Raw genomic sequence first — 72,089 nt, 5'->3', positions numbered from 1 at the left:
TACGGATCTGACCCTGACTATTCTGAACCTTGTCTGCCTTGTAACTGGACTGTCGTTGAACCACTCTACGTGTCTGCCAAACACAAGTATCTGGTTGCTGTGCTCAGTTTGTTCCTGCCCTGGTGTGGTGGCCAGGCACCATAGCATTGTGTTTAAGTCCTAGGGGCAACTGAGTACTGGAAGGCCTGCTTGCCTTATGGAAAAGGAGGCTGCTATAGGCGCAGAACACAGAAGCCAGCTATAGTGTCTGACCACCTGTGTTAAGGGTAAGCATGACATTGTTAGTATAGGTGTAGTAATTCTACAATAGACTGATGAGGTGAGAAGGTGATCATTGGTGGCAAAGGTGACATCTCCAAAATGAAGGAAATGTTTGAGCCCTGTAAGTGAGCAATGCTAAGACCCTGAAGGGGTACATCGACGTTACCACACTATATATGGCTGGGGAGCGCATGTCTTTCTATAAGTGGGTTCTATATTTAAGTGGGCGCACTTCAGCTCTGCACTTCAGCGATTGCACAAAGCGAGAATACACAGCAAACTACTTTGAAAAGCACCAAACTGACTGCAGGTGACCTTGTTTCCCCATTCCGCTCTCCTTCCTCTCTGCAACATGCGCTTTCAACCAATCCTTTTGACAGTTGTGTCCTCACTCCTTAATCTCTCTTTCCCTCACCCCTCTTCTCCACCCCACAGCCTGTATATATCACCCTCACTTCTGTCCTCTCCCTATTACAGCACTCACCCAACTCCTGCTAATTCTAAACCCACATGCTAATAAAACCTCCAGAACCCTGAGGCACGTCCCTTCATATAAATTGCAATCCCATATTACCTCCCTCACCCTTCTGCTTCTTCCAACCTCTAGAGATTAAACTCCAAACCCTGGACCTCCATCGCTTAACTGTACCCAAAACTCCCATCACCCCATGCCTTCTGGCAAGAGCAGCAACCCACACAATTTCGTTTCTAACCCTCTTCTTCCCAAAACCAGCCTCCCCTTCTCTTGTGCCCTTCGGAAACGCCTGCTCTGTTTGTAACAAAGTAGCTTCTGTCCATGACCTCTTTATCACTAACTACTTGCTGTTACTGAAACCTGGCTTCATGAATCCAACACTGCTGCTTGTTACGCTGAGCGCTCTGGGCCCCCTGCTGGCCTCGGAGCGCTCACAGCGCATGCCCCCAGGCAGCGCTCCAGCGTCTCGGCGTGTGCGTCCCCGCTCTGTAGGGCGCACGCGTGCCGGGACTCTTAGATTTAAAGGGCCAGTGCACCAGTGATTGGTGCCTAGTCCAAAGTGGTTATTAAGGCTTAAGGTTTGAGAGAGGCAGTGCTGATTGAATTAGGCTTCACCTGTGCACTGCCCATAAATACCTTCTCCTCCCACAGCTTCCTGCCGGATCTTTGTGCCTCTGAGAAAGCGTTCCCTACTATGTTAGTTTGCTTTGCCTGTTGCCGAACCCGTTGCTACCGACTACTCGCCTTTGAACCTTTGCCACCTGCCCTGACCTCTGCGACGTCCGACAACGCTCTTGCCTACTCCCTGTGTACCATGCCATATCAGCTGCCAGAGAGGTCGAGTGGTTACTAGGGGACACGATCTGGTAGTTACCGCCGCAGCAAATCCACCCCGCTTTGCGGCGGGCTCTGGTGAAGACCAGTAACTGCTTAGAACCGGTCCTCTAGTACAACCCGCGCCATCGCCTCTCTGGTCGAGAGGATCCACTACCAGTCCTGCCGGTTCGTAACAGTAAGATCCGGCCATGGATCCCGCTGATGTTCCCCTGCCAAGCCTAGCGGATCTCACCACCATTGTGGCCCAGCAGGGTCAACAGCTGGCCCAGTTGACCGCTATGTTGCAGCAGCTCCTGCCTTCTCAGCAACAGCCAGCCCCTCCGCCTACAGTTGCCACCGGTTCCAGTATCCGTTTGTCCCTACCAGACAAATATGACGGAGATCCAAAGCAGTGCTGTGGGTTCCTGTCGCAGTGCTCTCTCCACCTCTAGCTACTGTCCGACCAGTTTCCTTCTGAGCGAGCCAAGGTAGCCTTTATTCTCAGTTTGCTGTTCGGGAAGGCCCTGGCCTGGGCTACACCACTATGGGACCGCGCAGATACTGCCACTGCTTCCGTCCAGAGCTTCTGCCTAGAGTTCCGGAATGTTTTTGAGGAGCCTGCCCGGGTTACCTCCGCAGAGACTGCCTTACTAAACTTGACCCAAGGAGGTTCTTCCGTGGGTGACTATGCCATTCAGTTCCGCACCCTGGCCTCTGAGCTGAACTGGAACAATGAAGCCCTTTGCGCCACCTTCAAGAAGGGACTTAACAGTGAGATAAAGGACGTTCTGGCTGCACGTGAGCTTCCTTCAACTCTTAGTGACCTCATCTTGCTGGCCACTAGGATAGACAAGCGTTTCGCCGAAAGACAAGAGGAACTCCTCCTTGAAAAGGACGCTACCCTCGTCTGGCTCCCATTTTTCTGCGTCCACCTCAACCCGCTACTGGGCCTCCCACCGTGGAAGCCATGCAGGTGGATCGGTCACGCCCGACTCCGCAAGAACGAGCCCGCCGCAGAGACGAGAACCTGTGTCTGTACTGTGCCAGTACCGAGCACTTCCTTAGAGATTGTCCTCTCCGTCCACCGCGTTCGGGAAACGCTCGCACCTAGTACGCGTGGGAGAGGCGTTGCTAGGTGTGGATTCTTCCTCTCCACGTCTCATCATACCCGCGCAGTTGATCATCTCTTCCAAGTCCTCTTTCTCCGCAGCCGCCTTCTTGGATTCCGGTTCAGCTGGCAACTTCATTCACGCCTCCTTGGTTGACAAGTACCGTATTCCAGTAATCCGTCTACCCAAGCCGTTTTTCATCTCTACTGTTAACGGTGAGAGACTCTCTGCCACTGTGCAGTTCCATACCCAGCCTCTGCAGATGGACATCGGAATATTTCATACCAAGACTTTAGAGTTCTTTGTCCTTCCCTTCTGTTCCTCCGAACTCCTCCTGGGTCTGCCGTAGCTTCAACGTCATAGTCCTGTCCTGAATTGGTCCACCGGTGAGATCCTGCGTTGGGGTTCCTCCTGTTCTGACCGCTGTCTCAAGCCTGCTCTGGTCAAACAGGACCCACAAGTTTCTCCGCCTCCTGGGCTGCCCAAGCCATACAATTACTTTGCGGATGTCTTCTGCAAGAAACAAGCTGAGGTTCTTCCTCCTCACCGACCCTATGATTGCCCGACCTGATACCCGGGTCTACTCCACCTTGGGGCAGAATTTATCCTCTCTCACCTCCTGAGACCCTTGCCATGTCCGACTATATACGTGAGAACCTACAGAGAGGATTCATAAGAAAATCTTCTTCTCCTGCAGGGGCCGGTTTTTTCTTCGTGACAAAAAAAAGACGGCTCCCTCCGCCCCTGCATTGACTACAGAGGTCTTAATAAAATTACCATCAAGAACCGTTACCCTCTGCCTCTAATCTCTGAGCTATTTGATTGTCTCCGAGGGGCAAAGATCTTCACTAAATTGGACCTTCGAGGGGCCTATAATCTGATCCGTATCCGTGAGGGAGATGAATGGAAGACCGCCTTTAACACAAGGGACAGCCATTTTGAGTATTTGGTGATGCCCTTCGGCCTCTGCAACACCCCTGCTGTCTTCCAGGCATTCATCAATGATATTTTCAGGGACTTACTTTACACCTGCGTGGTCGTATACCTGGATGATATCCTCATCTTTTCCTCCAATTTGGACCAACACCGGGTCCATGTGCGACAAGTTCTTACTCGTCGTAGGAGAAATCGCCTGTACGCTAAACTTGAAAAATGTATTTTTGAACGGACCTCCCTGCCTTTCCTGGGATACATTATCTCAGCCCAAGGACTTCAAATGGACCCAGCCAAGCTCTCGGTGGTTCTGGATTGGCCACGCCCCTCTGGTCTCCAAGCCATACAAAGTTTTCTGGGCTTTACGAATTACTACAAGCAATTCATCCCTCACTATTCCACTCTGGTAGCGCCTATCGTGGCTCTCACAAGAAAAGGAGCTAACCCCAAATCATGGCCTTCCCAAACCAAGGAAGCCTTCCAGTCCCTGAAATCCGCCTTTGCCTCCGCACCCGTTCTCTCTAGACCAGATTCCACCAAGCCTTTCTCTCTTGAAGAGGATGCCTCCTCGGTGGGAGCCGGAGCTTTCCTCCCCCAGAAGTCTTCCAGGGGCAAGACTTCAACTTGTGGCTTCTTTTCGAAAACATTCTCTCCTGCAGAGAGAAATTACTCCATTGGGGACAGGGAACTGTTGGCTATTAAATTGGCACTGGAGGAATGGAGACATTTACTCGAGGGCGCCACATATCCTGTGTACATCTTCACGGACCACAAGAACCTGGCTTATCTCCAGTCTGCTCAGAGATTAAATCCAAGTCAGGCTCGTTGGTCTTTGTTCTTCGCCCGCTTTAATTTTGAGATCCATTTCCGGTCGGCTTGTAAGAACATTAGGGCAGATGCTCTGTCTCGCTCCTCTGATGTGGTGGGCGACGAGTTAACACCTCAATATATTATCCCTCCAGAACGCCTTATTACTGTCGCTCCCGTGGACCTGCGCCTTCTTCCTCCTGGCAAATCCTACGTACCTCCACGTCAGCGGTTGCGAATTCTCAAGTGGGGCCACGCCTCCCCTTTTGCCGGTCATCCAGGGGTGCTAAAATCTCTCCAACTAATCTCCCAAAGGTACTGGTGGCCTTCTCTGGAGAAAGATGTCTCGGATTTCGTCCAGGCCTGTATGATTTGCGCCCGGGATAAATCGCCTCGCCAGAAACCAGCGGGCCTCCTCTTGCCTCTACCTGTTCCTGAAGTTCCCTGGTCTCACATCGCTATGGACTTTATTACAGATCTTCCCTCCTCCCATGGCAAGTCCGTTATTTGGGTCGTGGTGGATCGCTTCTCCAAGATGGCTCACTTTGTACCCCTGCCCGGTCTACCCTCGGCACCCATGTTGGCCAAACAATTTTTCCAACACATCTTCTGTCTCCATGGCCTTCCCAAACATATTGTCTCGGATCGTGGGGTACAATTTGTTTCCAAATTCTGGAGGGCTCTATGTGCTCAGCTCGGGATCAAATTGGACTTTTCTTCTTCGTACCATCCTCAATCTAACGGCCAAGTAGAACGGGTGAACCAAATTTTGGGTGACTATCTGTGTCACTTTGTATCCTAACGCCATGACGACTGGGCTGATCTACTTCCCTGGGCGGAGTTCTCCTACAACTACAAACAATCCTCTGCTTCTAACAAGTCTCCTTTCTTTGTAGTTTTTGGCCGTCATCCTCTTCCACCTCTGCCGCAGTCTCCCACTCCTTCTTCTATACCTGCCATTGAAAGTCTTGTACAGGACTTTTCCTCCATCTGGCGAGAAACCCAGGCTGCTCTCCTCAAGGCTTCCGCCCGTATGAAGGTTCAAGCTGACGCAGATCTCCTCCGGAATTTCGCCCGGGTGACAAGGTGTGGCTCTCCTCTAGGTACATCCGATTTAGGGTCCCAAGTTACAAGTTGGGTTCTCGTTTCTTGGGACCCTATAAAATCAAGAGTTGTATCAATCAAGTTTCTTATCAGCTCCATCTTCCTCCCTCCCTCCGAATCCATAACTCCTTCCATGTCTCCCTTCTTAAACCTGCTGTCTTTAACCGTTTTTCTCCCAAGCTTGTTTATCCCACCCCTGTCGCCGGTACCTCCGATATATTCTCTGTCAAGGAGATCTTGGCGACTAAGATCTCCAGGGGGAAAAGATTTTTTTTGGTCGACTGGGAGGGCTGCGGTCCTAAGGAGAGGTCATGGGAGCTGGAGGAGAACATCCTGGACCGCAGCCTCATCCTCAAGTTTTTCGGTACCAAAAAGAGAGGGAGACCAAAGGGGGGGGGTACTGTTACGCTGCTGGCCCCCTGCTGGCCTCGGAGCGCTCACAGCGTATGCCCCCAGGCAGCGCTCCAGCGTCTCGGCGTGTGCGTCCCCGCTCTCTAGGGCGAACGCGCGCCGGGACTCTTAGATTCAAAGGGCCAGTGCACCAGTAATTGGTGCCTGGCGCAAAGTGGTTATTAAGGGTTAAGGTTTGTGAGAGGCAGTGCTGACTTAATTAGGCTTCACCTGTGCACTGCATAAATCCCTTCTCCTCCCACAGCTTCCTGCCGGATCTTTGTGCCTTGTGCCTCTGAGAAAGCGTTCCCTACTGTGTTATTTTGCTTTGCCTGTTGCCGAACCCATTGCTACCGACTACTCGCCTTTGAACCTTTGCCGCCTGCCCTGACCTCTGCTACGTCCGACTACGCTCTTGCCTACTCCCTGTGTACCACGCCATATCAGCTGCCAGAGAGGTCGAGTTGTTACTAGGGGACATGACCTGGTAGTTACCGCCGCAGCAAATCCATCCCGCTTTGCAGCGGGCTCTGGTGAAGACCAGTAACTGCTTAGAACCGGTCCTCTAGTACAACCCGCGCCATCGCCTCTCTGGTCCAGAGGATCCACTACCAGTCCTGCCGGTTCGTGACACTGCTCCTGCTTCCCTCTCCCATGATGGACTTCACTGGACTCACTTCCCTAGACCCTGTGGATGGAGGGGAGGTGGAGTGGGAATCCTTCTAGCCCCACATAGCATCTTTCAGGTATTTCACCCACCTGCCTCTCTGTCACTCTCCTCATTTGAGGCACATTGTATTTATCGATTTTCCCCAGTTTCTTTTAGAAGTGCTGTGATCTATCTGCCTCCTGGACCCGTATCAACCTTTCTTGATGACTGGCTACATTACTTTCTTCTGAAATTCCCAAAATCATTCTCGATGACTTCAATATCACTGTTAAAACTATCACTTCTGCTACTTCTAAACTTCTCAGTATAACCTCCTCTTTTGACCTGAAGCAATAGATTCATGCTTCCACTCTGATGGCAACACCCTTGACTATGTATTCTCCTACCTATGCACTCTGTGCAAGCTCTCCAACAATCCTTTTTCTCTCTCTGATCACCCCAATATTAGTTTCATAATCTCCCAGACTTTCACCTCCTCTCCCTCCAGCCACCTAATAATTACCCATTGAAACCTTCGCCACCTAAACCACCTGAACCCTTCTCTTCCCTGCTACTGACCAAATCTATGTCAAAATCTCACCCATGTCATGCCACAATCTAACCACTTCTGTCTACAATAAATCTCTGTCCTCCACCCTGGATGAGCTCGCCCCCCTCAGTAGACAGATTTAGGCCCTGACCCCTACAACCGTGGCAAACAGATGACACCAGAAGTCTCAAAAAACATCTCTTGAGCGCATCAGGTGTAAGACTTCAACCAATATAAATCTGCCCTCCAAAAATACAATTCCTGTCCCCTTACTGCCAAGCAGACCTATTTTATCACTATCATTAACAACTTATCATCCTGTCCATGTCAACCCTCCTCCACCTTCAATTCCTACTTCGTCCTCCACTGCCTTCATCCACTAACTGATCCACTGCCCAGGAGATCGCCAATCACTCCAAAGATAAGATTGATATAATTCGTGATGAGATCTCCGCTGTACAGATATCACTCCATATTCACAGACACAATCAACTCTGCTACTATACACTTTTTTCAACACCCACCTAACCACCTGCTCCCTGTACCCTTGCAAATATTGAAATATTGCGGTCACCCTCTGACTCTACCCTACACTTTTTATCCAACATCTTCAATCACTCCCTCTCTTCTGGCATCACTCGCATACTTAAAGACCTTCATTGGCCCCCACCAATCTTAACAACCTACACCCCATCTCTTTGCTCCCCTTTTCCTCCAAACTTCCTGAATGTCTAGTCTACAACCAACTGAGCGCCAATTTCACTGACAATCTTCTTGATCCCTTTTAATCAGGATTTCATCCTCAACACTCCACAGAAACTGCTCTCCTTAAACTCCCAAATCATCTGCTAACTGCCAAATTCAATGGACACTATTCTGTACTCCTACTTCTGGACCTCTCTGCTGCCTTTGACACAGTAGACCACCCCCTCTTTCTTAAAAAACTCCAATCCTTTGGTCTCCGTGACTGTACTCTTTGCTAGTTCTCATCCTACCTATCCCACCACACCTTCAGCGTCACAACTTTACTTCCTCCTCTCCTCTTCCTTTCTCCATCGGGGTCCCACAAGGTTCTGTTCTTGGACCACTCCTGTTCTCCATCTAAACCTCTTGCCTGGGTGAGCTCATAGCCTCCATGCCTTCCAATACCATTTCTACACTGATAACACCCAAATCTTTGTCTCTACCCCTCAGCTCCATCAGTCTCCTCACATGTAACTAATTTACTAACAGACATATAAACATGGATGTCACATCACTTTCTCAAACTCAATCTATTCAAAACTGAGCTCATAATATTTCCTCCCCCATGTGCCCCTTCCCCTGACTTCTGTGTCAAAATCAACTTCTCAACTATCCACTCGTCCCCGCATTTCAGGGTGCTAGTTGTAATCCTGGACTCTGAACTATCCTTTTGGCCCCACATCCAAATCTTGCCTCCTCAACACCTCCAAAATACCCCCCTTTCTAACCAATGACACCATAAAGCTCCTAGTTCCCTCCCAGATCATCTCTTGCCTCAACTATTGCAACTTCCTCCTCATTAGATTACCTTTACATGGGTTACCACCCCACTTAAGTCCATCATGAATGCTGCTGCCAGGGTTATCCACCTTACCAACCACTCAGCATCTGCTACCCTGCCAATTCCTCCACTGGTTTCTATTCAGTGTCCTCCACCCCTTTCTGCCAATCCCTCCACTGGTTTCTACTCAGTGTCCTCCACCCCTCTCTGCCAATCCCTCCACTGGCTTCCATTCAGTGTCCTCCACCCCTTTCTGCCAATCCCTCCACTGGCTTTCATTCAGTGTCCTCCACCCCTCTCTGCCAATCCCTCCACTGGTTTCTACTCAGTGTCCTCCACCCCTCTCTGCCAATCCCTCCACTGGCTTCCATTCAGTGTCCTCCACCCCTTTCTGCCAATCCCTCCACTGGCTTCCATTCAGTGTCCTCCACCCCTTTCTGCCAATCCCTCCACTGGTTTCTATTCAGTGTCCTCAACCCCTCTCTGCCAATCCCTCCACTGGCTTCCATTCAGTGTCCTCCACCCCTCTCTGCCAATCCCTCCACTGGCTTCCATTCAGTGTCCTCCACCCCTCTCTGCCAAACCCTCCACTGGCTTTCATTCAGTGTCCTCCACCCCTTTCTGCCAATCCCTCCACTGGCTTCCATTCAGTGTCCTCCATCCCTCTCTGACAATCCCTCCACTGGCCTCCATTCAGTGTCCTCCATCCCTCTCTGCCAATCCCTCCACTGGCCTCCATTCAGTGTCCCCCAAAGCCATCCACAACTCAGCTCTCAGTTACATCACTAACCTAGTCTCACAATACCAAACAAAACATTCTCTTTGTTCCTCCCAAGACCTCATGCTCTCTAGCTCCCTCATTACCTCCTCCCATGCTTGACTCCAGGGATTCTCCTGAGCCTCTCCCATCTTCTGGAACTCCCTATCCCAATTTGTCTGTCTTTCTCCTACTCTGTCCACTTTTAGATAATCCCTGAAAATCCTTCTCTTCAGAGAAGCCTTTCCTGCCCCACCTAACTGGATTTATTTTCTCCATCAGCCCACCCCCCACAGTAATTGTCTTTTGTATCCTTTGACCCACCCTCTTAGATTGTAAGCTCTAATGAGCATTGTAACTGTACTGTCTGCCCGCACGTTGTGCAAACTGTTGGCCCAATACAGGGGCGTAACTACAGGGGTTGCAATTGCAACCGGGCCCCATGCTCCACCTGGATAGGAGGGGTGGTGGGGGCAGCAAGTAGAGAAATCACTGTCCTCCTTTTTCCTGGAAGATATTGGTTCCTCTGTATGCTGCCCTCGCCACTCCTCCTATCCAGATCACTTGTGTTCTGCTGTCTCTGGGCCCCTGTGTGCTCCCCTGTCCCCCCCCCCACTGTGCTCCCTCCCCTCTCCTGCCAGCTGCTGCAAGGGATGTGTCACGATTGAGAACCAGGAAGGGGTCGGTAAATATGTAATTTACCAGCTCATTCCTTTTCTGAATGGACAGAGTCATAGTCAGTGACATTGTAAAAAAATAAAATAAAATGATAAAAAATAATACATTTAACCACTTGCCGACTGCCGTCAGTAGATTTACTGCGGCAGTCAGCCCCTCACAGGCAAAGTGACGTAAATTAACGTCACTAGCCTGTGAGGCTCTCGGAGCAAGCGCGCGCCGCCGGCGGCGCGCTCCCGCGCGGTCACGGACCCCCCCGCGCGCGTGACCGGCGGACCCGGTGTCCGCCGGTCACTCGGCGATCAGCGGGGGAGAGGGAGAAAGGCAGGCAGCTTGTGTAAACAAGCTGCCTGTCAGTTCTCCCTGTGTAGAAACACTGATCATGCGGTTCTACTATGTAGAACCATTGATCAGTGTAACTACAGCTCAACAGACAGCCAATCACAGTTAGAATCACGCCCCTAGGGACACACACTGCCAGTGTATTTTTACAGTAACAGTGCATATATATAGCACTGATTACTGTAGAAATGTCACTGGTAACCCCAAAAGTGTCAAAAATGTCAGTCAAGAGTCCGATCTGTCCGCCCCAATGTTGAGGTACCGCAAAAAAAAAAAAAAAAAAAAAAGAAAAAAAAAAAAAAAATCGCAGATCGCCGCCATTACGCGTTAAAAAAAAAACAACAAAAATGACAAAAATCTTTCCCTTTGTTAGTAAACGCAATAACTTTTGCGCAAACCAATCAAAATACGCTTTTTGCGATTTTTTTTTTTACCAAACATAGGTAGCATAAAACAAATTGGCCGAAAATGTTAAAAAATTTTGATTTTTACTTTTTTTGGGGGGGAATTTCATATAAAAAAATGTGAAAAATATTGTTATTTTTGCAAAATTGTCGCTCTTTTTTTGTTTATAGCGCGTGATCAAAAAAAAAAAAAAAAAAATCACACAGGTGATCAAATACCACCAAAAGAAAGCTCTGTTTGTGTGAAAAAAAGGACGTCAAATTCGTTTAGGTACAGTGTCGAACGACCGCGCAATTGTCCGTTAAAGTCACGCAGTGCCGAATCGCAAAATACCCCCTGGTCTTTTAGCAGCCAAATCCTCCGGGGCTTAAGTGGTTAAAGTACCAAAAAATAAAAACTACTGACACCAGTGGGTGAACTTCCAGGATCACAAAGGTCACACTTGTGACCGGGCCCTGGCATTCCACCACTGTGGGGAGGCCCCAAGTTGGCAGGAAAGGGGCCTACCGCAGAACTTGTGAAAGGGGCCTACTGTGGGACCCTAATAAAGGGCCCCACAACGAGAGTAAAGGGTCCCAGGATCAGTGGGAAGAGCACCAGGCTTGAAGGGAAGGGCCCTGGCCAGGGGTCCAGGAAGCCCTTAGTGGTTTCTTGCACCGGGGCCCTGCGCCTCTGGCACAATATAAATTCTGGTCATATAAAAAGAGGTCACAGGGACTATGGAGGAAGAGGATGGACATGACGGGGGGTTACTGGGTGTAAATAGAAAATAAGATCTTATTACCTCCTCTGCTGCCAATTTCACCAATGTCTCCTCGCTACTTCATCCCGACTCACCTTTCACCCGGAAATTCCTTTTTTATCTGACATCACTTCCTTTCCATAGCTGACATCACTTCCTGTCCTCCATAGAGACTTCCTGTCTGGGTAGAAGTGAGATCAGCACCTTGTGGAGCTCAGAGGAACTGCAGAAATGTCTTGTAGTGTGAACACGGCCTTGTGCTGTGTGTGTATGTACTGTATATCCTTATAGATGGGTCATCTCCACTCCCACCAAGGGGGAGAGAAATATATTACTGCCTATTACAATAAGGCGACCAGATTTTTAAAATGAAATCCGGGGACATTTTTTTTTTTTTTGGGCAAATGGTAAACTATTTTCTAAGGATATTTTCTTCTAATGATATATGCGGTGTATGTGGGATGAGTTTATGGAATGATTGTAAGATATATATACGTAATTTCTCACATTTCGTTCATGAGATAGAAAGAAAAAACATACATCTTAGAATTTTTGGGGATATGAGTACCAAGTGTTAAGAAGATAAGAGGAAAATTTTGGAGGGGGGATGGGGGCGGCAAAATTAAAATCTAACCCGGGCAGGAGTGATGGTGTCACCCTCTCTGCAAAAGGTAAGAAATATTGCAGAGCTGCAATGTGCAAATAGCAGTGAGACCCCCCCCCCGATATATATATATAAAATAAAATATGCACATGTACATTGTATTATGATTATATATCGGGGGGTCTCACCACTATTTGCACATTGCAGCTCTGCAATATTTCTTCCCTTTTGCAGAGAGGGTGACACCATCACTCCTATATTATAATACACGGGATGATTAGCATCTCTTATTATTATTGTATGTGGGGGGTTTCACCATTATTTGCACATTGAAGCTCTACAATTTCTCTAAATATTTTTGCAGAGGGGGTGATACCATCACTAATGTGTTGCAATACATTGGTGGATTTGCAATGGATATTCATGTATAGGTGTCACCATTGCACTAATATTATAGATGAAGTGTAGGGCAGTGCTGCATTTTTGGCTTTTTATTGTTGCACGTTAGATGAGGGAACCAGCTAACAAGATTATCTTATTGCTTTTCAGATTTTTTAGTTGCTTTGTAGATGATTTACTGGATTTCTTATGTCCTCTGTGTGCTGGCAACCAGTGGCCCTGCCTATTGGTGGTCAGTGTGCCCCCTGTACGCTGGCGGTCAGTGTGCCCCCTGTATGCTGGCGGTCAGCATGCCCCTGTATGTTGGAGGTCAGTATGGCCCTTTATGCTGGCAGTCAGTTTGCCCCTGTATGCTGGCGGTCAGTGTGCCCCCTGTATGCTGGCGGTCAGTGTGCCCCCTGTATGCTGGCGGTCAGTGTGCCCCCTGTATGCTGGCGGTCAGTTTGCCCCTGTATGCTGGAGATCAGTGTGCCCCCTGTATGCTGGCGGTCAGTGTTCCCCCTGGGTTGTTTGAACTGAACAACCCAGTGCTGCAAGGTGATGACCACTAAGACATTCCGCTGCTCTGTCCTTCTGTTCAATTTGCACCACTCTTCTAGCATGAGCTTCTAGCTTAAACGTCATAGGGAAAAAAGGCAATGCACTCCTTTGGAAGTGCTAAAAATACTTGCATTGCAGGTACCTCTGCAGGAAGGGAGGTACATAAACCTGCTTATAGACCATCCTCATCTTCCTATTAGGAATTGTTTGAAGAGGGTTAAATTGGTCAGTTGACTGATCCTACAAGGGAAAAGCTTGCCATGGTCAGAGTTGAGACTCCTTGCACAGGGAGCGATGTAACAGACTCCTTTACAGTGTCTTGTCTACCAGTGGCAACCTGTTGGTAGGGGTCATCTTCCTCCCTGGATGCCTGAACAAAGCAGGAATTTTATGCAGGGTTTTGCCTGTCAAGCACCAAGGCCCAGTCTACGGTGTGCATAATACATGCAGATCTGGAGAGGCTTAATAGAAAGTGTCCATTAGTCAGCTTCCCATACACCAGCTTTATGAGGCCTGCAGAAGGGCTGACAATCCAGGAACAGTATCAGTAAGGAAGACGCTGCCCCCCTCCAGCTATAACCTGCATAGAGCAGCCACAGCATAGAGGGATTAGGCTGCAGCGGCACAAGGACCTGTCACAGTAAGAAATAAATCCATGATAAACAGACATGGTGCATAGGAGAACTCCATATTGTGTGGGAAAAAGAAATATATTACCTATATAATTGCTACTCTAGCTATGTAGTAATTTATAAAAAAAAAAAAATTTGCAATTCAAACTACGGCTGCTAAAGTCTCCTAAGCTGTCAAAAAAGACAGTGTAACAGTTGTTTGATTGCTGGGTGAGAAAACCCGTAAGGGGTTAATTGCTGCTAAAGGAATACTGACACTGCAGCTTCTCACATCAGAGCACCATCCCAGCAGGTGAATAATCAAACAGACCCTGCCATACAGATGTAGCGCCCTCCTAGGTAGGTGCTAGAATGAGTGGATATCGTTTTTGCTTTCTCTGCCTAACAGGGACATAGCTCATGCTGTCTTGATGTTTCACACTGATCCAATAGCCATGGAGTATATTGGACAGTGGGTGGAAACCTGGCAGATGAGAGCATGGATGTCTGTACCAATGTTGTTGAAGTATTTTTCTAATTTCTGTATGTTGTCTAGTATAAGATGTTATTAAACGGACTATTTCTGTTTTTGGTTGTTTCAGGCCTCGGAACATAACTTCCTCTCTTTTGTACTTATAAGCCCTATTATAAGGCTTTTCGCAGTGTAGTCCGTGAATAGCCTCTAATAAGCAATCTCTTTCGAAGGGAGTCCACCTCCTGTTTAAAATCTTCGTCGTTCGAACAGATTGGATGCAATCTAAGATACTGGGAGTAGGGTATACTATGTACCGGGGGTTTGGATGAAAGCTATTGGCATGTATAACCATGTTGCCGGCTGTTGGTTTTCTATAAAGTGTAGTTTCTATCCCACCTTCTTCTTGTATAAGAATTTGTATGTCTAAGATCACACTACTACACATATACAGTATCTCACGAAAGTAAGTACACCCCTCACATTTTTGTAAATATTTTATTCTATCTTTTCATGTGACAACACTGAAGAAATTACACTTTGCTACAATGTAAAGTAGTGAGTGTACAGCTTGTATAACAGTGTAAATTTTGGTGCCCCTCAAAATAACTCAACACACAGCCATTAATGAAATAAGAGAATATATGAAAATACAAGCAATATGTAGATACAAAAAATTCTAGTAGCGCAAAAAAGAATGATAAGCTCACTCCCCAATCACATTCACTGAAAACTTGTAAAGACTGTAGACATAGATATAAAAATAAATATAAAAATAGTCCCAGCATGAATCAGTCCACCAAAGCAGCGTTGAAAAACATATGACAAATAGCGATATTCACACTGATGTATCCCTTGAAAGATCCTAATCGGTGCAGAAATAAAGGATCACCTTGACCACCACCACTGTGCTCTGAAGGGGGGAAGGTAATGCACACTCACCGACTTCACTGGCCCAGTGATTCTCACCACTGAGCAAACAAGCCACAATACAGCCACTACCACTCGGGCTTCCGAATTGGGACCAATCAGACCAATGACAGGCTCTGCTGCATCCACTTGGAGTTCCGGGATGGGGCCGATAATGGGCCGTGTCTACGCTTTGTTTTCTCTGTGCATGGTTTAGAAGGAGTACAGCTCCACAAACTTTTTGGACTGTAGCAGAAATGGAAGTTTGCATGTGGTACCTTGCTCTTCTGTGCTGTTCCTAAAATAGCCTCTCTCGCATTTATCACAACTTTTAGTGCAGGAAACCCTACAACTGCTCGCGCCCACACTCTGAGCAGCATGCTGCTCAGAGTGTGGGCGCGAGCAGTTGTAGGGTTTCCTGCACTAAAAGTTGTGATAAATGCGAGAGAGGCTATTTTAGGAACAGCACAGAAGAGCAAGGTACCACATGCAAACTTCCATTTCTGCTACAGTCCAAAAAGTTTGTGGAGCTGTACTCCTTCTAAACCATGCACAGAGAAAACAAAGCGTAGACACGGCCCATTATCGGCCCCATCCCGGAACTCCAAGTGGATGCAGCAGAGCCTGTCATTGGTCTGATTGGTCCCAATTCGGAAGCCCGAGTGGTAGTGGCTGTATTGTGGCTTGTTTGCTCAGTGGTGAGAATCACTGGGCCAGTGAAGTCGGTGAGTGTGCATTACCTTCCCCCCTTCAGAGCACAGTGGTGGTGGTCAAGGTGATCCTTTATTTCTGCACCGATTAGGATCTTTCAAGGGATACATCAGTGTGAATATCGCTATTTGTCATATGTTTTTCAACGCTGCTTTGGTGGACTGATTCATGCTGGGACTATTTTTATATTTATTTTTATATCTATGTCTACAGTCTTTACAAGTTTTCAGTGAATGTGATTGGGGAGTGAGCTTATCATTCTTTTTTGCGCTACTAGAATTTTTTGTATCTACATATTGCTTGTATTTTCATATATTCTCTTATTTCATGTTATTTTATCAAGTAGCAGCATTTGTTATCACACTATATTAGAGGTAGTTATCCTCTCTAAGCGCTTGGTTGCTTGCAAACTAGTGTTGGTTCCGGGTTGTGTGTAAGCTATCTATATACACAGCCATTAATGTCTACACTGCTGGCAACAAAAGTGAGTAAACCCCTAAGTTAAAGTGTCCAAATTGGGCCCAAAGTGTCAATATTTTGTGTGGCCACCATTATTTTCTAGCCCTGCTGTAACCCTCTTGGGCATGGAGTTCACCAGAACTTCACAGGTTGCCACTGGAGTCTTCTTCCACTCCTCCATGAAAACATCACAGAGCTGGTGGATGTTAGAGACCTTGCTCTCCTCCACCTTCTGTTGGAGGATTCCCCACAGATGCTCAATAGGGTTTAGGTCTGGATAAATGCTTAGTCAGTACATCACCATTACCCTCAGCTTCTCTAGCAAGGCAGTGGTTGTCTTGGAGGTGTGTTTGGGGTCATTATCATGTTTGAATACTGCCCTGTGGCCCAGTCTCCGAAGGGAGGGGATCATGCACTGCTTCAGTATGTCACAGTACATGTTGGCATTGGAACAAAAAACAAGGTGTAGTAGGGGCCAAGAGAGGACCCAAGAAAGCGGGACTATACCGGCATAACTGGTGGTTGCAGGAATACAAATACAACACTCATATATGTATAAAAAATATATTCATTTTATTACAAAAGAATAAAAAACATGACAACAAGACATACAGTACATAAAAGATATACCGGTCCATGTGTGTATGATAACTGTGTACCAAAAATACCACACTACTGGATCCTAATATATATTTTGCAGACTATTGGTCCCTGGATAAGCCGACGCGTTTCGCATTCATTGCTTCATCAGGGCATTGCCAAGACCAAATAGGTACTTCACTCAAAATAGGACGGACAAGATGAAGGGATATCTCCTCTGCAGGCGCCGGGAGGCCAATATATGTGGATCATAAAGGTGGTGATGTAATATTAGCATAGGCACAAAAGCCTAATATAGATGATATTATATATATATATATATGTATGGAAGAAAATACCATATGGGATATAATAGGGGATATATTAGGGAGAAGGGCTGGTAGCCTCAATTGCGACTTGAAATCCTCAATGCAGATGTCAAAAAATACAATCCAACCAAGAAGGGAATTTGCCTCCTCCAGTAAAAACAATAGCCAGATCCCAGAATTTGGTAGCTGTATAATCCACAATACAAATGGAAAATTCCCATCTAAACACCGAGATCCATAAGAGCTGAAAGTTCACAGAACTAGGGCCCAATGATCTCGCTGCATAGTATGATGGAATGGATGCCGTCTACATGTTGGCATTCATGGTTCCATCAATAAACTGTAGCTCCCCAGTGCCGGCAGCACTCATGCAGCCCCAGACCATGACACTCCCACCGCCATGTTTGACTGTAGGCAATACACACTTGTCTTTGTACTCCCCACCTGGTTGTCGCCACACACGCTTGACACCATCTGAACCAAATAAGTTTATCTTGGTCTCATGAGACCACAGGACATGGTTCCAGTAATCAATGTCCTTAGTCTGCTTGTCTTCAGCAAACTGTTTGTGGGCTTTCATGGGCATCATCTTTAGAAGAGGTTTCCTTCTGGGATGACAGCCACACAGACCAATTTGATGCAGTGTGCGGCGTATGGTCTGAGCACTGACAGACTGACCCCCCACCCCTCCCCTTCAACCTCTGCAGCAATGCTGGCAGCACTCATACGTCTATTTTCCAAAGACAACCACTGTATATGATGCTGAGCACACGCAATCAACTTCTTTGGTCGATCATGGTGAGGCCTGTTCTGCGTGGAACCTGTCCTGTTAAACTGCTGTATGGTTTTGGCCACCGTGCTGCAGCTCAGTTTTAAGGTCTTGGCAATCTTCTCATAGCCTAGTCCTTCTTTATGTAGAGCAACAATTCTTTTTTCAGATCCTCAAAGAGTTCTTTGCCATGAGGTGCCATGTTGAACTTCCAGTGACCAGTATGAGAGAGTGAGAGCGATAACACCAAATATAACACACCTGCTCCCCATTCACACCTGAGACCTTGTAACACTAACGAGTCACATGACACCAGGGAGGGAAAATGGCTAATTGGGCCCAATTTTGACATTGTCACTAAGGGGTGTACTCACTTTTGTTGCCAGGGGTTTAGACATGAATGGCTGTATGTTGAGTTATTTTGAGGGGACAGTTAATTTACACTGTTATACAAGCTGTACACTCACTACTTTACATTGTAGCAAAGTGTCATTTCTTCAGTGTTGTCACATGAAAAGATAGAATAAAATATTTACAAAAATGTGAGGGGTGTACTCACTTTTGTGAGATACTGTATATTTTATCTTGTACCTAGGATCCTCAGGGCCGATACCTGTATATACAATACATTTTGGTCCGTTTTATCTCCCCTGTGTCTGCCCCAGGTCGGGTTAATTTGTTGGGGGTTGGAAGGAAGGCCGTGTGCTAGTAAGTCATGGTTGTATTTATTATGATGTACATAAATACAGATTATGTTCTATGTTCATGAAACACTAATATCGAGTCTGTTCATTTTAAGAGAAAACTGTCTGTACATCTTCATAGTCCTGAAGAAGCCTTGTGTGAAACGCGTTGACCAGTGAATAGACGAAGATAGAGGAATATGATCCGAAGCAAACACAGTGACGTGCCTCTATTCCTAATGGTTAATGCAAACAGAAAACAGAGGTCGTAGGACTTTAAATGAGGCCGGTCACCAACTAAGATATACAAAAATAGAATCTGAACGTAGTCATTTATTATACATACAGTAATTGATACAGATGTTGACATCAGTAACAAATATGATGCAGACATGTATACAAAAAAAGCTGAGACAAAAAAATCCATATAGTAAGGAGATTGTTATAATAGTAATAAGATATATTCAGTAATAAAGTACATGGCCGTCACTAAATGTTACATCTAAGTGAAGAGAGGAAATATCTATACCTACACGAACCTTATGATATATACCAACTTATCCTTATATATGTATGATGTACATGAGTGAAATTAGTAGGAGACATTGATCTCCTGTGTACGAGCTGAGCTCAGTTTGGGGCCAGTTTCCTCAATTTATTGAGATCTGGTTTTAGATAAATCAATAAATGTTATTTTAGGATAAATCCATGTAGTTGTTATCTGTCTCATGCTGGGCCCTTAAAGTCCACACATATGACAGTGGTTCCTTGTGAACATCTGTAGGTTCCCATTTCTCTGAACAGATAGGATGTTGGGACTCGCAAGATAGCTCTGGTTTTTCTTCTCCTATCCAAGTTCTCCAAATAAAACATAAAAACACATCCCATAGACTGGTCATTGAAGACAACGAGTGGAAGAGTGTGCGCACATGGCTGTGTGAAAATACCCTGTATCTGGCTGTGGAGTAATCAGTGGGAGGCCCGGGCAAACCAATATCCAAGCGGCTCCTGTGGGGATTTAGGAATTTCTTTACTTTTGTTTAGTTTTTTGTTAACTTTCTTTTCATTTTTGGTAAAATTTGTTTAGTTTATTATTCTAAAGAATTCAAACTTTTCAGAATGATCAGAATTCCGATCGGTCGAGAAACGATCGACTGCTTCGAATTCTGTGTGAAGAATAGCTGGTTGTTAAGCAGGGGGCTGGGAAAACGGCCGCCCACATCCTTAACAACCGGTGACTCATCAGCTGTCAGCGGGCTTCCCCACTGACAGATGAATAGAAAGAAAAGAATGACGGCATTGCCCGGCAATAAAAAATGTTTAAAAAAAATTATGTGGGGTCCCCTCCCCCCCAATCTATACCAGGCCCACGCCAAAATGTTAAATAAATGGCGTGGGGTCCCCCAAAATCCATATCAGACCTTTACCTGAGCATGCAGTTCTGAAGGTCAGGAAAGGGGGGACGAGCAAGACCCCCCTCCCTCCTAACCCATACCAGACCACATACCCTTAACATGGGGGGTGGGTTATTCGTGGCACCTCTCCCCGTCCACCCCAAAGCACCTTGTCCCCATGTTGATGGGGACAAGGGCCTCTTCCCCACAACCGTGGCCTGTGCTTGTGGTGGTCTGCAGGCAGGGGGCTTGTTGTAATCTGAAAGCCCCTTTATCCAAGGGACTCCCCCAGATCCCCCCCCCCCATGTGAATGAGTATCGGGACCATAGTACCTGTACCAACTCAGCAAAAAAAGTGTCAAAAAGTAATAAAAACACACACAATTTTTGAAAAATCCTTTATTATAAAATAAAAACCAGCGTCCCCCGATGTAGATCTGTCATCAATCACAACGTCCGCCGCACCTGGAAAAAAAAAATAAATAAAGACGCTCTCGCCATCATGGAGGCCCTCTGCATACTGTAGGCTCCCCATTTCACATCTTTTATATAGGTAAAAATTGTCAAATGGAGGAGGAGCCTGCAGTAGTTATTTTATAATAAAGGATTTTTCAAAAATTGTGAGTTTTTATTACTTTTTGACAATTTTTGAATAGGTACAAGTACTATGGTCCCGATAATCATTCACATGGGGGGGGGAGGGTGGCATCTGGGGGCCCCCTTGGTAAAAGGGGCTTTCAGATTATGACAAGCCCCCTGCCTGCAGACCCCCACAAGCACAGGCCATGGTTGTGGGGAAAAGGCCCTTGTCCCAATCAACATGGGGACAGGGTGCCTACTTTGGGGTGGGGGCAGAGCTTTCCCAGAGCACCCACCCCCCCATGTTGAGCACATGTGGCCTGGTATGGTTAAGGATGGAGGGGCCCTCATTTGTCCCTCCCACTTTCCTGACCTGCCAGGATGCATGCCGGGATAAAGGGTCTGGTATGGATTTTAGGGGAGAACCCACACTGTTTTTTTTTTAACAGGCCTGATATGGATTGGAGGGGCCCAATTTTTTCTATTGCCGGGCAATGCCGGCATTCTTTTCTTTCCATTCATCTGTCAGTGGGGAAACCCGCTGACAGCTGATGAGCCATGGTTGGTAAGGATGTGGGCAGCGGCTTCCCGGCTTGCTGCTTAACAACCAGCTATTTCTTACAACAGAATTTGCATCGGTCGATCGTTTTTTTTCACTGATACGAATTTGAATCGCTCCGAAAAGTTGGAATTCGTTAGAAAATGAATATAAACGAAACAAATTTTTAACAGATCTCAATGAAATTCATTACAATTTCATTTGGAGATTTGGATACATCCGAATCTAGGAATAACCAAAAATTTGTCGGAATTTGTATTCGCACCGAAACGAATTTCACGTGTCTAACACTTAATGGCCACCCGCTAACAGCTGGGCTCCCAGCCAATGCAAATGGCCGCCGATGGCAGGGCCCACTCTCCAGGCATGGATCCTCTACATATGTGTGCCATAACACCACCCCGCTGATAGCTGGGGACTCAATGACCGCTCGGGACATCCTGGAAGACTTCTGGATACCAAAGGAAGCTCCTGTCATCCCGCACAGCTGCCCAGCACCAGACCCGCCCACCAATACTTCCAATAGGTAGGAAAACTTCATACAAAAATGGTCCTATAAATGAGGAGGACAAAAAAGGAACACAGCCATTGGCTTATCCTGAACATTTATGGGGGTGGGGTCTTATGGGGGAGTAATGAGGGCGGGGCTACCCAAACGTATGCTGCCATGGACATCTGTCAGGAAAGCACATTATGGCCACTAGATGGAACTGACCATTATACGAAATCCCAATTCACCATGACTGGGGGAATGCGGGTCACATTTCATCAACACATTTATAACAACCAGATCTGTAAGTGTTTGTGAAATCTTCCCGCACAAAATGTACTCAGCCAATGAAAGGTAAGGACTCCATTTTTATTTTTCTCCTGCTATCAATGGACGACACGGGACAACACTTCATCCATGTCTTTGGTGATCTCTGATCTCCTTATGAAGTGTTTCTTACATGATGATCAGCCATGGAGTATATCTGAGGTGTATATCAAGGTGTGCTTCTTCCCCACATGTCCACCAACATTCATATAGAAGACATTTCCCGCACTCAAGGCACTAATACACCTCCAGGGTTCTATGGGACCCCTGATGTACAGGAAGACAGGACTTCAGTGAGGAACAATTCCCTCACTCAGGACAGGAATATGGCTTCTCCCCCGTGTGAGATCTCTGATGTCTGGAAAGGTTGGACTTCGCTGAAAAACATTTCCCGCACTCAGGACAGGAATGCGACTTCTCACCAGTGTGCAATCTCTGATGCACGGAAAGACTGGACTTCACTGAAAAACATTTCCCGCACTCAGGACAGGAATGCGACTTCTCACCAGTGTGCAATCTCTGATGCACGGAAAGACTGGACTTCACTGAAAAACATTTCCCACACTCAGGACAGGAATAAGGCTTCTCCCCAGTGTGCAATCTCTGATGTGTGGAAAGAGTGGACTTATCTGAAAAACATTTCCCGCACTCAGGACAGGAATACGGCTTCTCACCAGTGTGCAATCTCTGATGTGTGGAAAGAGTGGACTTCTCTGAAAAACATTTCCCGCACTCAGGACAGGAATACGGCTTCTCCCCCGTGTGCAATCTCTGATGTCTGGAAAGAGTGGACTTCCGTGAAAAACATTTCCCACACTCGGGACAGGAATACAGCTCCTCACCAGTGTGCAATCTCTGATGTGTGGAAAGATGGAACTTCACTGAAAAACATTTCCCGCACTCAGGACAGGAATACGGCTTCTCACCAGTGTGCGATATCTGATGTCTGGAAAGTGCAGACGTCTCTGAAAAACATTTCCCGCACTCAGTACAGGAGTACGGCTTCTCACTAGTGTGTAATCTCTGATGTTTGTAAAGATCAGACTTCTGTGAAAAACATTTCCCACACTCAGAACAGAAATATGGCTTTTCCCCCCTGTGAAATCTCTGATGTATGGAAAGATTGGACTTCGCTGAAAACCATTTCCCGCACTCAGGACAGGAATACAGCTTCTCACCAGTGTGCAATCTCTGATGTGTGGAAAGATAGGACTTGCATGAAAAACATTTCCCGCACTCAGAACAAGAATACAGCTTCTCACCAGTGTGTAATCTCTGATGTTTGTAAAGATTGGACTTCTGTGAATAACATTTCCCGCACTCAGGACAGGAATACGGTGGTCCAGCACTGTCCCTCACGGTCTGAGGTTCCTCAGGATAAGAGGAATACGATGGTCTGGCACCGTCCCTCACAGTCTGAGGTTCCTCAGGATAAGAGGAATATGATGGTCCCGCACTGTCCCTCACAGTCTGAGGTTCCTCAGGATAAGAGGAATATGACGGTCCATCTACACTGTGAGGTGCCGGATGGACATTTGAGGTAGCCGGGTTTTCTCCTGGACTATACTGTGTGATGTCCTCATCTTCTACTTTACAGTCTGGAGACAATGTGAGACAATCCTCTGAGGTTTTCCTCATCCCCCGTCCATGTACTAAAATAGAAATAAAAAGATTATTACTAGACATCAGCAGATTGGTTCCCCTAAACCAGGACTCCTCCCACATCAGACAGCTTTGTCTCTGAGGATCTTACAATTCCCCCCTCAAGGTAACTAGTAAATGGGTCCTCTGATCTTCTATCAGTTCATTTCTTTATTTATGGATCTTAGTCAGAGAGTGAGGAAACAACGAGAACTGTCTTTTATAGGAGTGACAGTGAAGAGTGGATTATGGGACGAGTGTCCCCTCCCCCTCTATCACTCATTGCCATCTTCCCAATACAAGAAGTCCTGCACTTCCTTATTTACTCCATGATTTAGTCATGAATAACAGCGGGGCTGAGCCCCACCAGAGGTCAGAGAGTGAGGATGGGGGGAGAACAACCAAGATGAAGACTGGACTGATCCTGAAGACCACCATCATTGGGTTACTGACTCCTCCCTCATTATCACTTTCTGTTTTTAGGTTCCAAAGTTGGAGGATGTTATCACATTATTATCACCATGTAAAAGTCTGTCCTCCAATCAGATCATCAGATATAAAATGTGATATAAAATAAAGAATAAATCGGTACAATCATGTAGTGTAAAGAATGGTGTATAAATATTCGCAGAAACATTCACCCAATGGCAGCTTACATTCAGAAAGTTTCTTTCACTAAACACAAAAACAAATAAAAAATCAAATAAAATGCAGCACTAAAAAAATCAAAATAAGTTGCTTCAACCAAATCTGTAGACAATAAGTGGGAAAAAATTTCCCTCCTCTCCTCCTTCCTCCACGGTATATATGGGGGGGGGGGGGGATAGAAAATATGGGCGGAGCCTGCACAGGGACATCCCAGGGAAGGGGTATCTGAGTGAAGGATCACATTGTGAAGCTTGTTTAGTCCGCATTGCTCAAGTCCCGGCTTTGTAATTCTATCATCTTGTATTTTAATGTTGAATAAAGCAGATAGACGGAGAGCACTAGAGGGGGTGTTATTTTCTACCCTCCCCCCCATATATACCGTGGAGGAAGAGGAAGGAGGAGAGGAGTGAGCGATATCCCTAGAGGGGGAAGGGATCTGTGGGACTCGCTGGTAAAACAGGAGTCAGATGGGAAGGTGAGTGGAAGTGACCACCAGCACCTTTCTCATCTGCAATTTCTACACTCGCACTTTATCATTTATATTGGCCCTGACTGATGACACGTGTCACATGACACACATTTCTATCCTCTTATTGGACGATCACATTACTATTTATTCATTTCCTGACACTGTTTAATAGATTTCATATTTTTGAATTGTAAGTCTGATTGTTACACGGCGCGGTGATATCGCACAGATTGAATTATTATTTCCCACTTATTGTCTACAGATTTGGGGGAAGAAATTTATTTTCATTTTCATTTGATTTTTTCATCAGATATAAAATGTCCGGCTGGTAGGAAATGGGTGTAACAGAGAACCCATATTATGTATATACAGTATCTCACAAAAGTAAGTACACCCCTCACATTTGTGGAAATATTTTATTCTATCTTTTCATGTGACAACACTGAAGAAATGACACTTTGCTACAATGTAAAGTAGTGAGTGCACAGCTTGTATAACAGTGTAAATTTACTGTCCCCTCAAAATAACTCAACACACAGCCATTCATGTCTAAACCGCTAGCAACAAAAGTGAGTACACCCCTAAGTGACAATGTCCAAATTGGGCCCAATTATCCATTTTCCCTCTCGGGTGTCATGTGACTCGTTAGTGTTACAAGGTCTCAGGTGTGAATGAGGAGCAGGTGTGTTAAATTTGGTGTTATCGCTCTCACTCTCTCATACTGGTCACTGGAAGTTCAACATGGCACCTCATGGCAAAGAACTCTCTGAAGATCTAAAAAAAAGAATTGTTTCTCTACATAAACATGGCCTAGGCTATAAGAAGATTGCCAAGACCCTGAAACTGAGCTGCAGCACGGTGGCCAGGACCATACAGCAGTTTAACAGGACAGGTTCCACTCAGAACAGGCCTCGCCATGGTCCACCAAAGAAGTTGATTGCACGTGCCCAGCGTCATATCCAGAGGTTGCCTTTGGGAAATAGACGTATGAGTGCTGCCAGCATTGCTGCAGAGGTTGAAGGGGTGGGGGAGGGGTCAGCCTGTCAGTGCTCAGACCATACGCCGCACATTGCATCAAATTGGTCTGCATGGCTGTCATCCCAGAAAGAAACCTTTTCTAAAGATGATGCACAAGAAAGCCCGCAAGCAGTTTGCGGAAGACAAGCAGACTAAGCCCATGGATTACTGAAACCGTGTCCTGTGATCTGATGAGACCAAGATAAAATTATTTGGTTCAGATGGTGTCAAGTGTGTGTGGCGGCAACCAGGTGAGGAGTACAAAGACAAGTGCATCTTGCCTACAGTCAAGCATGGTGGTGAGAGTGTCATGGTCTGGAGCTGCATGAGTGCTGCCGGCACTGGGGATCTACAGTTCATTGAGGGAACCATGAATGCCAACATGTACTGTGACATACTGAAGCAGAGCATGATCTCCTCCCTTCAGAGACTGGGCTGCAGGGAAATATTCCAACATGATAACGACCCCAAACACCTCCAACATGAGCACTGCCTTGCTAAAGAAACTGAGGGTAAAGGTGATGGACTGGACAAGCATGTCTCCAGACCTAGACCCTATTGCGCATCTGTGGGGCATCCTCAAACGGAAGATGGAGGAGCGCAAGGTCTCTAACATCCACCAGCTCCGTGATGTAGTCATGGAGGAGGGGAAGAGGACTCCAGTGGCAACCTGTGAAGCTCTGGTGAACTCCATGCCCAAGAGGGTTAAGGCAGTACTGGAATATAATGGTGGTCACACAAAATATTCACAATTTGGGCCCAATTTAGACATTTTCACTTAGGGGCGTACTCATTTTTGTTGCCAGCGGTTTAGACATTAATGGCTGTGTGTTGAGTTATTTTGAGGGGACAGCAAATATACACTGTTATACAAGCTGTACACTCACTACTTTACATTGTAGCAAAGTGTCATTTCTTCAGTGTTGTCACATGAAAAGATAGAATAAAATATTTACAAAAATGTGAGGGGTGTACTTACTTTCGTGAGATACTGTAGCAGTGGGTAGAGGAGATAGAGCAGAAGTCTGTAATGTACAACATAGAGTATATAGTGCAGGGGTCAGGAGTATGTAATGTACAACATAGAGTATATAGTGCAGGGGTCAAGAGTATGTAATGTACAACATAGAATATATAGTGCAGGGGTCAGGACTATGTAATGTACAACATAGAGTATATAGTGCAGGGGTCAGGAGTATGTAATGTACAACATAGAATATATAGTGCAGGGGTCAGGACTATGTAATGTACAACATAGAGTATATAGTGCAGGGGTCAGGACTATGTAATGTACAACATAGAGTATATAGTGCAGGGGTCAGGAGTATGTAATGTACAACATAGAGTATATAGTTGGATATATAAGGCTAGCGCTTAGGATTTTAAATGATAAAATTAATAAATATATAAATATATAATAAGCTGCTGCTGATAAAAAAAGGGGGTGCCTTTAAATAATAAAATGGTGAAGTACCAGCACTGCTTATCTAACAAATATGTGCCTGGTGTATTCACATACCCAAAAAAATTTTTTCTCATTATTCCTAAAAACCGATTTTGTGCCAAAGTGCTAGTGCCAAACTGTATCATATACAAAAAAATATTCCAATCATCATTATAAATATAAATGCAATTATGTGCAAAAAAATACAAAATATTAATTATTAAATATTAAAGTAGTGGTGCTCAATAAATATATATATATAAATATCTTCTCAATAAATTCATGTAGAAAAGTTCATATAATCTTCAATCGATTGTATTGTGGTATAGTGACAGTCTTTGTGCAAATCACAAAAGTGCTGCGTGCTCATACAAAGTGCCGGTGCTCATTTATCGTGAGTAGGTGCTCCCCTCTCGGTCCCCTACTCACCAGAAGCCAAATAAATATGTGCCTTAAGGGTAATCCTTGAAGGTGATAACCTTGAGGGACGCCAGCCAGCAAACAAAACTTTTAAAGCACTCTGCAGCTCACAACTTCCAGGAAATGCTCATGGATTATAAAAGAGAGATAGCTATCATCGTGCAGTATATCAAGACTTTATTAGTTACGCATAGTAGAAATACACTTACAGTGTTGTAGTAAAAAACACGCCTTTCACAAACCTACGGGCCGCCAAACTATGGCCGTGCGCTTCACCCGTATAACCGGAAGCCGGAAGTTGGATGTGGCCGGACGTTGCGTAGTACGTATTCGGACGGCTATATAATGCAGGGGTCAGGATATGTAATGTACAAGATAGAGTATATAGTGCAGGGGTCAGGAGTATGTAATGTACAACATATATTATATAGTGCAGGGGTCAGGAGTATGTAATGTACAACATAGAGTATATAGTGCAGGGGTCAGGAGTATGTAATGTACAACATAGAGTATATAGTGCAGGGGTCAGGACTCATAATATTGGTATTCAGTAATCAGTGGTGGATTACATGTATTTATGTCATGTATGTATTTAGTGGTAATGACCCACCTGTGCTGATCTCTGTAGGAGTGTCCTCCTCTATAAATGTCCCCGTTATTCCATCCTCCTCCATAGACTGCTGATCATCCCTCACATACCTCTCTTCTTCTTCTGCTTTAACCTCAAATTCTATATCGATTGGATCTCCACTCTAAATCAAGAAAATGTGAGAGAATATCATCTGTAAAATATAAGCTTTATTATTGTGATATTATATAGAAAAAAAAAATAAAACACATCCTCTCCAGAAGTCCATGTTCTAGATGCTCCAATCCACCAACCTTGTAACATTGAGGGATGGTGTGACCTTCCTGTGTGGAATCCCGGGAATACAGAGGACGGGGACATCTCTCTGGTGGGTTCCCATTACTGGATCCATCTGTAGGAAACACACACACTGACTGAATACATTGTTTCTATGTGGTTATCAGATGAAGGGGGATCTAGGTGGATCCTCCGTACTGCTCTCTCCTTTACAATAAAATCTCCTCTTACCCGGTGATGTGAGGGGCGGCTGATTCTCCATCATGACGTCCTTGTAGAGATCCTTGTGTCCTTCTAAATACTCCCACTCCTCCATGGAGAAATAGACAGTGACATCCTGACACCTTACAGGAACCTGACACACACAATGATACAGTCACCATCCAGACACATCCCTTGTCTGTTACTGGATAATGTCCCAGAATTCCCAGCACCTCTCACCTCTCCTGTCAGCAGATGGACCATCATGGTGGTCAGTTCCAGGATATTCTGCCCTTTGTTCCTCTCAGGTATCGGAGAACGAGGTGGAGGCACCATGGTGGGGATTTGGGTCCTGCTCCATCCCCCTGAGATTGGCTCTCCAGTAGACTTCTTCACTACAACACAATCCTACAGATCAGAAGAAAAATAAACCGATATCAATCATCTGACATCATCGACGTGTCTACAATAAGAACATGGTCTATTGACCAGACTAGATAAGAGTGATGTCATGTGACCTCCCAGAATCCTCCTCACCTCTCTGGTCAGGTCTGTGTTTTATTAATAGAGATAAGAGCAGGGCCGGTGCTACCACTAGGCGAATAAGTTGCCTAGAGCGCACTGCCACCTAGGGTGCAGCCACGACCCCTGGAGTAGGGAAGCATTCAATGAAAGTGACAAACCACGGTACGTGGCTGCCTGGACAAAAGTGAGGGGTGCAGAAACGAAGTTCCCATCCCCCGGAAGACTTATCCACCTGCTCGTCTCCTTCCCTCCTCCGATGGCTGCTCCATCCTCTGCTCTGTGTGTGTGTACAGTGCAGGTGACGGCTCGGGAGGTGTAGCTGTGTCCTATCCATGCCCCACACTACTCCGTCCACTTCTCCCCCTCCTGTGTGCTCCGTCTGTGAAGGAAACGTGGACGGGAAGATTAAAAAGAAGCAGTCGAGCCGACAGCCACACTGAAACACTACTGAATGAGCCCCGGGATCATTCCAAGTGAGTGAGCACTTTCACTGACCAGACCTTGCTCTCCCCTCTCTCCAGTTGCCCCCCCAGTCTCCCTGACCCCCCTCTCTGTCTCCATGACCCCCCTCTCTGTCTCCATGATCCCCCCTCCTCTCTGTCTATCTGACCCTCCCCTCTCTGTCTCCCTGACCCCCCCTCCTCTCTGTCTCCCTGACCCCCCCCTCTCTGTCTCCCTGACCCCCCTCCTCTCTGTCTCCCTGACCCTCCCCTCTCTGTGTCCCTGACCCCCCCTCCTCTCTGTCTCCCTGACCCCCCCTCCTCTCTGTCTCCCTGACCCTCCCCTCTCTGTGTCCCTGACCCCCCCTCCTCTCTGTCTCCCTGACCCCCCCTCCTCTCTGTCTCCCTGACCCCCCCATCCTCTCTGTCTCCCTCAATTCACCCCCCTCCTCCCTGTCTCCCTGAATCCCCCCCTTCTCTCTGTATCCCTGAATCCCCCCCTCCTCTGTCTCCCTGACCCCCCCTCCTCTCTGTCTCCCTGAATCCCCCCTCCTCCTCTCTGTATCTCTGACCCCCCTCCTCTCTGTCTCCCTGAATCCCCCCCTCCTCTTCTCTGTCTCCCTGACCCCCTCCCCTCCTCTCTGTCTCCCTGACCCCCCCCCTCTCTGTCTCCTTGACCTCCCCCTTTTCTGTCTCCCTAAGCCCCCCTCTCTGTCTCCCTAACCCCCCCTCTCTGTCTCCCTAACCCCCCCTCTGTCTCCCTAACCCCCCCTCTCTGTCTCCCTAACCCCCCTCTGTCTCCCTAACCCCCCTCTCTGTCTCCCTAACCCCCCCTCTCTGTCTCCCTACCTCCCCCCTCTCTGTCTCCTTGACCTCCCCCCTCTCTGTCTCCCTAACCCCCCTCTCTGTCTCCCTACCCCCCCCTCTCTGTCTCCCTAAATTCCCCTCTCTCTGTCTCCCTAACCCCCCCCCTCTCTCTGTCTCCCTACCCCCCCCCCTCTCTCTCTCTGTCTCCCTGAACCCCCCTTCTCTGTCTCCCTGACCCCCCCCCTCTGTATTTGCCACTTTCTGTTAATAAACTCCTTCCTTCCCATCATCTCCCTATACATTGATGTATCACAGACTTACTTTATTAACTTTATCCATTTAGTCCTTATTCACACTGACTGGTGCGATGCAGGAAACCCTGTGATTCAGTGTCGGTTCTCACATCACACCAGAATTGCACAATGGTTCACACTGAGATCTGTGAATCACTGGGGGTGTCAATGTAAAGTTAATGACACCCCCAGATTGGTTCAAAGATCACAGTGCGAACTGTGCAATGGTGCAGGAATCGGATTGCATGGGTTTTAACACCCATGCGATCCAATTCCAGTGCAAACCAAAAATAGGGACCTGTACCATTTTGGTGCGAATGCGATGCGATTTGTATGGCTGATGCAATTTGTATGGCTGAAATCCCATGGCACAGACATGGTATGTGATCTGCACAGCAATGTGGTGTGACTCACATGTGATGCTGGCATCGCAAAAGTGTGAACCGGCACTTAAAGTGGTATTAACCACTTCTGGACCGGAAGGATTTGCCCCCTTAATGACCAGGCCATATTTTGCGATTTGACACTGCGTTACTTTAACTGCAAATTGCGCGGTCGTGCGACGCTGTACCCAAATAAAATTGATCTCCTTTTTTCCCCCCAAATAGAGATTTCTTTTGGGGGTATTTGATCACCTGTGCGATTTTTTTGTTTTGTTTTGCGCTATAAACAAAAAAAGAGCGACAATTCTGAAATAAAAAAAAAACAATATTTTTCACTTTCTGCTATATAACATTCCCAAAAAAAAACGAAAAAAAAAATTAAGAACCATTTTTTCCATCCTTTTAGTCCAATTTGTATATTGCTACATATTTTTGGTAAAAAAAAACGCAATAAGAGTATTTTGATTGTTTTACGCAAAAGTTATTGCGTCTACAAACTAGGGGAAAGAATTTGTCATTTTTATTTATTTATTTTTTTACTAGTAATGTCGGCAATCTGTGATTTTTAGCTGGACTGTGACATTGCAGAGGACAGATCGGACACCTTACTGACATTTTTGACACTTTTGGGGTACCAGTGACATTACTACAGTAATCAGTGCTAAAAATATCCACTGTTACTGTAATAATGACACTGGCAGGGAAGGTGATAACCCAGGAGCGATCAAAGGGTTAAGTGTATGCCTACGGGGTGTTTACTAACTGTGGGGGGATGGGCTTTTGAAATTACCATAGAGACCTGTGATCCTATATAGAAGGATCATAGGCACTCTGTGATAATTTCAGAGAGAACGGTCAACTGGGTCAGCTGGGTGTCCAGCAGCATTCGTGGCCAGCAGCCCCGTGCATCAGCATCCCTGCTGCCTAGTGGGGCGGGAGTGCGGCAGCGATCGCTTGCCCCCCAGCACCACATGCGCGACCGACATAGAACTACGTCATTTCACGCAGCCGAGCCAGCTTGCCGCAGTCAGTGGCGGCTGGTGCTCAAAATTTTTGGGGGGGCGCAAACAGAAAAATGTAATAGGCCTTGCTTTGCGGCAAAAAACGCTGTAAAAAATTGCGAGACTTTGAGGTCACAAAAGTGTGAAAGGGGCCTTCAGTAATTAAGGTATAGTGTGCCCCCTTTCAATGCAGAGAGACCAGCGTGCCCCCTTTCAATGCACAGTGACCAGCGTGCCCCCTTTCAATGCACAGTGACCAGCGTGCCCCCTTTCAATGCAGAGAGACCAGCGTGCCCCCTTTCAATGCACAGTGACCAGCGTGCCCCCTTTCAATGCACAGTGACCAGCGTGCCCCCTTTCAATGCAGAGAGACCAGCGTGCCCCCTTTCAATGCACAGTGACCAGCGTGCCCCCTTTCAATGCAGAGACCAGCATACATGCCCCCTTCAATGCAGAGACCAGCGTACATGCCCCCTTCAATGCAGTGACCAGCGTACATGCCCCCTTCAATGCAGAGACCAGCGTACATGCCCCCTTCAATGTAGTGACCAGCATACATGCCCCCTTCAATGCAGTGACCAGCGTACATGCCCCCTTCAATGCAGTGACCAGCGTACATGCCCCCTTCAATGCAGTGATCAGCGTACATGCCCCCTTAAATGCAGTGACCAGCGTACATGCCCCCTTCAATGCAGGGACCAGCTTACATGCCCCCTTCAATGCAGAGACCAGCGTACATGCCCCCTTCAATGCAGAGACCAGCTTACATGCCCCCTTCAATGCAGAGACCAGCTTACATGCCCCCTTCAATGCAGAGACCAGCGTACATGCCCCTTCAATGCAGTGACCGGCGTACATGCCCCCTTCAATGTAGTGACCAGCGTACATGCCCCCTTCAATGTAGTGACCAGTGTACATGCCCTCTTCAATGCAGTGACCAGCGTACATGCCCCCTTCAATGCAGTGACCAGCGTACATGCCCCCTTCAATGTAGTGACCAGCGTACATGCCCCCTTCAATGTAGTGACCAGCGTACATGCCCCTTCAATGTAGTGACCAGCATACATGCCCCCTTCAATGTAGTGACCAGTGTACATGCCCCCTTCAATGTAGTGACCAGCATACATGCCCCCTTCAATGTAGTGACCAGCGTACATGCCCCCTTCAATGTAGTGACCAGCATACATGCCCCCTTCAATGCAGAGACCAGCGTGCATGCCCCCTTCAATCCAGTGCACTTACCTGGATCATCAGCAGTGGCAGCAGCGGCGCGGCTTCTCCTCGGGTTCTCCTGCTCCCGCATCCTCCTCGGCAAATGGCATGGGGTTTGCCTTGCGGCCAATCAGATATCAGGTATTAGACCCGCTCCCTGATTGGCCGGGAGGAGGATCCGTGTGACAATAGCGAATTTTCATTCGCTATTGTCACACAATGGGTGGAGTCGGGGCGCACACTGCTCTGCGCCCTGGGTCCACCCTTTGCATTGTCCTATTAGAGCCTCTGGCTCTAATCAGGTGATGCAAAAAAAAAGCCCCATTGAACTCCATGCGTCCGGCGCCCCTGCATGCAGATTAGGGGGCCGGACGCATGGATAGGGGGGGCGCCACTGGCCGCTGTAAAACTGCGGTAGGCAGTTGGCAAGTGGTTAAAGCAAAGCAAAATATTTATTATACTGCAGCTTACTAGTTCTTAGATGGGTGGCTGCATTCGTTTTCTCGCTTTTATTTTCACCTAGTGATTCTGCTAGTATGTCAATTGTTTTTTAAAAGAACAAGCCATCTTGCAGATGTAGCAGTTAGAGGGTTGAATCAAACCATTCACCACTGACAAAGTGGGTGGAGTCAGGGGCGGCAAAATTAAACTTTGCCTAGGGTGTAAAAAATCCTTGCTCGGCCCTGGATAAGAGTTATGTCATGTGACCTCTCAGAATCCTCCTTACCTCTCCGATCAGCAGGTAGATGATCTCCAGGGTGAGGCTTAATAACCTCTCAGTCATGTGACTCCGATCGTCCTCCATCCTCATTGGTGTGGTCATGTGATCTATGCGGGTTTCTCTGTAGACGGATAATGAAGAATTATCTGGACTGCATTGGTTGGACAATATTAGGGTGGGGATATAAGGGGTTATGGACTCTATTCTTTTTATAAAGAGTGGTCACAGGTTCTCTAAGACTATCAAGACCAATGCAGAGCCCATAGCCCTTGATTGGACAGGAGGAGGGACAGTCCACTGCCAGTGTAGAGGAGTAGAGGAGAGTGCCAGTATTGAGGGATCAGAAGATCGGATAAGTAAAAGTGCTTTTTCTGGATCCCTACACCAAAATGACCATGTAACCCTTGAAGTGGGGCTGCCCCATTATACAAGGGTTAAATGTTCATTTGGGTTTTGGTCATTTTTTGTTTCCCCAGAGAAGGGCCTTAAACAAAATATAATTTTCACACACAATAAAATCAGTATTTTAAACTTGTAAAAACAACCCCTCCCCCACCACACACAATTATGTCAACCCTTAAAACTGTGTTTCCCCATGAAATGGTGTCTAAATTCACTGCCCAACATGGTGCAAATGCAACGCTGTAAAAGCTCCTACAGGTCATTCGTTTAGAGAATGCCGGTGTAACGTTAAAAAACCCTACCTCGTGAAAATTCCCTACCCTCGTCACTTCCTGTGCACCAACGTCATCGAACAGCTGAGCAGCTTACCACTGCGCATGCTCATAGCTCTGGAGTGTAGGGCTTTTTAACGTTGCACCGCATCAGCTGTTGCCGCGGGTACATTAAATCATCTCCGCTCCAACCCCTCTGACTTCCCTGATCTCGGCTCCAAAATGTAAAAGCGACGGCGGGTCTATAAAAATATAAATCCCGGAGATCTCGGCTCCGTGATTTATATTTTGATAGACCCGCCGCCGCTTTTACATTTAGGAGCCAAGATCAGGGAAGTCACAGTGGTAGGAGCGGAGAGGATTTAACATTGCAGCGGAGATGATTTAATGTAACCGCGGCAACAGCTGATGCAGTGTAACGTGTAACGTTAAAAAAACACTACCTCCGAAGCTGTGAGCATACGCAGTGGTAAGCTGCTCAGCTGTTCCATGGCGTATGTGCACAGGAAGTGACAAAGGTTGGGAATTTTCACGGGTAGGGTTTTTTCACGGAACATCGGGAATAACGGCCCCAGAATCATTCTCTCTCTTTCACTTCAGTGTGCAGCCAGTACCCCCCCCCCCTTTGTGACAGCGTAATATAAATGACAGGTCCTCTTTAAGGAGACATCAGGGGTCTATTAGACCTCCAACATCACCTATGGACCCCAGTGAAACTGATGAAGTACAGATCGGGATCAACCAGCTTCTTCACTGACCACAGTGACCGGGGAATGATGGCACTGAAACTGGTAGTGATGAAATGCTTGTCTCTTCTGGATTCATTCCCCAGAGAGGAGATCTGAGAACTGATCACCCTCCACTCCATCCACCATGCAGATCCTGGGCCTACAGGAGGGGCAGGCACATGGTTAGTATGTAGTGAGGCATGGGAATATTTGTATCTTCAGAGGAAGGGTGTGAAAGTGCGAATTTCAGTACAACCCACATCCAAATCTCATCCCTCGTTACAAGAGACTGCAAAGGTGAGAAGATGATTGGTGGGAAAGGTGACAAATCTCCAGAATGAAGAGAATTTTACAACCCCGTAAGTGGAGGAATGTTCTGACCCTGAAGAGGTTGATCTAGGCTTCCACACTATATATGTGTGTATCATCATCTGCTGGAGATAAAAGATGTCACAGTGACTATGGAGGAAGAGGACGGACATGACGGGGGGGGGGGGGGTTACTGGGTGTAAATAGAAAATAAGTTCTTCTATTCTCTGCTGCCACTTCCATAGAGACTTCCTGTCTGGGTAGAAGTGAGATCACCACCTTGTGGATCTCAGAGGAACTGCAGCCCTGAGAAACTTCTTGTAGTATGAACAGGGCATTGTGCTGTGTGTGTGTGTATGTACTGTATATCCCTACAGATGGGTCATCTCCACTCCCCCCAAGGGGGAGAGAAATATATTACTGCCTATTACCATTGCACGCCCACCCCCCCCCCCCCCCCAGGCTGCATGCTCGGATTACCAGTTTTTATATTTTTTTCATGGTTGACCTCACACAGTTATTTTTGTTTTTTGCTTTAAGGACCCCTTTTAAAACATCTACTAGATTCAGAGTCTGGAATGTCATTTTGGGGGACTCAAAATTTGGGGGTGTGAAAGAAAAAAGTCTTTACCACTTTCCGACCTCCCTATAGCAGTTTTATTGCTGCAGGGCGGCCGTGCTGCTCAGAATCACGTATATAAATGTGGACCTGCACTTCCAGGTAGCAAGCGCAAGAGCGTGCTGCCGGTGGCTCACTACCACTGTGATTCTACACAGCAGGCCCCGCAGACACGATGTCCGCCGACACCCGCTGATCATTCGGTAAACATGCAGAATGGCAATCCGTCTATGTAAACAAGGCAGATTGCCATTCTGTCAGTGGGGAAGGCATGGATCCTGTGTTCCTGCAAAGCAGAGGCACTGATTTTTCAAGTGATCCATACTTCATGTAAAAGGATGGGGAATCAACTCTAACAGGGCATCTCTCACCCTTACTGCTGGTGCTGGAAGATGACGACACCTGAATGGCTTCTAACTTGACAGGCTGTGGGACATTAATAGGGGTGGATCCTGTTATGGCCCTCACTGTAGGTGTCTCTGGCCACTCTCCTGCAGTTTGGATGGACATGGATCCCCTCCCTATGGAGCTCTGCGACCAAACTCCCTTCCCACAGACTGTAGGCCCACCAACTGCGGGCAGGGCCTCCAGCTACATCATCAGCCTGAACACGCCCCTCCCGGCTCCACGGAGGAACTTTGACTCATTTCCAGTCACCTCCTGAGTGAGGCCTGTCTCCCACATAACAGTAAGCTTCTTGGGATGGCCCTCACCCTTCTCTGCCCTGAGCAGCAGATCGCCACATTGCCCACATTGAACCCACGCCTGCACTTTTAGAGTAATGGTGGCACATTGGGGACATACCACTCCAAGGAACTCTCCGCTGGAAAATAATGGTGGCCACACAAAATATTGACACTTTGGGCCAAATTTGGACATTGTCACTTAGGGGTGTACTCACTTTTGTTGCCAGCGGTTTAGACATTAATGGCTGTGTGTTGAGTTATTTTGAGGTGACAGCAAATTTACACTGTTATACAAGCTGTACACTCACTACTTTACATTGTAGCAAAGTGTCATTTCTTCAGTGTTGTCACATGAAAAGATATAATAAAATATTTGCAAAAATGTGAGGGGTGTACTTTTGTGAGATACTGTAAAATCAACACCCACAAAGATAGGGAGCATAGACAGTCTTGCAGTGATTCCAGATCCAGAAAACACTTAATCGGTAACAGGGGCTTGATAGCTGCTGCTAATCCAGGAATGATTCATTTTGATAAATGACAGCTGGTCACAGAGTCTGTGGACATATGCGCCTTTTTATCTGTCACAAAACCTCCGGCAGCGCTGAATGCCTATTGGGAAAGCACGCTAGGACAGCCTAGCAGCTCAATTGCATATTGGGCAAGTTCTAGTCAGTGGTATATTCTCAAGACCCAGTAACCCAGTGGATCATCAACTGGAAAGCTCTCCATGTCTGTTTTTGCCCCTAGATAATCTCCCACCATATGATGCAGATGCTGCCGATGGGATGTGGAAGCTGACAGCTCTGCGCACCAAGAACTAAAAGATTTTGAAATGCATAGGCAGCCCCCTTCTCCACCGCTTCTCTCTTGACCAACAGAAGTCTCAAAACTAGCTTTTCCATGAGACTCTAACCTACCAGAGTCTAAAAAGGCATTACATAAACTCCTCTTTAAGTTGTCCTTAAGATATTTCATCCTCTGCTCCCTCTGTGGGGACGGGATGAGTTCTGAAATTTTCCTCTTGTAATAGTGGTCAAGGAGAGTTGCCAACCAATAATGATCCTTATCTTTTAATGCCACAAATCTCTAGGGCTTTGAAGAATCAGGGAGCCCATGCCCTGCAAGTTTGCAGAGGCATGAGAAGCAGAGTCCTCGGGTTCACTGAGGATCACACTATCTGGAACCTCCTCCTCCCAGCCACCTACTACTCCCAAGGTTTTTGGGGATGGAAAACCATCACTTAAGGTTTGATGTTTGTCTTCCTCTGCTTCAATGCCTCTAAAACTGCCAGAATCCTCCTCCTCCTCCCTCTCCTCTTAAGTATTCTGTGGCGTGGCAAGAATAGTGTCTGCATAAAGCGGGTCTTGAGAGGAAAGGAAGTCCTCCTCTTCCTCCTGAGCTCTGCCTCGAGTCCCCTTTCCATAATGCCACGCAGAGTCTGCTCCAGCAGGAACACAACAGGGATTGTGTCACTGATGCATGCATTGTCAGGGCTCACCATCCTTGTTGCCTCCTCAAATAGTGACAGGCAGGCAGGTGGGATTCCCATTGAATTTTAGCCAACTGATCACTGGCTGTGTATGACCGCCTGAAATGGCTACAGACTCTTTTGGCCTGCTTTATCAGATCTTTCAACCCTGGGTACCTGTTTAAGAAATTTTGCAACCCCAAATTGAGGACATGCAACATGTCAACTTTCCCTGTCAAAAGGCAGACAGTGGGTTAGTGCCATTATCGCACACCACCATTCCTGGCTCAAGTTGGCATGACGTGAACCACCTCTGGGCTTGCCCCTTCAGAGCTGAAAGAATCTCTGCACCGGTGTGGCTCTTGTTTATAGACAGATCAGCTGAAGTGCTGAAAGGCACATTTTATGATCCTGACTCATTTAATATTTCCTTGAACGCTTAAGGGTAACTGGTGGTTCATAAGGCAATTCAACAGAGGAGGGCATGGAGGAGGAGGAGGAGAAGGGGGTAAAGCTGACAAATTTTGCATCATCACAACCAGTTGTATGGAGATGTGGTGGCAAAGCAAGCTCCAGCACTGAGCCCTGTCCTGCATCTTTCTGAGTTGCAAGCAGAGTTACCCAGTGTGCTGTAAATGAAATGTATCGTCCCTGACCATGCTTGCTGAACCATGTTTCAGCAGTAATGTGGACCTTGCGGCTGACTGACTTGCTCAATGATGCCAAAACATTGTCTTCTATGTGATGGTACAGAGCTGGAATGGCCTTACATAAAAAGAAATAGCGACTGGGAACCTGTAATTGTGGTACAGCTTCTACCACATCTGGCTACTCTACCTCCTCCTCCTCTTTTTCTTCCTTTATGTCCTCTTCTGCTGAATTGTCCTCTGAAGCAGCAGTGCTCCCTAAGCGTTCAAGGGGCTACACAAGCAGTCAGGCAAAAAAATACCATGCAATGCTTCAGTTGGTCTGTCTAGGGGATAGGAGTCACCCCAGGGCAGAGATTCTGTCAGCTCTGCAGGGGCAGGCTCAGAGGTGGTTGACGCCACGACAGCTTGAGCCAGGAATGGTTGTATACGACAATGGCACCAACCTTCTATCCGCCCTCCGACAGGGACACTTGACACATGTTCCATGCTTGGCACATGTCCTGAATATGGTGGTGCAGCATTTCTTGAACAGGTACCCGGGCTTACAAGATCTCCTGAGGCAGGCCAGAAAAGTCTGTGGCCATTTTGGGCATTCATACAGTGCCAGTGCTCGACTATCTGACATTCAACAGGAATTCAACCTGCCCACCAACCGTCTCATTTGTGACATGCCCACCAGGTGGAACTCAACATTGGCAATGCTGCAGTGGCTGCACATGCAGCAGAGGGCCATCAATGAGTACCTGTGCAAGATGGGCACAAGTACAGGCTCAGGGGAGCTTGGCTTTTTTTCGCCACGCCAGTGGCTAATGATAAAGGATGCATACACTGTCCTGTCACCATTTGAGGAGGCCACAAGGATGGTGAGCCGGGACAATGCATGCATCAGTGACATCATCCCTCTAGTCTACCTGCTGGAGCACACGCTTTCATGGAAAGGGCACTTGAGGCAGAACAGAGGGAGGAAGAGGAGGACTTCCTTTTCTCACAAGGCCCCCTTTATGTAGATATCAATCCTGCAAGGACATAAAACACACAGGAGGAAGAGGATTGTGGCAGCATGGATGTACAGCCCTGGTCCTCAACCCTGGTCCTCAGGGCCCACTAACAGGCCAGGTTTGCAAGATAACTGAAACACATCCCAGGTGATATAATTTGCTGCTCGATGATTGCAGTACTCTAGTCTGCATCTCCCCAAGGTAATACCTAAAATCTGGCCTGTTAGTGGGCCCTGAGGACCGGAGTTGAGGACCACTGATGTAGAGGATAGCATACAGCAGTCATCAAGGCATGGTTTTCATTCCCCAGAAACCACAGGAATTGTACATGGTTGGGGAGAGGTTGCTCCTGACAATGTCATCCTTAGTGATCCAGAGGACTCAGAAGCTCATGTCTCCTCAAAATTACATTGCATGGGCAACCCTTCTTGATCCACGTTACAAGGGTAAAGATGCAGAGCTCATCCTGCCTTCGCAGAGGCAGCAGAGGATGAAACATCTTGAAGAGGCCTTGAAAAAAAATTTGTGTACCGCCTTTCCAGACACTGGGAGCTTAACATTCTCTGGACGTGTTTCTGAGGCATCGTTCAGCCAAAGGAGGAGTGGTGGAGAAGGCGGCTGGCTGACCGATGCCTTTAAACAGTTCTTTAGTCCTCAGCAGCACCCAGGGCTTTGGCAGCGTCTCCATCATATGGTGCATGATTTTCTAGGGGCAAGAGCAGACCTGGAGACCTTTCCAACTGAGCATCCACTGGGTTACTGGGTCTTGAGGATGGACCACTGGCCAGAACTTGCTCAATATGCAATGGAGCTATGGCCTGTCCTGCTTCCAGCGTGATTTCTGAACTGACGTTCAGAGCTGATTTATCAAAATGAATCAGTCCTGGATCAACAGCAGCTATCAAACCCCTGATGCTGATGTAACTGGTTGAATTTGCTAGGGGTCTGCCATCTCTTGAATACTGCATATGCTGCCTATACTATTCCTCAACCTTGATTCTGCTAGCTTCCAACAATGTTTTTGGTTTAGGGCACCACCAACACCCAAGGCCTAATTTTTCTGCACTTGTATAACAGGTGCATACAATTTAAATTTTGTATGTAATTTTTAACAGCAGGCCCTGTCCCTGTGCCCTGCGCCCAGCAAGAGTAACTGTAAAGAATTATGGTGTTCAGGCACCACTAACACCAAAGGCCCAATTTTTCTGCACCTGTATGACAAGTTCATACGATTTTAAATTTGTATGGAATTTTACCAGCAGGGCCTGTTCCTGCACCCAGCAATAGTAACTGTGAGGGGTTACGGTGTTCAAGCACCACCAACACCAAAAGCCCATTGCATTGATATATGTCCCCCAGGGCAGTACCCAGGTCCCCATACATATTTTTTTTGGGCAATAACTTGCATTTAATCCTTTAAAATTAGGACTTTTGGTTTTAGGCGTTCGAGTCCCATAGACTTTAATGGAGTTCGATTGTTCAAATTAGCTTTTCCTCTGTTCTGTTCTGGTGCTAACCTAACCAAGGGGTGTTCGGCTCATCACTACTAAACAGTCTTGTGTCTATTTCCTAATAGTATTTCACAGTCCAAGTAAAAGTATTTATACTCCTGTTCTTATAAGTGCTTGCAGTAACTTTCATTCAAACAAATGTGTCAGTGGGGCTGAGGGTGTTTGTGGAGTCGAGAACAGAGAACACAAATTACCGAGTGGCTCTTGCGGGGGTAGTACTACACACATATTACTCATTTTAGCAATGGTATTGTATTAGAGTGGTAAGATTTGTCCAGCTGCTGAATGGTTGTTAGGGATAAAAATCAAACTTACAATTTTCACTTATGTCATAGCACTTGGTTTTTGTTATTTATTTAGCGGTAAAACATCATTATCCTGAGCGCTTGTTATTTAGTATTAATAAAAATGCATACCCTTATGAAGCTCCACCGATAATGCTTCAGCATCATCACACTTTCCATTATCTAGGTCCTCTTTCACATTCACTTTGTGATCACTTCTCACATAGAGACAGACACCACCACTCCTCTGTTTTACCCTGTCTTTCCGAAAGAGAGCAAAGCCAGGAATATGAATAGCCCAGTCTTGTGAAGAATGAAGCCAAGATTTAGCAATACCAATGAAATCATAGTTCTCCTCGTGCACCAGAGCTTCCAACTCACCTATTTTACTTGGCAGACAAACTCTTTATAACAGATTAACCTGTTTATGATTGATGACTGATGATCAATGACTGATTATTCATTATTTTCCTTTTCATGTATCGTGCCCCCATAGAAGCCACTAGTTTTATAGGCAACATGTACTTTGTATTTATTTAATTTAATTTTTTCTTTTATTTGCCCTGCCCCCAACTTTTTAACCTATTCATCCCAAGTATGGTCTATGTCAAACCCTCCTTGACCATCATTACAAGGGGAAAGTCTCGGAACTCATCCCATCCCCACAGAGGGAGCAGTTTATGTAACACCTTTCCCGACTCTGGTAGGTTACAGTCTGGTGGGCTTCTGTTAGTTAAGAGAGGAGAGGACCGCTGGAGAAGGGGGCTGCCTCAGTGATGCATTAACAATTTTTTAGTCCTTGGCGCCTAGGGCTTTCAGCTTCCACATCCCATCAGCAGCGTCTGCATCATATGGTGGGAGATTATCTAGAGGTTAAAAAAGACATGGAGAGCTTTCCAGTTGACGATTCTCTGGGTTACTTGGTCATGAGAACAGACCACTGGCCAGAACTTGCCCAGATTGCAATTGAGCTCCTGAGCTGCCCTGCATCCAGCGTGCTTTCTGAACCGGCATTCAGTGCTGCTGGAGGATTTGTGACAGATAAGAATGCGTGTATGTCCACAAACTCCGTGGACCGGCTGACATTTATCAAAATGAATCAGTCCTGTATTATCAGCAGCTATAAAGCCTCTGATGCCGATGTTGCAGATTAAGTGCTTTTTGGATCTTGAATCTCTGCAAGACTGTCTAGGCTGCCTAGCTTTGTGGGTGTTGATTTCATCTAGAAGAAATGTTTGGGTGTAAGTTTTATGGGCACAATTAACACCCAAGGACCAATTTTTCCATACCTGTTTGCTAGTGTCAAGGTGTCAGGAAACAAGACCACGCAAAGATGCAAGTAAAATAAAGCAGTTTTTTAGAGCAACAACAATAAACACACAGCAAGAGTGAGGAGCAAAGTCAGGAACAGCCGGGGTCAAGACCAGAGAGGGTAGTCATCCAAGCTGGGATCGAGTCTAGAAGCGGGTAGTCATCCAAGCTGGGGTCGAGTCCAGAGGCAGGTAGTCTGCCGATGCAGAATCAAGAGCAAGGAAAGTTGTCAGCCAAGCCAGGTCATGCATGGAGGAACACGGAGAACAGAAGACTGCTACCAGTGATGCACCTTGCAGCACAAACACAAGTGCAAAGGACTGCAAGCAAACAGGTAATATATATAGTCAGGTGTGCAACATCATCACTGTGCGATGCCCAGGCAGCAGGCAAGTGATGATGAAAACAGAGTTTATAAAAGACATCAGTCTGCACATGTCCAAGATGGCTGCCAGCAGGAAGGCAAGGTAAGACCTTGACAGACAGGTGCATATCATTACATTTTTTGACAGCAAGGCCAATTCATCAAGAATGCCTCTATAGGGCCCAATTTTTCTGCACCTGTTACTTCTATCCAAAGTCTGTGAAAGAGACACCAGAATTTATCCAAAAAATCTCTGATCTTGTTCTGAGTGCACAAAATTGTGGCCTCGTCACACAGACTGGCTCATCAAGCCATTGTTTATAAAATAAAGAAGGCTTGCAGTGAAAATGCTACTTTTTGAGCTTTATTAATGCAATTATTGCTGCAGCAGGTTCTAAACATGGTACAGATGCACCACTTTACTGGCAGACTAAGGGGACCCCCCAGGCACTATATTGAAAGGAATTTCTCATTTTTATGCTTTCCCTTTAAGCATCAGTAAATCGCTGCTCATTTAAAAATGATATTTCTTACAAACTTTTTTTTCATTGATACGTGTCCCCCAGGGCAGTACCCAGACCCCATAACCATTGTATGCCCAATTACTTGCATATAAGCCTTAAAAATAGTCACTTTTGATTTTTACAGTTCAGGTCCCATAGACTTCAATGGGGTTCGCTATTCAGTTCTGAAGTTTTGAGATGTTTGAAAGTTCTGGTGCGAACCAAACAGGGGGTCATTTGGCCCATCCCTAATAGTAATGCGGCATGCATAGTGCCCCCTCACCCTCCTGTCAGACCCTGTTCTACACCGCATTCCTGTCTTAATATTGTGTCCGGGTTTCAGGCATGTCCTGTCCTGTGTATAATATACAATGTATACAGGACATGCTGGGACTTGTAGTCCTCCTATGTATAATATGCAATGGATACAGGACGTGCTGGGACTTGTAGTCCTCCGGTGTATAAAATACAATGTATACAGGACATGCTGGGACTTGTAGTCCTCCTATGTTTAATATACAATGTATACAGGATGTGCTGGGACTTGTAGTCCTCCGGTGTATAATATACAATATATACAGGACATGCTGGGGCTTGTAGTCCTCCTATGTATAATATACAATACATACAGGACATGCTGGGGCTTGTAGTTCTCCGGTGTATAATACACAATATATACAGGATATGCTGGGACTTGTAGTTATCCTGTGTATAATATACAATGTATACAGGACATGATGGGACTTGTAGTCCTCCGGTGTATAACATACAATGTATACAGGACATGCTTGGTCTTGTAGTCTTATGTATAATATACAATGTATACAGGACATGCTGGGACTTGTAGTCCTCTGAAGTATAATATGCAATGTATACAGGACATGCTGGGACTTGTAGTCATCCTGTGTATAATATACAATGTATACAGGACATGCTGGGAATTGTAGTCCATCTCTATACACATACATACTAAGATGGGAAGATATATAAACACAATGACTCCTAATGATGTTACACAGATTACAGATTGCCTTCTAAATCTTACGTTTGTCTTCTCTTCTCTCTATGTTCCATACAGACATATCTCATTTGGACCTCAAAGTGGTGACACCCATGCGGGTGGTACTCGGGCTGCCTTTTACCTGCAAAAACTCATTTCAGGGAGGTGGCCCCCTCAACCCTCCCCCCCCCCCAGCACTAATTTAACACAACTAGAGTGTGATGAAATGAATGGAATCAGTATACGGAGGTTTACGTCTTCTGAGAGATAAAAAAGGAACACTCAAACCACCATGACCACTTCAGTGATTTGAAGTGGTGATGGTGGGAGGAGTCAGAAACACTGCACATGCTGGGATATTTACAATTATGTGCTGGGGGATAGTTGCACCTCTAGCACATATGACTTAGGCAGCCAGAAAATGTCATGTCATTATATTCATACATGTATGTACAAGGACATGACATATTATGACAATACACAACTAGTTATTAAAAAACATATTGCAACAATTTACACACGCTAATGCATTTACCTTTTCTACTTATTTTGCAGGCTGCTGGAGGGTACTGCTGGTCATGATTTCGGGTACTGCTGGAGGAAACAGCGGCTGCAGTAGAGAGCAGAGCCACTGCATCCTGTATGGCTCCTGTCACAGGCGGAGGAGGGGTACATTTCATATCACTCCGCCTGTAACAGAGCCGGAACTATACAGGAATCAGCGGCTTTGTCACTGACTGCAGACATCCTAAGTCTCCTGCGGCAGCAGGGAGATCACACGGCACTTGCGGGTGTCCTTGTGCCGCCGGCCAAAGGCGGGAGACTCCCACAAGTCGTGGGAGACTTGGGATGTCTGACATGGCCATTATGGGTCACCATGTAACAGAGGTTTTCAGCCCAATAATGACCCCCTACATGAATTGTGGCACAAGGTCTATCCATCCCATCCTCCCGACTGTGTATGGTTAACTCCCTCACTCCCAGGAGTACTCACACACTACATCCAAGCACCGGCTTCCAGGAGTCTGCAGTCAGTGTTCAACCAACACTCACGTCTCTCGTTTCCCCTCCAGGCAATGGCTGTAATAATAGGCACTTCTCTCCTAAGTATTCACACCGAGGTCAGATCTTGCAGGAACCCTTCTCCTTATTAGCCTGACTTTCCTCTTCAAGGATTAGACCACTCCTGTTCTTTTTCTCTTGGAAGGATTGTTGGAATTGCTGACAAATATTAACTAGGAGGAGTGGTTTTGACTTGGAGTGAAGTGACGTTTCTCACTCCTAGAGAAACTTCCTCACCCTCATTATCTTCATGTTCCTCGGAGATCTTTAGTAGACATCCAACCCCGGAGAACTTCTCCTCCATCTGAGCTCCCCATTCCAATTCTCCAGCAGATGTCAGATAGAAGAAACTCTAACCCAGCTCATGGGAACCTTCCAGACTTCAGCAAAGCAGATCAAACTGGGCGTTGTTGGGATATTTATGATCAGTAAACATTTCCTCACAGGATGTCCTGTGACATTCCAACAACAATCCAGAGCTCCTTGTATGGAGAACACTCCGAGGGTTCAAATAAGCAGGAACCCCTCCCATCAACTGATGTTACGGGAACTAATATAAGACAGGACCCTGCACTCTTTAGACATTACTAAAACAATATGTGTAGCGCTAACAGAAAATATGAAATATTACTGGCAAAAATAATAAAATCAGTGCCACAATCATGAATGACAAAAACTGTGAAATTTGTCAAAATATTGTGTCAAAAAAAAAAAAAAACATGAGAACCAAAATAATAGTCCATGCATTAAAGAAATAAAAGAAAAAAACAATCAAACAATGTCCAAAAAATGCATCAAGCATAATATATGGAGTGTTGAAGGAATATCAAGGAACCACAAGTCCCAGCAGGTAAGTCCAAATGCCACAAGTCCAGGGATAAGGAAAAGGAAAAACCACCGGTGAAGGATCACCAAGGAAACAAAATGGCAGCTTACCAGAGCGAGTTGGTCTCCCAAACTAATGGATAGACCACTGTAGGCTTGGTAGTAATATTAGAAAGATCCACCAGATGTCACTCCACTAATGACAAGCAGGTCTGAAAAACTATAATAGGGATATAGTGTGACTCCGTAAAAACAGCAAATTTATTAAAACCATAAGGTATAGAACTTACATTTGAGAAGACCTCTTATTGCATATAAAGTAGTGGGTACAAGGATCCAGGTATCGCAGCGTCTCCGTAAGCACCAAAAGCAACTAGAAGCCGGCTAGTGGGGGCGTGGTCACGTCACATCTGACTCCACCCTTTTTGACCGGTTTCGTCATATGTTTGACGTCATCAGGGGCGTGGTTGTCAGATATGACTCCACGCCTCTATATATCCCCCATAATGGAACCGTAGGCGGATCCGCACTAGTTCCGTATAATTAAGCAGGAAGGGCGGGAGTGCTGCACCATGTTGGACTGTTGTCTATGTTGCATAAGGGCGGAAGTGGCTGCAAACTTAATGAGGTTTGAGACACAGGAATGATATTGTTTATATCCCTGGCCGATACACCGGAACAATAGAACAAAAAATAAACAACAGAACAATATATAATTAAATATACAAATATTCAATCCCTTCATCTTCATATAAAACTAGAAAAGGGATCAAAAAATATATAGCTCGTAAAGAAAGATAGTTGTATATATATATATATATATATACAGTATATATCTATGAAAACTTCATCTAGTGGCCACAAATAGGTAAAGTCACTAGGTTTGACAAATAAGTCTGTCACGGTGCAACATTCCGCAATACCTATGCATAAACATTAACGTATTATACACTGAAAAAGTGGCAAATATTATAACATGTGTTTCCTTACATAAAAAAACTTTCCAATCTCAAAGAATTGGAATGCAAAAAATTGAAAATATCTAAAAGCAATACAACAAATATTTAAAAAAAAGGGTAACTCTAACTGTTGTTAATGAAGCAATTTACATCCCATTCTACGTTTAGGCCAAAGGGAACTTAAGTCTTTAACCGCTTCCATACAGAGCAGTTAGACACCCTTCCTGCCCAGACCAATTTTCAGCTTTCAGCACTCTCACACTTTGAATGACAATTGCTCAGTCATGCTACACTATAACCAAACAAAATTTTTATCATTTTTTTCACACAAATAGAGCTTTCTTTTGGTGGTATTTGATCACAACTGGGGGTTTTTTTTTTCGTGATATATGCAAAAAAAGAGCAAAAATTTTGAAAAAAAAACACTTTTTTTTAGTTTCAATTATGAAATTTTGCAAAAAATACATTTTTCTTCATACATTTGGGCCAAAATGTATACTGCTACATGTCTCTGGTAAAATTAACCCAAATTAGTGTATATTATTTAGTCTGTGTGAAAGTTATTGAGTCTAGAAGCTATGGTACCAATTACTGAAAATTGATCACACCAGATGTACTGACTGCCTATCTCCTTTCTTGAGGCCCTGAAATGTCAGGACAGTACAAATACCGACCAAATGACCCCTTTTTGTAAAGTAGACAGTCCAAGGTATTTAGTAAGAGGCATGGTGGGTTTTTTGAAGTTGTAATTTTTTCCCACAATTCTTGGGAAAATGAAGAAAAAATTTTTTTTTTCTTTTTTTTCCCACAAAGTTGTCAATTTATAAGCTATTTCTAACACATAGCATGTACACAGCAAAAATTACACCCAAAAATACATTCTGCTACTCCTTCCGAGTATGGCGATACCACATGTGTGAGACTTTTACACAGCCTGGCCACAAAAAGAGACTCCACGTCCAAGAAGCACATTCAGGCGTTCTAGGAGCATAAATACACATAAAACTTTCTTACTACCTATCACACTTTTCAAGGCCCTAGAGCACCAATACAATGGAAAAGTCCACAAAATGACCCCATTTTGGAAAGCAAACACTCCAACGTATATTCTATGAGGCATTATGGGTCGTTTGAACATATCATTTTTTTCCACAGGTTTTTGGAAAATGTGGGAAAAAAATGAAAACTTTTTTTTTTTACACAAAGTTGTCAATTTATAGGATATTCCTAACACATAGCATGTACACAGCAAAAATGACACCCCAAAATACATTCTGCCACTCCTCCTGAGTATGGCAATACCACATGTGTGAGACTTTTTCACAGCCTAGCCATATAGAGGGGCCGAACATCCAAGGAGCATCATCATGCATCCTAGCCACTTGCCTAGGCCTATTTTTGACATTTGGTGTTTACAAGCTAAAATCAGTTGTTTTGCTAGAAAACTGCTTAGAACCCCCAAACATTATATATTTTTTTTTAGCAGAGACCCTAGAGAATAAAATGGAGATTATTGCAATATTTTTTATCACACCGTATTTGCGTAGCGGTCTTCCAAACGCAATTTTTTTGGAAAAAATTCACTTTTTTTAATTAAAAAATAAGAAACCAGTAAAGTTAGCCCAATTTTTTTCCATAATGTGAAAGATAATGTTACGCCGAGTAAATAGATACCCAACATGTCATGTTTCAAAATTGCGCACGCTCACGGAATGGTGACAAACTTTGGTACTTAAAAATCCCCATAGGCGACAATTTAAAAATTTCTACAGGTTGCCATCTTTGAGTTACAGAGGAGGTCTAGGGCTCAAATTATTCCCCTTGCTCTAACGATCGCGGCGATACCTCACATGTGTGGTTTGAACACCGTTTACATATGTGGGCGGGGTTTCTGTATGCATTCGCTTCTGCGCGCGAGCTAACGGGGACAGGGCGCTTTAATTTTTTTTTTTTTTTTTTTTACTATTTATTTTATTTATTATTTTTTATTTTTACACCGTTTAAAAAAAAAAAAATTGATCATTTTTATTTCTATTAAAAGAAATGTAAATATTCCTCGTAATAGAAATAGGCACGACAGGACCTCTTTTTTGTGAGATGTGGGGTCAAAAAGTCCTCAGATCTCACAAGTACACTAAAAGATAGAAAAAAAAAAAATAAATAATAATTATAATATAAAATGAAAAAAAAAAAAAAAAAGGACCTTTAAACCGGTTGCTAGGCAACAACATTTTCCGTAGCTCCGGTCCTCCAAGACCATAGAGTCAAGTGAGGGCAAGCTTGCCCTCACTCGACATCCTGTCTGTGAGGATTCGGGACCGGATCGTTTTCCCCGCTGCCGGCAGGTCCGGTAAGCGGGGAAAAGGACCGGAACGCGTCGGGAGGGGGGGGGGCGCCTCTTCCGCCATCCCGGAAGGGTGATCCCACGGCGAATCTGCCGCTGGGACCACCCTTATCGGAAAGCCAACCGTCCACCGTTTAAAAAAAATACCAGGGTTATGGCAGCTATCTGCTGCCATAACACCGGTATTTAGGTTTAAACGGACGACGTATATAAACCTTTTTGGACTTGGACATGGTGGCTGTATGAAGGGTGACAGGTACTCGGGTACTTTGTTGGGCAGGTGACAGGTACTCTGGTACTGATGAGCAGGTGGCAGGTACTCGGGTACTCCGATAGGCAGGTGACAGGTACTCGGGTACTCTGATGGGCAGGTGACAGGCAGGTGATAGGTACTGATGAGTAGTTCTCACTGACTGATAGGTGATAGGTGATACTGTACTGATGGGTACTGATGATTAGTACTGATACGTGATAGGTACTGATGAGTACTGATGAGTAGTGATGGGTACTGATGATCAGGCGGCAAGTACTTGGGTACTTCAGGCGTCAGGTACTCTGATGAGCAGGTGGAAGGTACTCGGGTACTCTGATGGGTAGGTGACAGGTACTCAGGTACTCTGATGACGGGTACTCCGTTGACAGGTACTCAAAGTACCCGAGTACCTGTCATCAGAGTACCCGAGTACCCGTCATCAGAGTACCCGAGTACCTGTCATCAGAGTACCCGAGTACCTGTCAGAGTACCCGAGTACCTGTCATCAGAGTACCCGAGTACCCGTCATCAGAGTACTCGAGTACCTGTCATCAGAGTACCCGAGTACCTGTCATCAGAGTACCCGAGTACCCGTCATCAGAGTACCCGAGTACCCGTCATCAGAGTACCCGAGTACCTGTCATCAGAGTACCCGAGTACCTGTCATCAGAGTACCCGAGTACCTGTCATCAGAGTACCCGAGTACCCGTCATCAGAGTACCCGAGTACCCGTCAGAGTACCCGAGTACCTGTCATCAGAGTACCCGAGTACCTGTCATCAGAGTATACGTCATCAGAGTACCTGAGTACCTGTCATCAGAGTACCCGAATACCTGTCACCAGCCCATCAGAGTACCCGAGTACCTGTCATCTGAGTACCTGATGACAGGTACTCGGGTACTTTGATGGGCTAGTGACAGGTGCTCTTTATTGGGGGGGGGGGCAATCAGTGTGTTTAGGGTGCACTGTAGTTGGTAACTAGCTGTTACCACAATCTCCTCCTCACACAGGATCAGTGTGTGAGGAGGAGAACACGGTGACAGCTAGTTACCGTGTTCTCTGTTGACATTTGTGACCGGCTGTAATTGGACACAGCCGGTCACGTGGTAAAGAGCCAATTTCATTGGCTCTTTACCTAGATCGGGGATCGACTCTGTCCGAGGGACGAGCCTCGTCCCCGATCGCTGCTCTGCGCGCCCGCGGGGGCGCGCATTGCAGAGAGAACGAGCGGCTCGTGCTGGAGCCGCTCATGTGATCGGCTGTGATTGACACAGCCGATCACGTGGTAAACAGCCAATTTCTATTGGCTGTTTACCTTGATCAGTGATGGGCTATGTCCGAGGGACGAGCCTCATCCCTGATCGCGCCGCTGCGCGCCGCCGGGGGCGCGCAGTAGCAGCTAGAACGGGCCGACGTCATATGACGGCGGCCCGGATCTAGACAACCACTTTGCCGACGTCATTTTACATGACTCGGTATGGAAGTGGTTAAACAATAAATCCACCGTGTTTCAGCACGTGAGATCTCCCTTTTAGTATTAGAGCCCCTCCAATGCGGAGTGAATTTATCAATAGCTGTAAAAAAAAAGTGTCTTTAGGGTTTTTATGATGGCACATACTGTAGTGTTTAGATACACTATGGCCTGGGAATCCTCTCTTGATATTACCCACGTGTTCCCCAAGACGAACTTGGAGAGCCCTCATAGTGCGACCTATGTATTGTTTACCACATTTACATTGTATTAACCCTCCTCTTATGTTAGAATTCCGTTACTATCCATGATTTTAGGGTCAGTTTTGACCCGTGTTTTAAATAAGCCATAAAATACCCTCTGAATAATTATTTATCATCAAATTTGTTTCTTACCTCTTGGTTACCTTGTTAGGCTTCTTTATCCTTGAAAAGATTGGTTTTAATATTTTTGGTGTGACCCCTAGACCTTTCTTTTGATAGCATACCTCTCATTGTCAAATTTAAAAAATGGTAAAATAAAGTCAGCAACTCTGAAATGTATTGGTCCTATGTTTCTTCACTTTATTTAGAGAAGCAGACAAGCAGGAAAAGAGATAGGCCCCTCCCTAACTACAGCTCACAGGGTTGAGAGGGGATTGGCTGTCACTGTTACTAAGCAGAGAGAGTGTTTATGATTTCAGTTTTGTCACTTATTAGTGTCCTAAAATCCTATATTATAACTGGGTCAGAATTGACCCTAACACCATGAACGTCTTAATTTTCACCACAGTATTTTATAATTTAGTGAAAAGGATTATTTTTCTATTACATTGTTTAAATAGAGGTTCCTGACAAAGTAAAAAAATCTTGATGCAATAAACAAATTTATGTGATACTTATAGACATTCAAAACCTGAAAACGGGTCGGTTCTGACCCTAACACAAGAGGAGGGTTAAGTAAACAATATTCTTGGTGTTACATGTAATGAAAGAATCTATCTTATATTCCTTCCCAGTTTGTGCTGAGGTGAATGTTTAAATTTTCCTACCTTTGAACGTGTTAATAGCACAAATGTTACACTTGTGGCATGGGTAATATACTTTTAGATCTGAAAAAAATGTGGGCCTTTTAGGTAGGTCTATCACGTTTCGGGCTATTTTATGCCTAAGGGAGGGGACTCCTCTAAAGACTACTGAAGGTTGTTCAGGTAATACAGGGCCAAGAATTAACTCTTGATTACTGACCAATGTTTTTGGAAAATATTTTTAATTAAATAGTGCTGGGTAGAATATGATGTTATAAAGGTGTTTTTAAAGGCGTCATTATTAGAGTAATTACGTTTGCTTGGCAAGAGAAAAGTCTTTCTGTCTATGTTCGCCACTTCGTTTATAGTTATATCAAGAGAGTGGCCATCTTAGCCCTTATCAACAAATTTGGATCTCAATTCAGAAGCTTGTTCAAAAAATTCATTTGTTTGAGTACAATTGCGCCGTAAGCGCATAAAATTTAGACATGTATATGTACTCTTTCGACATGTATAGAGATATAATACATGAAACAAAATGAAAGGATATAAAACAAATGCAAATCACAGACAAAATTTAAGTAAAAAAAAAATCATGCTGTTGGATGTCTATATATTGTGTACATTGGTGTCAGTAGAGTATTCTACTCTGTACATTGGTGTCAGTAGAGTATTCTACTCTATACATTGGTGTCAGTAGAGTATTCTACTCTGTACATTGGTGTCAGTAGAGTATTCTACTCTGTACATTGGTGTCAGTAGAGTATTCTACTCTGTACATTGGTGTCAGTAGAGTATTCTACTCTGTACATTGGTGTCAGTAGAGTATTCTACTCTGTACATTGGTGTCAGTAGAGTATTCTACTCTGTACATTGGTGTCAGTAGAGTATTCTACTCTATACATTGGTGTCAGTAGAGTATTCTACTCTGTACATTGGTGTCAGTAGAGTATTCTACTCTGTACATTGGTGTCAGTAGAGTATTCTACTCTGTACATTGGTGTCAGTAGAGTATTCTACTCTGTACATTGGTGTCAGTAGAGTATTCTACTCTGTACATTGGTGTCAGTAGAGTATTCTACTCTGTACATTGGTGTCAGAAGAGTATTCTACTCTGTACATTGGTGTCAGTAGAGTATTCTACTCTGTACATTGTGTAATGTTTGGGGGGATTATGTTAGATTTGAATATGTGCTGCCAGATAGCAGTATTACTGGGCGCCAAGTTAGTAGGGAAAGTGCCACATCCTGAATATTAGAATTAGAAATTGTTGGGGAAGTATGGACTTTATAGGCACTTTATAGGTTAGTTAAAAAATACAATTTTTATTGACTGACAATTAAAAAAAGAAAGAAAAAGAAAAAACATAAACATACATAAAATGACTTGCCTCACAGGCATATGTAACAGTAGTTCAACAACCACAATGTTGATACAGAAATATGCAGAATTAATTAACCACCTTAATACTGGGCACTTAAACCCCCTTCCTTCCCAGACCAATTTTCAGCTTTTAGCGCTGTTGCAATTTGAATGACAATTGCGCGGTCATGCAACGCTGTACCTAAACCAAATTTGTGTCATTTTTTCCCCACAAATAGAGCTTTCTTTTGGTGGTATTTGATCACCGTCAGGTTTTTTCTTTTTTGGTGCACAAATAAAAAAAGACTGAAAAGTTTGAAAAAAAAAAAAAAGTTTTTTTGTTTAGGTTATAAAATTTTGTAAATAGATATGTTTTTTCCTGCACTGATGAGCACTGATGATGCCGCACTGACAGGCACTGATGAGGAGACACTGATGGGGTGGCACTGATGGGGTGGCACTGATATACAGCACTGATGGGCACTGATATGTGGCACTGATAGATAGCACTGATATGCAGCATTGGTGGGCACTGATAGGCAGTGCTGATGGGCACTGATAGGCAGCACTGATGGGCACTGATTGGCGGCACTGATGGGCACTGATAGGTGGCACTGTTGGGCTGCAATGATCGGCACTGATGGGTGGCACTGATCGGCACTGATGGGGGGCACTGATAGGCAGCACTGGTGGGCAATAATGGGCACTGGTGGGCGGCACTGATAGATGGCAATAACGGCACTGGTGGGCAGCACTGATAGATGGCATTGGTGGGCAACACTGATAGGGAGGGCACTGGGGGGCTCTCTGAGCCCTGCTTGCCATCCCTGGTGGCCATGGTGGGCATCCCTGGTGGTCATGGGTGGGCATCCCTGGTGACTTAGTGGCAGCCCTCCCCCCCCCCAGGGCTGCACTGGTAATCAATGTTCTGATTACCAGCACAGACCCCCCCCCCCTGTGATCAGTGAGTAATTAGAAATACTCACTGATCACCCCCGCAGCAGCACCAATCATCCCTCTTCTCCTCACTGACAGGATCTGTCAGGAGGAGAAGAGATCGAAGCCGTTACAACGGCTCTATTTACATTACATGACAGCTGTGATTGGACACAGCCGTCATGTGATCAGGAGGGCCAATCACAGGGCCCTCCTGCCGAATGATGTTGCTCTGTGTCCGAGGGACACAGGTACATCGAGATCGCGCCACTGCGCGTGCCCGCGGCGGCGCGATCTCTCTCCTTCTGAAGGACGTTCCGGAACGTCCATTCAGAAGGACGAGACTCCCGCCCGGCCGTATATCTACAATGGCCCGGGTGGGAGGTGGTTAAATACAGTAAATATCTGAATGTATACGTCACATCATAGAGGTCTCACAGACGATGACAAAGGCTTGTACTGTCGTCCCTGAGGTCAACTTGTGCGACATCTAATTTGTAGATGATTTATTGAGCCAGAATGCTCTACATGTTTCACTTAGAAAACAGCTTCCTCTGGAGCTACTGGTACATTTATTCTGTATAATGAAATATTGACATTTAACTCAGATATAAATATCATATATTACATAAAACAAGGTGATTCTGAACATGGTATATTACTGTTGTACAGAAACCAATAGCATTGGTGAGACATAATTGCAAACCACAGGATATAAAAACATTATATATGGCTGTCAATCAAATAGTTAAGGCATGATATATAATCCATGGTGGACACCTGACAAGGACCGAACATGAGGGAAGCCCATATGGGGACTGGTGCATGTAAACTCTAGATTATTGAGCTAGGTAACAAAGATTAAATCACAATCACACATACCTGGATATATCCAAATAATGATTCAACGAAAGCCAGTAGGATAAAAAATAGGTAACGAGGAGGTGGAGTATGATGCCAAAAATGTCCAAAGAGCTTGTAATAAGTATTTGTAAGGAAATCGCATTGCTTTGATTAAACCACCTAGAATGTTAATTGTAAGGTGATGAGTGTATGTATCTCATTTCAAAGATCTGACAAAGCTGGTATAGGCCAGAAAGGGAAAACAGAGTAGTCCCAAGTAGTGTTGAGCGAACACGGACTGTATTATTCGGGTCCGTACCAGATAATAGTTTTTTTGCTACCCGGACACGGACCCGAAAACTTTACTGTATGTTCGGGTTTAAAATCCGTGATCGGTAATTTTATTTCCTGTTTTGTATGTAATGGCGCGCTTTTAATGGCGGGCTTTCAACAGCCATCCAACAAGCGTTTAACTGGTGTGCCTTAAGCCATCCCAGCCATGCCTACAAATGTATTAGTAGCTGTGATTGGCCATCTGAAGCATGTGACCCATGTCTTTATAAGTTCGAGAGACCCAGCGCGGTGCGTCATTCTGCTGTAGTGTAGGGAGAGAGCACACATCATACGTGCTGGCTGCTGCTGATTAGGGACAGACAGTGAAAAATTGTGCCGGAAAAGAATGCACGGACAGGTCGGAGTGTAGGCAGGGGAAGATATTTGTGCATTTTAGGGACAGGCTGGAGAGATTAGGCAGGGACAGAACAATCGTCCGTTAGCGATCTACATCGATTTTGCTGTGTGGGGGGTGGTGCAGTGAACACTCTTTTTGCCCTCACTTGAGCCCACTGAGGAGGAGGAGGAGGAGGAGGGAGAAAAAAATATATTTTTATCAGTCTGTTGTGTGCAGCGTTCAGCTATATTTTACTACAGATTGCTGTTCTAATCTGCTATTTAAAAATTACAAAGTTAAAGGGGAATTTTTTTTTCCCTTCATAGCCTGCTGCTGACCGTGACATAAAACATAAGACACTGCTGTGTTCACATGTGCTATTGAGTGATTTTCAATTCTATATACTTTTTTCTATTCCACTATTCAATATACACCCTTTTGGGTTAAAACAAAATTAAATTGTGGCATAGTCTGTACTAATCTGCTATTTAAAAATTACAAAGTTAAAGGGGAATTTTTTTTTTTCCCTTCATAGCCTGCTGCTGAGCTGACTGTGACATAAAACATAAGACACTGCTGTGTTCACATGTGCTATTGAAAAATCACCAATTTTATATACTATTTTCTATTCCGCTATTCAATCTACACCCTTTTGGGGTAAAAAAAAATTAAATTGCGGCATAGTCTGTATCGGTACGTGTAAGATACACCGTTCAAATTTTTGGGGCGCATCTTACACCGCCGAGGATTGCAGGGTGCTTCAGTTTGCCTCCTGTTCCGAACTCCTCCTACTCCTCATCCTGCCTTTAGGGTACAAAAAATTGAAATCGGGGCATAGTCTGGGTTTGTACGTGTGAGATACACCTTTTTATATCATATTTTCTATTCCGCTTTTCAATCTACACCCTTTTGGGGTAAAAATAATTAAATTGCAGCATAGTCTGTATCGGTACGTGTGAGATACACCTTTCCAATTTTTTGGGCGCATCTTACACCGCCGAGGATTGCAGGGTGCTTCAGTTTGCCTCCTGTTCCGAACTCCTCCTACTCCTCATCCTGCCTTTAGGGTACAAAAAATTGTAATCGGGGCCTAGTCTGGGTTTGTACGTGTGAGATACACCTTTTTATATCATATTTTCTATTCCGCTATACAATCTACACCCTTTGGGGTAAAAAGAATTAAATTGCGGCATAGTCTGTATCGGTACGTGTGAGATACACCTTCCAAATTTTTGGGGCGCATCTTCCACCGCAGAGGATTGCAGAGTGCTTCAGTTTGCCTCCTTTTTCCGAACTCCTCCTACTCCTCATCCTGCCTTTAGGGTACAAAAAATTGTAATCGGGGCCTAGTCTGGGTTTGTACGTGTGAGATACACCTTTTTGTATCATATTTTCTATTCCGCTATTCAATCTACACCCTTTGGGGTAAAAATAATTAAATTGCGGCATAGTCTGTATCGGTACGTGTGAGATACACCTTCCAAATTTTTGTGGCGCATCTTCCACCGCCGAGGATTGCAGGGTGCTTCAGTTTGCCTCCTGTTCCGAACTCCTCCTACTCCTCATCCTGCCTTTAGGGTACAAAAAATTGTAATCGGGGCCTAGTCTGGGTTTGTACGTGTGAGATACACCTTTTTATATCATATTTTCTATTCCTCTATTCAATCTACACCCTTTGGGGTAAAAAGAATTAAATTGCGGCATAGTCTGTATCGGTACGTGTGAGATACACCTTCCAAATTTTTGGGGCGCATCTTCCACCGCCGAGGATTGCAGGGTGCTTCAGTTTGCCTCCTGTTCCGAACTCCTCCTACTCCTCATCCTGCCTTTAGGGTACAAAAAAATTGTAATCGGGGCCTAGTCTGGGTTTGTACGTGTGAGATACACCTTTTTATATCATATTTTCTATTCCGCTATTCAATCTACACCCTTTGGGGTAAAAAGAATTAAATTTCGGCATAGTCTGTATCGGTACGTGTGAGATACACCTTTCCAATTTTTTGGGCACATCTTACACCGCCGAGGATTGCAGGGTGCTTCAGTTTGCCTCCTGCCTGTTCCTAACTCCTCCTACTCCTCATCCTGCCTTTAGGGTACAAAAAATTGTAATCGGGGCCTAGTCTGGGTTTGTACGTGTGAGATACACCTTTTTATATCGTATTTTCTATTCCGCTATTCAATCGACACCCTTTGGGGTAAAAATAATTAAATTGCGGCATAGTCTGTATCGGTACGTGTGAGATACACCTTCCAAATCTTTGGGGCGCATCTTCCACCGCCGAGGATTGCAGGGTGCTTCAGTTTGCCTCCTGTTCCGAACTCCTCCTACTCCTCATCCTGCCTTTAGGGTACCAAAAATTGTAATCGGGGCCTAGTCTGTGTTTGTACGTGTGAGATACACCGTTTTATAAATTTTTTTCTATTCCGCTATTCAATATACACCCTTTTGGAGTGTAAAAAATTCAATTACGGCATAGTCTGTATCGGTACGTGTGAGATACACCTTTTTAAATTTGTTTGGCACATCTCCTTCCACCGCCGAGGATTGCAGGGCGCTTCAGTTTGCCTCCTGTTCCGAACTCCTCTTCCTCATCCTCATCCTGCCTTTAGGGTACAAAAAATTGTAATCGGGGCCTAGTCTGTGCTTGTAAGTGTGAGATACACCGTTTTATAAAATTTTTCCTATTCCGCTATTCAATATACACCCTTTTGGAGTGTAAAAAATTAAATTACGGCATAGTCTGTATCGGTACGTGTGAGATACACCTTTTAAATTTGTTTGGCGCATCTCCTTCCACCGCCGAGGATTGCAGGGCGCTTCAGTTTGCCTCCTGTTCCGAACTCCTCCTACTCCTCTTCCTCATCTTCATCCTCCCTTTAGGGTACAAAAAATTGTAATCGGGCCTAGTCTGTGTTTGTACCTGTGAGATACACCGTTTTATAAAATTTTTTCTAATCCGCTATTCAATATACACCCTTTTGGAGTGTAAAAAATTAAATTACGGCATAGTCTGTATCGGTACGTGTGAGATACACCTTTTAAATTTGTTTGGCGCATCTCCTTCCACCGCCGAGGATTGCACCTTTTGGGGTGAAAAAAATTAAATTGCGGCATACTTTGCATATTTGACTGTGAGATACACCCGTTGTATTTGTATACTGTTTTTCTATTCCGCTATTTAATAAAACGGAATTTTTGTAAAATCTTACCTGTAAAATTCCTTTCTCTGAGTCCTCCAACAGTCGCCGCCTCTTCATATTCGTCACATATGGGTATTAGACTTTGCTCCGAAGGAGTAGCTAGGCAACAGAATATGTTAACAATAAAGCTTTAACATATCCCACCCTCAAGGGGTGGTCCCCTCAGTCAATACCCTCCTACTTCCTGCAACCATATCTCAGTTTTAGTGGAATAGCAGTAGAGTATACATTCAAACCCCAAAAGAGGGGCGGGGGCGGCGACTGTCGGAGGACTCAGAGAAAGGAATTTTACAGGTAAGATTTTACAAAAATTCCGTTTTCTCTTACGTCCTCCGACAGTCGCCGCCTCTTCATATTCGTCACATATGGGGACGTCCCAAAGCAGTGCAAACATGAGGGGTGGGAAACGCATCCGCGCCGAAAGGCAACGCAGTCTCCACATCAAAGAAAGGAACCTTACCAAAGGAAGGAAACCAGCTGGGCAACAGCAAAAATAAGTGCTCAACAGGAGCAACAACCCAGGAAAAGACAAAAAAACCAGGGGATACAAAAAAACTATCCCAACAGCCAGGAGTCCCCAACAAGGGACCCTATGGAACAGCCGCACTAAGAACCTTGCGGCCAAAGGAAGCATCCGCCGATGCCTGAACATCTACTTTGTAGACTTTTGTGAAAGTGTGCACGGTCGACCAAGTCGCCGCCTTACACACCTGGGCTACAGAAGCCCCATGACGGCAGGCCCAAGACGTACTCAGAGATCTAGTAGAGTGCGCCTTCACAGGTACAGGGGGAACCTTCCCCTGCAAAGCATAGGCCTGTTCAATGGTCTGCCTGATCCATTTGGCGATGGCAGAGGCCGAAGCCGCCATGCCCTTCCGAGGACCCTCCGGAAGAACAAACAAGGAGTCCGTCCTACGAAAAGACTCAGTCGATTTAAGGTAAACCCTTATCGCCCGAACAACATCCAGAGAGTGCAATCTCACCTCCTTTGGATGTTTAGGCTTCGTGCACAACGAAGGCAAAACAATATCCTCGTTAAGATGGAATTCCGAAACTCGTTTCGGCAGAAAAGAAGGATTAGGTCGCAAGACCACCTTATCCAAATGAACAACCAGGTACGGAGACTTGCAGGACAAAGCCGCCAGTTCCGACACTCTGCGAGCCGAAGTGATCGCCACCAAAAAGGCGACCTTTTTGGACAACATAGACAACGAGATCTCCCTGATCTGTTCAAAAGGAGCACGTTGTAACACAGATAGAACGAGATTCAAGTCCCAAGGGGGCAAAGGATCCCTCCTAGGAGGAACCAGATGCCGCACACCCTGAATAAAAGTGCCAACCAAGGAGTTGGAAGCCACGGGACGTTGAAACAGAACGGCCAGCGCAGACACCTGACCCTTTATCGTAGCCAGCGCCAAACGCTGATCGACACCCGTCTGAAGGAAAGACAGCACACGGGAAACCGAGTACGTGCGGGGTGAAAACCCCCTGGACTCACACCAGGCAAAATAGGCCTTCCAAGTACGGTAATAAACCTTCCCCGAGGAAGACTTCCTCGCGTTGATCAAAGTATGAACGACCTCTGGAGAGAGACCCTTCTCCTTCAGGACCTCGGTCTCAACAGCCAGGCCGTCAAAGCCAGCGACTGTAAAGCAGGATGGTAAATCGGTCCTTGAGACAGTAGATCGTCTCGAAGAGGCAGACGCCAAGGGGCCTTCGACCGCCAGATTCACGAGGTCTGCGTACCAGGACCGGCGAGGCCAGTCCGGTGCCACAAGAATCACCGTGCTGCGTTCCGAGTGTAACCTGCGAAGGAACCTGGACAGCAACTGAATCGGTGGAAACGCGTACATCAGCCTGCACTGATGCCACGGGGCCACTAATGCGTCCGACGCGTCTGCCCGAGGGTCGCGCGTCCTTGCCACGAACCTCTTCACCTTGTAGTTGAGACGAGACGCGAACAGGTCCACATCTGGAAGACCCCACTTCGCGCACAACATCTGGAAGACAGCCGGGTGGAGAGACCATTCCCCCTGATCCAGGGTCTGGCGACTCAGATAGTCCGCCTGCCAGTTCTCCACTCCCGGAATGTGAACCGCCGTTATCGCCGGGACATGAGTCTCGGCCCAAGACAGAATGTCGGCCACTTCTCGAGCCGCTCGGGCACTCCTGGTGCCCCCTTGGTGGTTGATGTAGGCCACCGCCGTGGCATTGTCCGTCTGCACCCGAACCGGGCAGCCCTGCAGCCGGTCCGTCCAGCGATGAAGACAGAGCCTTATCGCACGCAATTCCAGAATGTTGATCGGGAGGGAAGACTCCCCCTCCGACCAGGTCCCCTGGGCGGACAGAACGCCCAGAACACCACCCCAGCCCGACAGGCTGGCATCCGTGGTGATTATCGTCCACGAGATCGGACGAAACGACTTGCCCCCGGACACCAACGGGGACTGGAGCCACCACAGAAGGTTTTCCCTGGTGCGATGACTCAACGAGATCTGAAGATCCAGAGATTGAGGTCGCCCGTCCCACTTGGACAGGATCTCCGCTTGGAGACCCCGCGTGTGAAACTGCGCGAAAGGAATCGCCTCGAAGGCCGAGACCATCAATCCCAGACATCTCATACACGTCCGCAGAGACGAGTGTGGAACGTCCCTGAGGGACCTGACTTCCTCCTGAAGAGTCCTGAGTTTGTCTTCCGGCAGGAAGACCTTCGCCTGCACCAAGTCCAGTATCATTCCCAGATAGGGGAGACGAACCGACGGACTCAGTGTCGACTCTGGAACATTTATCGTCCAACCGAACTCCTGCAGAGTTTGCATTGTGACAGACAGGTCCTTCTCCAGACCCTGACTGGTCGCAGACCGAACCAGAATGTCGTCCAGATACCCCAGGACAGAAATGCCCTGGGCCCTCAATAATGCCAGAACCGGTGCAAGCACCTTGGTGAAGACCCGCGGAGCCGAGGCGAGCCCAAAGGGCAACGCCACGAACTGGTAGTGATCCTCCGCAATGGCAAATCGAAGGTATCTCTGATGACCCTCGAATATGGGGATGTGAAGGTACGCATCCTTCAAATCGATGGAGGCCATGAATTCCCCCGGAACCAGGGCAGCCACCACCGAGCGCAGGGATTCCATGCGGAACTTGCGAACCCGCACAGAGAGGTTCAGAGCTTTCAAGTCCAGAATCGGACGAACCTTGCCCTCCTTCCTGGGCACGGTGAACAGATTGGAATAAAACCCCCGAAATCTGTCCCGATGAGGCACCGGAACCACCACTCCCTGAGCCCTCAGGTCCCGCACCGCCAGGTGCAGATCCCGCATGCGCTCTGGAGACAGTTGGAGATTTGAGGGAAAAAATCTGCTCTCCGGCCGAGAGAGAAACTCGATCTTGTAACCAGATCGAACGATTTCCAGAACCCATCTGTCCCGCACACGGGCCAACCAGGGCTGAAGAAAACCGAGCAAGCGTCCCCCCACCCCAAAACTGGGTGAGGGCGCCCCTTCAGGCCGAACTGTTATGGGCCGCAGGTCCGGATTGGCCGGACTTCTGTTTCCCAGACCAGGGCTTCTTCTGAGAGCCTTGGCCTTTGAACGGTTTGCCCTTGTAGTGCGGCCAAAAGGCACGAAAGGACCCCTGAGGGGGCCGAAAATTCGCATGCTTCTTCCCAGAAGCCCCCTTAGCCTTGGGGAAATGGGGCAAGAGAGTGCTCTTACCCCCGGTGATCCCCTTAATCAACACATCCAGGGACTCCCCAAAAAGGCGAGACCCATCATAAGGCAGATTGGCTAAGGTCTTACGTGAAGATTGGTCCACCGACCAACATTTCAACCAAACCAGGCGGCGAGACAACACCGCCACGCTGTGCACACATGCAGCCAACGGAATCAGGTCCAGGTCCGCATCACACAGATACATGACACCCTGGTGGATCTGATCCACCATATCCAGGGTCGCCGCCGAGGCCGAATCGGCCACTAGGACGCGCCTAAGCATCTGCGTCCAACTTGCGATCGCCTGGGCCGCCATGAGAGAAGCAAACAGAGCCTTAAGCATAGAACCCGTAACAGAATAAGTATGACGGGCAAGAGACTCCAGTCTCCTATCCGTGGCATCACGGAAAACAGGGGAACCCTCTGCAGGAATCGCAGTGGCTTTGTTCAAAACCGCAATTGCATGATCCACTGGCGGAGGCACACACCACCGTTCATCAGTGGCAGGTGAGAAAGGATAACGCAGCTTGAATTTACTTGGTACCGCAAAAGGCTTGCGCAGATCGCGCCATTGATCCTTAACAGCGCGCTGAAATCAGCATTGCAGGGAAAAACCTGCGGCGTCCTGCGTTTTCTCTGCGTCCCATAAGCCGCCAAGGCAGCGGGGGGACACACTTCGTCCTGCAAACGTAGCGTCTGCTTAATGGAAGCAATCAACTCATCCATGATTGCAAGCTCTTCAGACGAGCCAGGGGGAGAATTATCAACCCCCTCAACTTCAGCCTCTACCTCAGACCCCACTAGATCAAGAGAGGAGCGGGACCCCGATAGGGGGGTCCCTGCCAGAACAGCCCCATCACCTTCACCCTCAGAATCAGAGGACAGAGCAACTCTGGGCCGTTTAGTAGATTGAGCAGCCACCAGCATTTGCACCTGGGCAGCAAGGCCAGCCACAATAGTGGCTAAATCCCCCCCTGGGGGGGAAACAGCGGTCCCCTGGCTTTCCACCAATACTGTGGGAAACTTGCCCTCCTGAGAATCCATTGCCCCTGTAATGCCAGACAACCAAGGGTTAACTGCCCCCATTTAGCAAGCGCGGCAAGCGCAGCCCACCGCACCACACTCAGGCACAATGAGACCCCCACAGGGAATATACAGACTGAATACAGGCAATGGATAGCAAGAATAGAAGGATAAAACCTGAGGAGACCCCGCTGCTGCTGCTGCCTCGATCGGTGTTCCAGGAAAGAGGAAGTGATGCTGCCAGGGCGCTCTATGCAAGCCTATGGAGGCTACAAGAAAATGGCCGCCGTGCATGTAAACCATGCGGCCGGAGCGGGCGCCGGTAAAATGGCGTCGTTTGGCGCCGAAAACGCCGCTCCACAGTGCATAAAAACACACACATTTTCATCCCAATATATGGATACATGTTAGATCGCCGCAGCGATCGCTGTATATGCCCAAACATGCCAATAAAAAACATGCCCCACAGCACACAGCTTCCCACACTGCCCAGCCTGACACACACAGTGTCATACAGCTCCCCCCCCCCTTGCAGCCCACAGCATGCAGCCGAGAGATAGGGAGACAAGCAGTGTGATTAAAGGCAGGTTACACAGTCCCAGACTGAGACCCCCCCAGACAGACAGGTCCCCACATAAATACACTTACCTCACATGGCGTGGGGAACCCGCACAGGCGAACAAGCCGCTGCACATGAGGCAGGGAGAGTCGCAATTCAAGACGCACACAATGGCGGTTAAGAAACCGCACAGCGTCCGGTGAGGTAGCCACCTCACCAATCATCCCTGCACAGAACAGGGATGGGTCGTTCACTGTGCCAGGAGCGTTACCTGGCTGAACGCTCGATGGCAGACTGGGAAGCCACTGACCCACGACCTGCGATCAGGGGGATCAGCCCGAGACCCAGTCCGCATGATCCTCTTCGTCTGAAGAACTAACTAACGCTGACAAAAATAACAGCTAAGTAAAGGTAGAGAGAAAACTCAAACAAAATATTAAAAAGAAGAAAGAGTCTGGGACAAAAAGTCCCAGCACAGAGAGAGCCAGCCACTCCTGACAAGCTAGACATTAAAACTGAGATATGGTTGCAGGAAGTAGGAGGGTATTGACTGAGGGGACCACCCCTTGAGGGTGGGATATGTTAAAGCTTTATTGTTAACATATTCTGTTGCCTAGCTACTCCTTCGGAGCAAAGTCTAATACCCATATGTGACGAATATGAAGAGGCGGCGACTGTCGGAGGACGTAAGAGAAACACCCTTTTGGGGTAAAAAAAATGAAATTGCGGCATAGTTTGCATATTTGACTGTGAGATACACCCGTGCGATACTGTTGTTGTTTTGTTCCGCTATTCAATAAACACCTTTCTAGGGCAAGATCATAAATTACAGAAATATGAGGAGACCGTCAAATAGGGGCCGTGGCCTGGGTCGTGTTGTTGCTGGTAGAGCTCCTGTTGCAAGGAGAGGACGTGGTCGATCTGTGCCAGCAACACGCACAAGTGAAACACCTTCCTCAAGTGTGAGTAGGCGACAGAACCTGCAGCAGTATTTGGTAGGGCATCATGCGCCTCTACAAGTGTTGAGGCCAGAACAAGTAGAGGCGATAGTAGATTGGTTTGCTGCTGACAGTGCCTCCAGTTCCTTCACATTGTCTCCCACCCAGTCTACTGCAGAAAGGTCAGAGTTGGCACCTGCAGCCGATGTCCAACCGTCTTTCACCTCACCCCCTTGCAAATCAGGCAAGCAGTCTGAGCCCCAAGCCATACAGCAGTCTCTTATTCTTTTTGAGGACTCTGTCAGCAGGGTTTCCCAGGGCCATCCACCTAGCCCTGCCCCAGAAGTGGAAGAGATTGAGTGCAGCGATGCCCAACCACTTATTTCTCAAGATGAGTACATGGAAGGACCATTGCAGTACGTCTCCGATGATGACAAAACGCAGGTGCCAACTGCTGCGGCACTCAGAATTGTGGAGACCGACAAGAAGGGCAGGGGTGAAGACTGGGTGGAAGATGATGTGGAGGACGATGAGGTCCTTGACCCCACATGGAATGAAGGTCATGCAGGTGACCTGAATAGTTTGGAGGAAGAGGCGGTGGTCGCACAGAGCCACCAGCACAGCAGAAGAGGGAGCAGGGTGCAGAAGCGGAGCGGCCATGCCCTAGACACTACGCCTGCTACTGCCCAACGCAGCAAGGGAACAAGCGCACCAAAGCCAGCTCAAAGGAGTTCTCTAGCGTGGAAGTTCTTCAGAAAATGTGCTGATGACAGGACACGAGTGGTTTGCACCCTGTGCAATCAGAGCCTGAAGCGAGGCATAAACCTTCTCAACCTGAGCACAACCTGCATGATCAGGCATCTAAGTGCAAAGCACGAGCTGCAGGGGAGTAGACACCTTCAAAACCAAGAAAGGTCTCTGGCTCCTCCTGCTTCCTCTTCTGCTGCAGTCTCGGCCTCTTCATCCACCTCTGTATTGATACCGGCACCTGCCACCCCGCAAACAGATGATCTGTCAGCAACACCACCACCTGGGTCACCAACCATCTCCACAATGTCCCGTGGAAGCGTTCAGCTTTCCATCTCCCAAACACTTCAGAGGAAGAGGAAGTACCCCCCTACCCACCCGCGATCCCTGGCCCTGAATGCCAGCATTTCAAAATTCTTGGCCTTTGAAATGCTGTCATTGCGTCTGGTGGAGACGCACAGTTTTAAAAGCCTTATGTCGGTGGCTGTCCCACAGTACATCGTGCCCAGCCGCCACTACTTTTCCAGGCAAGCCATCCCTTCCCTGCACAACCAAGTGGGGGAAAAAATTAGGTGTGCACTGCGCAACGCCATCTGTGGCAAGGTCCACCTAACTACCGATACGTGGACCAGTAAGCATGGTCAGGGGCGTTATATCTCCCTAACGGCACACTGGGTAAATGCAGTGGCGGATGGGCCTGAGGCGGATAGCATTTTGGCGCATGTCCTTCCACCACCGAGGATTGCAGGGCGCTTCAGTTTGCCTCCTGTTCCTAACTCCTCCTACTCCGCTTCCTCATCCTCTACCGCCTCCTCATCTGGTCAGCATAACACCTTCACCACCAACTTCAGCACAGCCAGGGGTAAACGACAGCAGGCAGTTTTAAAACTTGCCTGTTTGGGGGAAAAACCACACACCACGCAGGAGTTGTGGAGGAGCATGGAACAGCAGACCGATGAGTGGTTGCTGCCAGATAACGGGCAAAATCTCATAGCAGCTCTGGGCCTAGCCGGTTTGACGCACATCCCTTGCCTGGCGCATGTGCTGAATTTGGTGGTGCAGAGGTTTCTTAAAAATTACCCCGATATGTCAGAGCTGCTGCAGAAAGTGCGGGCCGTCTGTGCGCACACTTTCGGCGTTCTCACCCTGCTGCTGCTCGCCTGTCAGCGCTGCAGCGTAACTTCGGCCTGCCCGCTCACCGCCTCATATGTGACGTGCCCACAAGGTGGAACTCCACCTTGCACATACTGGAAAGACTGTGCGAGCAGCAGCAGGCCATAGTGGAGTTTCAGCTGCAGCACGCACGCGTGAGTCGCTCTGCGGAACAGCACCACTTCACCACCAATAACTGGGCCTCCATGCGAGACCTGAGTACCTTGTTGCGCTGTTTTGAGTACTCCACCAACATGGCCAGTGCCAATGACGCCGTTGTCAGCTTAACTATCCCACTTCTATGCCTCCTTCAAAAAATTATTCGGGCGATGATGGAAGAGGATGTGGCACAGGAGGAGGAGGAGGAAGAGGGATCATTTCCAAGTCTTTCAGGGCAGTCATTCACAAGTGGCTCTGAGGGTGGGTTCCTGCACCCACAAACGCCAGGGACACAATTGTCCAGCAGGGGCACAGTTCTGGAGGATGAGGAGGAGGAGCTGGAGGAGGAGATGGAACCATGTTCACAGCAGGGTGGCACCCAGGCCAGCTCATGGCCATCACTGGTGCGTGACTGGGGGGATACAGAGGACACAGACGATACACCTCACACAAAGGACAGCCTTTCGTTGCCTCTGGGCAGCCTGGCACACATGAGCGATTACATGCTGCAGTGTCTCCACAACGACCACCGAGTTGCCCACATTCTAACTTGTGCTGATTACTGGGTGGCCACACTGCTGGATCCCCGTTACAAGGACAACGTACCGTCCTTAATTCACTCACTGGAGCGTGATCGCAAGATGCGCGAGTACAAGCGCACGCTGATAGACGCAATGCTGCTGGCATTCCCACCTGACAGCGGGGCCACAGTGGAAGCACAAGGCCAAGGCAGAGGAGGAGGAAGAGGTCGCCAACGCAACCAGGGCACCGCCAGCACCTCAGAAGACAGGGTTAGCATGGCCGAAATGTGGAAAAGCTTTGTCAGCACGCCACAACAAACAGCAGCACCAGCAGCTCATATGGAACGTCTTAGCAGGAGGCAGCATTTCACCAACATGGTGGAGCAGTATGTGTGCACACGCCTACATGTAGTGAATGACGGGTCTGCCCCCTTCAACTTCTGGGTCTCCAAATTGGGCACATGGCCTGAGCTTGCCCTTTACGCCTTGGAGGTGTTGGAGTGCCCTGCAGCCAGTGTATTATCTGAACGTGTATTTAGCACGGCTGGGGGCGTTATCACAGACAAGCGCAGCCGCCTGTCCAGAGACTATGTGGACAAGCTCACGTTCATTAAAATGAACCAGGCATGGATCCCACAGGACTTTTCCGTACCTTGTGCAGAATAGAGATGGATACCGACCTTACCCAGCCATTATTATATTTTTGATCTTTCTCACTCTTTTGGGGTGTACCCTATTTTAAAATGACTAAAAAAAAGCAGTGTTGGCTACCTCGTCCCCCTCCACCGCCGCTTCCACCTACACCGCCACATCCACCGCCACCTCAACCTCCCTCCTACTCCATATGGGCCTCGTCCTTCACAGATAAGGAAAATTGTTTTATTTTTCTGTTTTTTTGTTGTTGTTTTAAGTTATTTCCCTATCCACATTTGTTTGAAGAGCACTTGCCATGCTCTTAACTACGTTTTGCTGCCATTTGCAGCACTCTAGCCCTTTCCATTGGTGTTTTAGAGCCATTTTAGTGCCTGAAAGTTCGGGTCCCCATTGACTTCAATGGGGTTCGGTGTCCGGGTAAAGTTCGGAAAAAGTCCGGGACACGGACCCGGACTTTTTTTTCAAGTTCGGCCGAACCCGCCCGAACATCCAGGTGTCCGCTCAACTCTAGTCGTTGCTTCATTGTGAACAGACCAAAAGCGATCGGCTGGATAATTTTTCATAGAAAAAACATTAATTTTCTTTATGATCATCTTAGGTGATCATTAAAGCCTACTAGGCCAACAATGGGCCCACACTGCAGAATCATTGTTTTCTGGGCCACTTAATTGTCACTGAACTACCTCAGCACGACCATAGGCTTTGAAAAACTGCCATCGCCTGCAATCTCCCAAACGTGCGCATGAGCACAGTCATCACTACACCAAGATTGACGCATTGAGGAATAAAATTTATGTCATGAGTGTGTCAACTATTGACAACTCTTTGCGGTTGTCTAAAATCTATTCGATACACGTCCCCTGATAGGGGACGTAACAGGGATTAAACTGATAAGAATAGTACTACTTAACACACCACTCATATAGGATGGTACAGTACATTGCACGGCGCACGCGCAGTGCCCCAAATTGGAAGTAAGAGGACCGACCAACCATCTTTTTCCATCTCCCGGTTCCTAAAATCGATTCCATACACCGGCCCCTGATAGGGGACATAACAGAGATTAAACTGATAAGAATAGTACTACTTAACACACCACTCATATAGGATGGTACATTACATTACACGGCGCACGCGCAGTGCCCCAAATTGGAAGTAAGAGGACAGACCAACCATCTTTTTCCATCTCCCGGTTCCTAAAATCTATTCCATACACCGGCCCCTGATAGGGGACAAAACAGTGATTAAACTGGTAAGAACAGTACTACTTAACACACCACTCATATAGGATGGTACAGTACATTGCACGGCGCACGCGCAGTGCCCCAAATTGGAAGTAAGAGGACCGACCAACCATCTTTTTCCATCTCCCGGTTGTCTAAAATCTATTCGATACACGTCCCCTGATAGGGGACGTAACAGGGATTAAACTGATAAGAATAGTACTACTTAACACACCACTCATATAGGATGGTACAGTACATTGCACGGCGCACGCGCAGTGCCCCAAATTGGAAGTAAGAGGACCGACCAACCATCTTTTTCCATCTCCCGGTTCCTAAAATCGATTCCATACACCGGCCCCTGATAGGGGACATAACAGAGATTAAACTGATAAGAATAGTACTACTTAACACACCACTCATATAGGATGGTACATTACATTACACGGCGCACGCGCAGTGCCCCAAATTGGAAGTAAGAGGACAGACCAACCATCTTTTTCCATCTCCCGGTTCCTAAAATCTATTCCATACACCGGCCCCTGATAGGGGACAAAACAGTGATTAAACTGGTAAGAACAGTACTACTTAACACACCACTCATATAGGATGGTACATTACATTACACGGCGCACGCGCAGTGCCCCAAATTGGAAGTAAGAGGACAGACCAACCATCTTTTTCCATCTCCCGGTTCCTAAAATCTATTCCATACACCGACCCCTGATAGGGGACATAACAGGGATTAAACTGGTAAGAACAGATTTTTTTAATAAAAAAAAAAGAGGACAGCCTCTGCGTAGCTGGGTATTTTTTGGCTGCGTTACTGAATGCTCATGCACAATGGCTGTAGGCTCATGCGTCCTTTTGCGGAGGTGACAAACCTGGTCAGTCAAACCCAAGGCAACATCATCGACCTCATCCCATATGCGTTTTTTCTGGAGCGTGCCCTGCGAAGAGTGCTGGATCAGGCCGTAGATGAGCATGAAGAGGAAGAGTTGTGGTCCCCATCACCACCAGAAGCAGCCTTGTCGTTGTCGATTGCTGGATCTGTGGCAACGCAGAGAGAGGAGTCTGAAGAAGAGAAGTCAGAGGAGGAAGGTGGCTTTGAGGAGGTGGAAGACCAACCACAGCAGGCGTCCCAGGGGGCTTGTTGTCACTTTTCGGGGACCCTTGGTGTTTTACGTGGCTGGGTGGAGGAAGAGACCTTCAATGACATCAGTGAGGAAAAGGAATGGGACATGGCTAGCTTGGTATCCAACCTTGTTCAAATGGGGAGTTTGCGGTTGTGCAAATGGACTGACTGACTGTTAAAC

This window comes from Pelophylax lessonae (assembly GCF_965119305.1).
Source record: "Pelophylax lessonae genome assembly, contig: HAP1_SCAFFOLD_339, whole genome shotgun sequence".
Lineage (NCBI taxonomy): Eukaryota > Metazoa > Chordata > Amphibia > Anura > Ranidae > Pelophylax > Pelophylax lessonae.
The sequence above is the reverse complement of the archived record's forward strand: the minus strand, read 5'-3'. Positions refer to the sequence as shown.